The sequence below is a fragment of the Vollenhovia emeryi genome, unplaced genomic scaffold (assembly GCF_000949405.1).
Source record: "Vollenhovia emeryi isolate VEMERY1.0 unplaced genomic scaffold, V.emery_V1.0 DF939126.1, whole genome shotgun sequence".
NCBI classification, from domain to species: Eukaryota; Metazoa; Arthropoda; class Insecta; order Hymenoptera; family Formicidae; genus Vollenhovia; species Vollenhovia emeryi.
Genome location: NW_011967240.1, coordinates 310,013 through 382,101, shown reverse-complemented (window position 1 = coordinate 382,101; position 72,089 = coordinate 310,013).

The following is a 72,089-nucleotide window of genomic DNA, read 5'->3' as shown; positions in this document are numbered from 1 at the left end:
TACCCATATAGCACAGCAAGGTTTCAGCAACATTGTAACAACAATTCATCGCAAGATTGCAACATTGTCTAAACGCTACGAAATGTTGCTGCAACGCTGCTGCAATCTTGCACGTTCGGTAAAATGTTCGCCTTCAGAAATATTACAATGTAATATTACAGCAACATAGCAACATATAATATATGTACTGCAACATAGCAACACAGCAACATATAATATATGTACAATATATGCAATAATACTTTGTGTATATTTATATTAATATATGTATAAAGAAAAAAATTATGAACAAATTCCGGATTTTAAAAAGATTATAGGAGCTAACAACTATTGAGATAAAATCTCTAATCTTAGTAATTAGAATTTATGTAACAACGATTCTTGTTTCGAAACATTTTCTCGACTGAACAGAATTAATCGTTTATTTAATCAATACCAATAAGTCCGCAGAATGATACACAAAACGTAGTAACAGTCACGGAACAAAAAAAGACAACGAATTCTCAACGTTCGTTGTTGTTTTTCTATTGGCGCGGCGACGTACGATGTTTGCGTGCCATCGTGTGCCCGAAGGTCGCCGCACATCACTCGCTCGCCGAACGTCGAGTCGGCAAGCAGTGGCGAGAGTCGCTCCGTGTGTGGTATTAGTTTTGCGTTATCAGTCTCCAAGACTCGATCGCGATAAATGCAGGGATAAATCGCTATTGATTTGCACATCTTTATTAGTAACAAGTAACGTTCCTCGATTAATTATTAAGTTTCTACAACTTGTAATGAGAAACGGATTGTATGTTGAGGCGACGGCTTTTTATCAACGTATACATAGATATTTCACGAGACTAACACATCTAAATTATAAATGTAAACCGTGATATTTTGTCGCGGTTACATCTCGTTTATGCACCGCGCTTTTAATTATCTATCGATTTCGTTTCAAGGATTAGATTAAATGACAAAGATTGTAAAATATCGTTTCGTTACGGACTAATAACTACTTCTTCACCGCAGATTATGCTTCCGATGCTCGCGTTGCGTTTTATATCGCCAATTCAATAGTGATTTATCCATTCTTCTGAATCAAAAATGCAAGTTGTTAGTTTGAGTAATTTGTATAATAGAGAGTCACGCGATATTTGTTAATAATATTTCGTGCGTTTCGCGGTATTTCACATCGCGTACGGGAGTGCCCGAAATTTCGCGCGATCGATGATTTTCGCGAGTGAGTCAGTGAGTGTTGTGTCAGTGCAACAAGGAAATCTGAGAGGAGGAGGAGGTCAAGGGGGCATCGGGCAACAGCGGAGAATTCGGTGAGGTGAGTGTCTTGCAGTTTTATATTATTTGCAACTTGTACAAAATAAAGCATCTGTTCTGTGTTTTTATTTTATTTATTCAAACGATTCGAACGAGGATTCGAATAAGTGTTACATACAAAACCATACGTATACAATTTTGTAAGTTTATATTTAAGAGAAAGACTTTTTCAGTATTCTATATAATTATTTAAATAAATACCTATTTTACAAAATACAAAATATAAAGTATATTTGATACAATAATTTCGATGTTACGTAATTAGTCTATAATAATCATATGTATATTTGTATTTTTACAGTTTAACATACATAGTTAACGGTGAACAACTTTGCTGTTGCGAATCGTCTCAGTGAGTGATAAGTTACTATTTATTTTAAATTGACGTTGCGCATACAATTACTTCTTTGGAAGTATACAAATTATTAAGAATATACAATGCTCAACTACAAACTGCGCGCGCGAAGCGCGCGTTTTGTCATTTCTAGTAAACTATAAAAGTGAGATGAGAAAACAATATACATTCAAAAAGTTTAGCCAAAAAATGATCCATACAGATGCTTATACAGATTGTTTTACTGGCTAAGAAATATTTCAAAAGATATTCAAGACGATCCTCTAATATAAATAATATATATTATGTAAAATTAAAATTGCATGAAAGTTCTCTGTATCATTTATAAAGGCGGAAGTTGGGGAGTCAGAGGTAGATCTGTAGTTATAAAAACCAATTTGCCGGTTGCGAGATCAAGAAATGGTGTACGGTACTTCGTTACAACTCGTCATCTCTTTCTCATTAGCGAACGAGTAGGCGTAGAGCTAGAGTGGGTGGAATTTACGAGCATTTGGTTGCTCCGTTATTAGCGAGAAGCGTCACTCAGGGATGACATATAAATCGCGCATTGCTGATCGTTTGCTTCGTCCGCGAAAGTTGACGAAGCGCCGTTTTATGGCCACTGAAAAATTAATTCCTGTCCTCGACTTCGATCCGCTATCACGTCCATCGCCTTTACGTAACTCGGTCTATTTCGGACCCTTTCCCTTCCAACGCCTGCCTTCCCGTCGGTTATTTTCTTAAGCGCTTTGACGACACTCCCGTTTTCCGTCCTTGCGAGAATAAAAAAAGGGAGCGCGCGTGGAGAAGAGATGCGCTTCCGTATGCCACGATCGTTCTCTCTCATCTTCTCAGCCAATAAAAGCTTTTAACGCCCTAGCCATAATTCGAGGCTCTACGAGACGGAATAAGAAGGATGCCTCAGAAAACTTTGCGGTCGCGTCAATATTGTTGCAGATAACGTTGTTATAAGTGCAATGTTGAATATCAAACTGCAGTTACTCATGTAGAAAAATATCTAATTTTAAGAAAAAATAACTGTGAAAAGCGCCGCCTCTTGTGAGCGAACCTTAATTCAGACTTTTAAACGTTGAAAAATTCATCTTTAATATTTTGACAATATATTTAAACAAACGACGAAGTGGCGTGTGTCGAAAGATCATTTCTTCCGTAGTTAAAGTAAAATATTTTTAAAGTTTCGATTTTTCTAACAATAAGTTGTCTTCCTACATATTTTACACATTTTTTAAAAATTCCCCATATTTTGAAATCTTTAAAAGTTCAAAAGTTCAAATGCATACATGTAATAAAGAAGTACTATTCGAAACTGTCAACGATTTTAAAACTTGTCATATAACAAAATAGACGCAGAGTGTTTAAATATTTTCGTTTTATCGAAACGCCAAGATGACGTTAACTGCAGACAATTCTTCTGTGAATATAATAGCCCAAAGCGTCACACAGCAATAAATTATGCTCCGCACGTCATACAAATATATTTGATCTTTGTGATATATACCGGTGAATCGCTGTAGCATTTGTACGACTCCTATATCTCAGAAGTATATAAATTCCGATACCGTCACGCGAACGAACAGCTTCATTATTAAAGCTCGGGATCATAACTACATCTTACGTCACAACGCGGAAAACGTTCTTTCTTTCCTGCTATCTCTCGCGTTATTCAAAATCTACCGAATAGCCCGGGGCCACAGACCCAATCTTCTTCAATTTGTCTGGGCCCGTGGAGAGCGCGGACCGGCTAATTTCTCGGGGCGAGTGAAACACGCGTGGCGATGCTTCTCCGCCCCCAAAATCGGTTTTAATTAAAAGATTTCGCTCCACGTCGTTATAGGATTTTCCCATGGGCATGTGTCGGCCTGACCTTCGTGGAACAGACCGCAACTGTCCGTCCCTTGCTGAAAAGAGGACTTTTAATGTCTTCGGTTGCGCCCTAGCTCCGCGATACGATATTTATTTCTGGGCGGGTGTGAGAATTTCACGTTATATGATAATTTGCGATACTGTGATTACATAAGATATAACTATTTGTACAAGAGAGTCCGATTTAATGTAAAATTATGTAATTGCTCGTGGCATTTTCTTTTCTTGACGGCGCAATAGAGTCTTGATGTTGAAAATAGTCTCACATGTCTGATTATGCAGTTTGTATTTCTAAGTTTTTTTTCTTGGAAAGAGTTAAATGATACCGACTCGCGGCATTCGATTGCTCGTGTATCGCTCGAAATGAAAGGGCGACTCGGTCGGCCGTGTTTTGATTCGATCTCGATGTGGCGTGCCATCGAGAGGATACCAGTTTGCTCGCTTTCCCCGGCGTGTAAGACCGGGCCATTAATTTGAGCGCGTGTCACGATATTTACGGGGGTGTGCGTCGGCTCGTCAGCCCTCCTCCCCCCCTCGTCCTTCCTTTCTAGCGACCTCCTCCTCGTCAATTAGTCTTTCAACGTGGCTCAAGCGAGGTCTCTTGCTTCCTTTTCTTCTCCTCCGCTTTTTTCGTTCGTCAATTCCCGCGTGTCTCGGCGTCGATGCCTTCGTATGTCTTATCGAATAATCAAAGCACATTAGAAAATAAAAAAATTCTATATCGGACACACCTTTCAAAGTTAATAATTTATTTTGAAGAATTAGTATAAACATGATACCGCAATCATATACTTCCTTTTTTAAATAAAGAATAGGTCATATCAATTGTCAAATTATTTAAGCAACTTACTTTCTTTTTCAGCATTTTGATACCGTTAATATTTTTATGAAGTATAGGTTGTGACTTTTCTGTGCTTCACGCTCGGACACGATTTCGAGATTAGTCTTTGATTGGCTTTATTTGTAAGACATTTATGGGCAAATAATGCGGCACCCGTGTTACAGACACTTCGGTAAAGATCTTGTTCGATAAGTAGAGGTGTAAGTATAAGTGTTATACGCTTTGACAGCCGTCAAGTTCCCACCTTGCCCACCATTCGCTTTCTTCTCGAGCGGCGCGCGTTTTATTTCGAGCGAGTACCTTTATCTGGCATGCTGGCTCACCATGACACGAGAGACCTGCCCTTCCCTCTCTTTCTTTTCCTTGCCTCCTCTTTCTCTCCGATTTTTCCAGTCCAAGTAGGCGAGAGTTATCGAGCTACCGATTCCAGACGCCGCGGTTAGGGCCGGATCCGCACGTCCCTTCGACCCTTTGCTCGCCCTCGCGCACTCCTCAGGTCAAGGAGTTGCAATCTCGCCCACTCTCTCGGGATGCTCATAAAGACGTTATTGCTATTATTACTATTATTACCGTCGTTATCGCTGTTATTGTCTCGCCCCGAACGCGTGCCGCACGAAAAGTCGTGCCAGATGGCAATCTGCGGCATCTTCGAACTGCACGTCCGAACATATTGGCTGTATCAGAAATTGTGTACACTTTCCTGCCTACGCTATAAATTTCTAATTGAAATTGGAGACAAATCTTTGCTTCAAAAATTTCTTACCGCTGTTGCCATCTCTTAGTTGTCAGTATTAATTAAGCATGCTGATAATTGGATCTCAAAATTTTCCTTTATTTTAAGGGCGATGTAAAAGTTAAGTTCTTGAAGTTAGAAAATATTTTACTTTCCCTTTCTCGAGAGATATTGCGATGTTTAATTAATTATATCGCGCTTTTTAACTTCTGCTTTAAAAACATTTGGTAGTAAGTACATAACTTTTGAGCGACCTTGTACAGTTGTGTGCTTATCTAGTATCACCGGAGTCTTTTTAAGTACATCTAGCCATGAGATCCAATTTACTTCTCGGTAGGCTGAATATCACGATCGAGAGCGCGATATTCGTAGGGATAATGCGCCTCGAGATTAGTACGTCCACCGTAAATTGGAGCGTCCGTTATTTACAGATAATACTGACGTATTCTTCCATTGGTAGTAGCTACTGACAATCTCGTAGAACGATATCAATTGTATTTATTCAAGGGTTGCCTAAAGCAAGGAAAAAAAAGTGTTGTATTACGATCCGCGCAAAGATAAAAGTCCGAAAGGTAATTCGGAGATCCATTCTCGTTTTCTCCTGCGGCGTAGATACTTTTCGTTTATCTGCGAAATAATCGGCATCTCCGAAGAGCGGAGAGACCGAGGAGTCACAGTATAGGCAGGCACGATCTTGTGGGCTCGAGGGCCTTTGATCCTCGCTGAGCGGACCGATTAAACCATCTACATATTGAATGAGTAGACTGACCTTCCTATCTGCCGATCGGAATTTCCGGCTTGCGGCTTGCGGACACCGGGGCGCGGCAATTAGACAGATCGGAATCTCGTTCTCGCGGCGCGCATCGTTAGGACCGCCGCGCCGCGCGCCGCCGGAGGGTGGGCGGCCGGGGTGGCTTTAACGACGATTTTGATGAATTTAGTCGGATTTAATTAGGAGCCGCGCGTTTTCGTGGCCCGTTACTCGAGGCGGCCGGGGCCCCCAACGTCCGCGCACGAAGACGTTAAGAATCGAGTTTTGCATGGCCGCGGGACAAAGCCATAAAATACCAAGCGTAACAGCTTTCAATTACGGGTCCCCGTATGCGCGCGTACGAACGTAGGTAGGCTCGACTGCCACCGTTAAGGAGGGAAAAACAAAAAAAAAACGCTAATCGTGGAATTCCCTCAGTCGTCCTTGAAATTGCTTCTCGTGTGTTATTCGAGCCTCGATACGCAGGGCCAGTCGCGTCGATTGCGGTCCAGCTGACACGAGGGCTCGAAGAAGCAACGTATCTGTCAACCGCATCCGAGATAATGTTCTTGGGAGACGCAAAATGTAGCGGTAAAATTGAAAGAAGGTCAGAGCAGATTTTCCTCGCGGATAATTTGTCCTCATTACGCGCGATTAGAAAACTCTGTACCCTCAATGGAGCGTGATTTTCGTAACTTTGCTTTGTGCCTCTGACAGGTAACGGCCGTAATGGCGCCGTTCCGTCTGTCTTGCGACTAAGAAAGTCCATTGTTGCGCCACGGCGGCAATTTCACACGGCTCCGGGACTCAATCAGAAATTTTTGCACGAATGCCCGGAGTGCGCACCGCGTCGTTTAGCGGATTCGCTCACGATCGGCGGACGTTGCTGCAAACGCATCGGGAGGGGGTGGCGAAGGAACGTGAGTGACGGGTCGCATGGATAAACCGGCGATTCATCAAACCACGAAGCAATACAGGGTGTTTCGTAAAGCTTGCGTGACTTTAGTCCATGTACTTTAATGAATTAGATTCCCAGAGGATTCCGTTTCAATTTAACGAGTATTCGAGACGCGCGTATCTATTATAGATTCGATGGAATTTGATTAAGTCCCCGAATTGCTGGAAATCGATGTTGAAATCAAACGTAAATTTTTAGGAATCATCAAGATAAAAGAGTAGTTTAAGCTACAAGTCTTGGCTGAGTTGCCGATACGCACATTTCGTTGCAGTAAAAGTATGATTTTTTAAAGGAAGGCATATAAATAGAAGAAGCAAGAATTAAGGCGAAAGGGGTGTGACGATTATATATAATTTACATTCGTGCGACTGGCGTACGCGTGTGAGTGAAATTTATTATTTATAGGTGTTTAATTTTATGAGTTACGTTTATTCTGAGGACTGGGGACAAGAAATATATAATGGACATATTTTATATTCTCATTTCGTCTGCGATGCTGTATCGAGTTTCGATGCAAATTTTATGAAACACCCCGTGTGATTGTGTCATTCTATAATGGCATGGTAATTGGCGATTCGTCAAGCCGCGGACAAGCTTCGGAGTTGCTCGCCGTGTTAACCGCCTGGCCGAGACACGAGGCAAATTTGCCGGGAATCTTTGGAGCACTTCACCGGACGACGAAACGTCCGATGAGGAACGAAACGAGAGGACGTGGCAAAAGGAAGAGAGCACGGCGGAGGGAGAGAGGGACGGAAGGGGGGGACCCGCGTGTGTTTTTACGCGACGTGCAGCGCGAAACCTGATTCGTCTTTTCTTTCGGAACGTCATAATTACGCCGTAATTGCGCGTTCGTTCTTTATTTGAGGAGAGAATACGTGGTTACGCGAGATTATACCTTTCCGAGGAAATTATCTGGCAATTTCTCAATTATCTTCCTCGGTGACAGTGGGCGTGTCTCGAATTTCGCGATAGAAATAGAAAGAGTATTGAAAAAAAACGGTGTAAAAGAATGCGTCAACTCAGCGCGCTCTATTTTCCCCCGTTCCTTCCCTCATTCCCCGGCAAACAGCGGCGACAAGAAGATTCGGTTGTCTATCTGTTCTAGCGAAATGATTTCGCTCTCGAATTCGCGAGGAAAACTTTTGAAATCGTGCTCCGCGCGTGTCTGCGCGGACGATTTTTCATCTCCGCGATCGCCGGAGCGACTGTTTCACCGTCGAGCGGTAAAGAAAATCTTGCGTATAAACGCACGCGGATTTGTTCTCTTCTCACGTTTGTCCTCGACACGTGTCGTTCTTCCCCTCCACGCGGAGGACGGGATAGTGGGTGGAATGTCGTTACACGCGTGCCGGTTCTTCCCGGCGAGAGAGAAAGGAGAAAGGGCGAGATGGCGGAGAGGAGAGGAGACGTCGAGTGGGTGGAATGTGTCGGATGCACCCAACTCTCTCTCCTTTTCGACGTCCTAACACCGCGACGTGGAACCAGTTTCTGTTTTCCGGAGAAAATTAAAATTCCTACCAGCCGGATAATAAAACAGCGGCGGTTTTCATCTCGTACAATCAAGATATGACGTATCCTCTTTCCACCGCCTCTCCGCCGGTCAAAGGCACTGGCGGCGAATTTGTTCTGCCCTCCGCAGCTCCGTTTTGCTGCGTGGAAGTTCACCGTGCAGAAATATCAATAGCGTAGCCGCGTTGCGATCTCTTTCACAACAATAAACAAGTTAACAAGACGTGGCAAGCAAAAATGAATTAATCTTACAGATGTGCTAAATCGTTTACTATCTTTCCCGCACGGAGAGACCGATATGGTTACTACATATCTAATTAGGGTTGGCACAACTCGAATAAATAGTAATATTTGGGACAGCTATATCTGTGGTTGTCATACCCACATTGGTATGATAAGTAGTGGAGACAACTATATGCGTTTAGTGCAGCAAACTTAGTGAATGTTGCAACGTAAAACAACGTAGATGCCCCTACTATTTATACGGCAACATTTTAGCTTTAGTTATTTTTGCCTTGGCCGGTCTTCCCGTGCGGTGGAATCGTTAATAATTTCGAAATTACCGACGACTTGTTCTTCCGCAAACAAGACGGTTCGGTTTCCGGCGAGAAACTTTATTCGTGAGAATTGAATCATCCAGTGTATACACGCCGCACGCGTCTATGGTTTAGCACGTCCGCTTCCAGTTTCGAACGGTTCGCCGCGGGCGAGAATCCGCTACTGTTAGACCACTCGCCGGTTTCACATAAGGCCGTAAAACCGCGTTGAAAGCGTTACATCGAAGGTCGAATTAAAAGTGCGTTTCCCGAAGGTGCTCCCTTTGCATACGAAATGAGACGTAAAATGTACACCCAATCGCGACTTAGCGCTATCGTCGGAGCGCAGGCCGATTGAACGACTGGTTGATAAGAGGCTCTATCACGGATCGACGATAACCGAGCTTGCCAGATAAGCTAATCGACGATTTCTCTAAGGAAGCGCCTTCGACTATCGGGAAACCTACGAGCAATTTCATGCAAAATGCATAAGAACCCCTTAACTTGTGCAGGGATAGATTTAAACAAGTAGCAGATAAAACAAGTGGATTTATTTTGTTTTCCTTGGTAATTCTATTCTGAGATTAATGTGATTAGTTCTATCATGGATTATTATTCTAGTAATTAATACTAATATGAAATATAATATATTAGTATTGATTCTTATTATAAGGTGGATTAATCTTGTTTTTCGTATTACCCCTAGAAAATTTTTGGACTTTACGTACGTTATATTCGTACAATTGTTTCTTTATAATTTCGTCCTCGTTTTCTCGGAATGAATTTTGTTCGTTCGGTCACATGGCCTTCGAGTCTTATTCTGTTGGACATTCAAAAATGTATGCCGAACATACAGGCCAGTGAGACAACGTTCTCGCATGTAACATTTGCGGCAGACCCGTTAGTCCTCGAGCGTCCTCATCTTCTCACTTTTTTCTCGTGTAAGAGTTTCTTTCACGATGAGTATGTGCATTTCATCTAATGCTGCGTACGCGGCTCGTGGACACACACGCGAGTATCGGGAGATGAAAGTTTTCAGTTGGAAATAATGTTAGACAGCTGATCGCTTGATCAATCAATAAGAATCAATGAAAAAGACATTTATAGCATATCATTGCACAAATATCATCGTTGGATTATTAGTATCTAATCGAGCGCTGTTTGAAGTTTTTAATGTTATTTCTATCCGAAGGTAACAAATCGAAAATTATAACGCAATTATTGCACGTGAATATATAAATATTTTTATAGGCATTGGAAGTTTTATAATTAATGGAAATGACATTTTATTTCTTCGTACTATTTTCGTTTTTTTCCTGCATTATACAATTTTAAACTTACGTTATATTCGATCATACAGTTCAATTATAAGCTAACAGAAATGTTAATGTCTTTTATACTAAACATTGATGTAGAAATCATTATTCCAATATAATTCCTACATTATACCATTATCGAATGATTAATTCAAAATTATTCAATTATTTGATTAAACATGATTTGAATCTATTAAATTTGTAGTCTAAAGTCAGGGTTTAATTGAAGGATTATCATAACTGCAATTTGAATTAGCTATCAATTCATTTCATTTGAATCGAAACATATCTTACTTAGACTTAAGCCTGCAATTAAATCGTCATTAATTGTTAAAAATCGTTTGGTTCTTATTACTGTGCTGTCAAAGAGGAAGATTTTAGTGCCGAACGAAACAGCATTATTCGATTATCGCACGTTAGCGCAATCGAGTTCCTCATTCGTGCGGGGTGTTCTGTATATCATTAATATCTGATAGCGACAGATCCATTGTGTACTGACGATGAGACGCGCAATTATAACTTACGATCGCGGCGCGGCGGTGGATCATTAAAAAATGCTCGCTCCTCGTCGGGAGAGACGCAAGAGCGACTCTCGTTCGAATTCTCGTCCTGGGTGTGCGCGACTCCGGTACATAATTTATGAAATATAAATTTAGGAGAAACCAACCCTCAACAAATTTGACCACACCTCACCACGCCCCCTCGCGTGGTGCCCTCCGTCCTTTCCACCCTCGACATATCCTTTCTGCCCCTCATCCTCCCTCCTTTTCGTCCCGTAACTTGCCGGCGTTCGTTCGCGTCGGTAGAATAATGCACCTTCGTTTTTCTGCCGCGGTGCCTTTCGCTCCGGGTCCTTTGTCTCTACGTCTCCGTTTGTCCGTCTCTCGAGTCCTACGGCGTTCCTTCGCGGGCCTGTGTGCCAAAAGAGCCATTAAAACGGTAGAGCGGTCCAAAGCGACCAAGGAGAAGACCAAGAGACGAATGACGTCGGAAAGAGGAGGCTGCAGGGGAGGATAGAGCATAACTGACTCATTTGTTTGGTGGATCGACTTCCCAGTCTCGCAGGCCTCAGTCTCATCCGTGTGTCCATGGCTACGTTTTTCTCCTTAATGGCATTCTCATCTGTTACCTCCCCTAAGTTCTGGCCGCGAGAAAGTTGACCAATTAGAGAATTTTAACGTTTGATTTTCAGCTTTACACTTTTTCCATTCTTCAAGTACCAAATCATTGGTTTATTTTATCTCTTTTAAATTAGATACGTTTGGAAAAAAGAATACTGAAAAGGGGCAATCGCCGAAAGTAAATTCTTTCATATTCTTCTTTTATTATCGACCCTTTTTCACGTTGTTACATCCTTCAAGAAGCAGATTTTAATAATAAAGTACACTGATGAAAGTTACGGGTTTAATTATCTGTGAGAGGGATTCTCTCGATAGTGAAGATTTAAAGGGAAACGTCTAGTATTGGTTCTTCGTGTCGGTCGCTACCTAAGTTTAGGTATTAATATAACTGACGATTTCGAATTCATAATCATTTTTTGCGGTTGGCAACGACCGACCATGGGTGGCGGTGCCTTCTTCGTAGGAATGGTCATTAATTATTATGCCCGACAGAGTGGGGAGGGGGGAGGCGCGAGAGTCGAAGTGGGCGAGGACCGTGCAGGAAGGTCGAGGGAAGGCAAATAGAAGAGAGGAGAAAAATGCGCGAACTAACAGTCCTATCCGGAATTCGGCTAGAACAAACATTGGCCTCATTTCGTGCCGTGACTTTGCAATTCCGGAAAATATTTGGGGTACGCCGAGGAATCGAACCTGGACGATCGATGGATTAAATCGCGCGGAACGAACTTTACGCGGTGAATCTGTATTTTTCCATCTTATTTTATCTCACCCCAAATTATTAGTGCAATTGTTGAAGGATAACATTTATTCCTTGCCATTACGCTCGATGACGAGATCATCGCGAATGGTATATCTTCCTCTTCCTTCCCGTTTGGCATGATTTCATCGCTGATATCATTTCTGCGACCGCGAACGATGAGATCACGTATGCAAATGCGTCTCCTCCATTTGTTCTTCTCACAAACTCACGGAGGGAAACGAGTATACACACTCCCTTTCTCAGAACTTACAAAATGCATTTCGTTCTTTTTCTCAAGCGCGCTATTAGGGAAGATCGGAATCGGCATAATCCCTTTGTAATGCTCGCACCACACCGTGTTTGCCTTATACGTTCGCTCGATGTAGCCTTATTATTGCCCTCACCCGACCCGTATCACTTTAGACCGCCCCTTTCACGGCGGCGCGAATCCTCCGAGCAAACATGTCCAGGATCCTGTCTTAAATGACGCGAGCCGGGGGTCGCTATTTTGACAGACGAAATTACACTATAATCAAATTCAATCGCGTCTTTATCGTTGCGTTTAATGGCGGTCTGCCTGCGCACCCTCATCGACATCGGCGATGAGATCTTTCCGATTCTCTGGGTGCGCGCGCGTGGGAGGAACATCGTCCCTCTCTTTCTCTCACGGGCTCCGGAATGTCACGGGCCATTACGTGAATTTACCGTAAATTTCGTATTAGGGGCCTCTCGCCCCCTCGGTATCACGCGGGGCGCGATATAATCGACCGTTGGGACCTCGGCGCCGCACGGTGGTCTCCCTATCTCGTGCCGCGACATAAATCGGCCGATTTTATCGATGGCCACCACGAGAAAAAAAGACCCCGTATGCGTTCCGCTTTGAACGCTTCGTGGATATTCCTCTTTCACGCATGCAGCGTACAGCATGGGGTCCTTAATTTTGGGTTCGAGGTTGATTTATTTTCAGATCACGTCTCAAACTTCTCCGAGTGGAATCACTATCGTGGTATACTATAATAGACTAGCCTCGCTATACGTAGATAATAAAGAGTCCTTTGCGATAAAACTCATAAACTAAAATTCACGTTTGTGTCCGACTTAAATGTAGAAACGTACAAAGCTGTAATATTTATGTACGGTATATCGTTACACATGACATATTACTGAAAAAGTGCATTTGTCAATCGGACATTGATTCAAATGAATTTTCTACCGAATATTTTGTGTGTTTAAAGTCTCAACATTTATCTTCCGTTTCATCTCGGCGGCTCTCGGAGATCACTTTGCCACGCGCGTGAGCTGGCCGCGAGATGCGACAGCTCGAGCGAAATTGTTACACACGACATATTACTGAAAAAGTTTCGATTCATCTCTTTCGCAAGGTCGTATATCAATTTTACACAATTTCCGGTTTTTCTGCTTAAACGCTCATTCCAGTAAAATCGAGGTACGATCTTGCGAAAGAGATCAGTCGATTTGTCGATTGGATATTGATTCGAATGAATTTTCTATCGAATATTTCGTGTGTTCAAAGTCTCAACATTTATCTTCCGTTTCATCTCGGCGGCTCTCGGCGATCACTTTGCCACGCGCGTGAGCTGGCCGCGAGATGCGATAGCTCGAGCGAAATTGTATTATAATTGGATTCATTCGCAAGAGAGGCGGACCGATAATTTCGCGCGTCGTCCAGATTTCCGACACGAAGTATGCGCGTTTTCGGGCGCCTGACGTGACGATCCCGCAGCGTCAGTCGAAGCTGTCGGCCGTATCCGGAGCGCGTATACACACACCGCGTATCGTTCCTCCCCGTGAGTTTAGATAGAGTGTTGGCAGCGGTGGCGAGAAGTGGAACGCCCGGTATCTCGATTGGCCGACGGGCTGACGGATCGACAGGTGAATATACAGAGAGGTTTACAAATAGTCCCGTACAAAATTATCGATGGATCTGACGTTCACGGTGGCCGGTATCGTGGAGGACCATCGCGATGGGGCGGGAGGGAGGATCTCCGTCCTCCCTCCGTCCTTTCATGAAGAGATCAGGCGCAACCAGTTGATCGAAGCGAATTACGAGCAGTTCGTTTTTCCCACTGACGCTTTTTGGTCCCTTTTAGCCGGTCCGTTTGACAGCGAGCGATTTATTAATTTTTTTATTTATTGTGGCAACTCAGTAGCGGCCGTCGCTGTGTCCAATCGAGATTAATTTGCGAATGACATAAGAACTGTCGATACAAGCTCTCGACGTTCGTCACGACGTTCGATCGCGATTTACCTCGGCATTAATTCCGGTCGCCTAAGTATCAGCTTGTTGATTTACTTGTTTTGTACGAAAATTTAATAAATGCTCCGCGTTTTGTGTCTTCGGAGATTTTATTCGAGTCAGTTAAAAGTATTATAATGCAAACAGACGCATGCGATCTTAGAAGAAATATTATGTGAGATTGCACTGCACTGGGAAGGTTGATACATGTCGCGATAAAAAAAAATTGTAAGCGTCTAGAAAGTTTAGTCTGTAAACTTCAGTATGCAAATTTTGATTGCATCCTGATTGACGATTAGCTATTTTCTCAGATAGCAAGGATTGTTTTGGAACCTGTTTTCAGGCCAGCGCGAAGTTATCCTCGCGACTCTAATCTCGCCTCACCCCACCGTGCGCCAACGACTTGCAGCGTGGGCATATTTGCGTTTTGTTGGCTTCATTATGTCGAGTGAGGGGAGACGGTTCGCGTCATAGGGGAAGGAAAGTTATCGATAAACACGGTTGGCGTAAAAACCGCGAAGATACGTTCCGAGATTGGAAAGGGGAGATCACCGAGGGGAAAACAGGATCGCTTTTAGCCTTATCGTTCCGACAGCTCTAATAGGACGCGAGAGATGCGCGTTTACCGCTCCGACGCCGAAACTTAAAAGATAAGGGCAGATAAGCGGACGGGAACGAGGGTCCGTGCTGAACATGAAAGTTTGAATAATTATCATACGACGGAGCGCGATCGCGTAGCTGGAAACGTGTAATACGTGCTTCAAGCGATGCTTGATGAATGAATCTAGATATCCGCGTGCCGTATACATATATATGTATATATATATATAGCACGAACATTAACATAAACATTACTCAACATTATCAAGCCCATAAAATTGAAGAGATTTACGCTTCGCTATTATAAACGCATTTAGAATACGTTGCTGTATCGTATCGGATCGCGATCTACGAGAGGCTGCGAGGTTCCGCCTCGGGCTCGGTTACCAACATTGGTTAATGCCAATTCTGATTAGCGCAATCTCCCGTTCTAATTGGCTCGAGCTTAAATCTAAATTGCTGGCGAGTCGATAATCCCTAAATTAATTTCGCCGCGCGGTCGGCAGCCCAGCTGTAAAGTCTATATCACTGGTAGAAACGTAATCGCGAAACGCGGACAGAGAATTCAATTAACTCCTGCCTGTCGGTACACGACGACGCGGTCTTATCCCAACCGTTGCGCTCGCGATACAGCGCAGAATTCCTTGCTACCCCGCGTGATAACGAGCCGCCACTCGAGGACCCTTCGGGCGCGGCGGCAAAGGCCGCAGGCCGGCGCGGCGCGGCGTCCCGCCAAGGACGAGCGAGATACTTTGCACGCGGAACGGGACAATCCGCCCCGTATGCAAATGCAATTTCGCTCGCACTCGCGCGTCCGTTACGATTGGCAATATTTCGGGTGTGAGAAATGGGAGGCAATCTATATGTAAGTAAGGCCCCGGACGAACGCGTAGGCCTGCGTTTCTCCCGAGGCCGGCTTTTTCGCCCGAGGGAAAGAGGCTGAGGGATAGAGAGAGAGAGAGGACTGGTGGACTCTTCCGTGGACAAGATAGCATCTCGAGTGGATCGGTAGCCACGGAAGCAAGGGCGTAGATCATGCTAATGGCATTCCGCCGATACGACGCACGCTCTCTATGCCGTCTCGATCGCTATTGATAGATATCGCGATGCATCTGGCGGATATACGCGAGTATTTGAGCGCTATCGCGCGATTTCTCTCGTCCTTTCTCGCGTCATAAATCCCTGCGTACGATGATAATTGAGACATGGAAAAGCCGGGCAGATTAAACGTCGGAATAGATATAGCTGGCGGTGAATCGGCGCGATCCTAACGAGCAGACACGGCCATCAATCCGCTGTCGTATCGGAATCGACAGTTGAATTAGCTGGACTAGCCAGGACACAATCGTCCTCGTATGATTATTACGGCGTTCCATACGATTTTCTTAGTGATCGGCGCGCCTGTCTTTTTATTCATCTTTTATCAGTCCTACATAGTCCTATTAAATAGGCATCGTCAGTTGATTCCATGAATTTATTGCCCTTGGCGGGTGTCGAAGGGTCCAGATCAATCAATTTTGACGCGCACTTGGGCGAGTGTGAGAGGACTTGAAATAATTCAGTAAACTAAAATAACCAAATAAATTATTCTTATACTTTCGTATCGCGCATTTTTAAAGACGGAAAATCTCTATTATTTAATTAAAATAAAAAATCTTACATTGTACACCTTCCATCTTACTCTTTATTCATCTTCAAGAAAACATCTTCTTACAAAAGCACAATTTCTCTCGCGTTAAAAGCTTCTCGCGGACGTCGATTGTCGATCATTTGTTAAACTTGTCATTAAGTCCGGACCTTCGACCTCCGGCAGGCGTCGAAAGGATCGGAACACGATCGACATCGGTGCGGTTAGCAGGATAAGAAATCTCTCGGAGAGTCTTTGGAGTCAGGAGACGACGTTCGACGTGAGGGATGAAGTATTTCGAGGTAGGCCGTAACAAATCTCGAAACAAACAGATGCCACGGCAGATATTCGCTATTTAAAATCACAGCGTGAACGACCCGGTGACCCGGGGTTCGGGCCTTTAATTTGGAAATATGTCAGCCGATTATGGCGCCCAGAGGGGGGCGGCTGCGCGCCATTCAACGCCTCTCTCTTTCACCCCCGGCTCCCGCTGCGGTCCTCGGTGAAGTAATTTATGCACCCGTGGATTTCGGTCTTTAAACGCCAGCTTAATAATAGACTAAATGGCTTGTTAACCTTAATTAGCCGTAAATCAGCGGCGACTCCCTCCGCGCAAACCCTCCCTCCCGCCCGCTGCTCTCTCTCTCTCTCATCTTGCTCTCTTGTGCAGATTAACAGCCGCGCGTAGAATCGCCATCAATAATACTTCGTAAGCCGCGAAACAATGCTCTATGGGAGTATGCCGCCTTGATTTATGTGCGGAGGCAAGAAACCGGGATTCCTCGACGTCGCGTTTGTCCGTCGCGCGGCAGAAGTAGCCGCGGCCCGTTATGTAGAAGCCGCTGCTGCCTTTCGCTGCCTGTCGGCGCGGACGCGTTATCGCGGGATTTATAAGGTTCCCGATTATAGTTTTAGAGAACACCGTGATTATCATTTGACGTTAATGGAAAAGCCGAGAGTGCCATTCGCTTTTCATCTAAATAATTCCAAGTAAAAACGGCCGTAAAAAAAAACTATATCTGACTTGACGACGTTACTTTCACTGAAAACTACGACGATTTCGTTCTAGACAAAAAGTAAAAGAAACCAGATTAATAATGTTCAAAGTACCATTATTAATGCATTGAGCAATGCTGTGCGTTTTTGTCGCGCGATTATTTCTAACAGGTCCGCTTGATCTCCAGGGAGCGATTGTAGCAAAAGAAGTGGATAAAGCGGCTTACGAAATAAATTGTGATTAATTGTGCAGCGAAATCGCGATTTGATCGAAAAGATATTATAGCGGACACAGCGCGTTTTATTCGCATGCGAAATAGCGAAGGTGATAGTCGCTCCCCCCTTTTTTATTCCTTATTTCGGCGCGATTACGACGGAATCTGGCACCAGGACTCGAACGATCCTGTCCGACCAGAAAGCGCAACACAATTATGGGTCGATGGCCGTATTATTCATGTCGCGTCTCACCACCGCGGACCTGTAGTTAACTTATCTCATCTACATAACCGCGTCCCCACCGCGCCTCCGTTCTCGAGGGTTCGAGCTGACCGAAAAATACGCGTCTCCGCGGCTGCCAGTCCCCTCGCGTCCCATGTGGATGCAAATTCACATTTGAAAATGAAGAATCCCGCGTTGGAACGAGTATCGGTGCGCATCATTATCGAAGTCCGATAAGTCGCAAGTAAAAAAAAAAAATTGCGCGTGTATGCACAGAGAGCGCTTTGTATCCTCGGAATTTTTAAGTGCACTTTTCCTTCCTCGCGATGCGAGGATTTTTCATCGTGGATAATTAAAGGAGGGAAAGAGGATCGCATCTCTTTGTTGATTTATTTGCTTGCTGTGTTGGTTCATATATTACAGACGTGCGTTCCACGATTGTGCGTGGAAATGATGTCTCTAAGTGGGTAATCGTGGGACAGTGTCTCCGAAATCACTATGAAATCCTTACGATAATCCCCGTATAATCGTTTTGTCTTAATTTTCAAGTTTCTTCTTGTTAGACAATAAGCATTAAATTTGTACATTTTCTCAGTTTGCTTTTATTTTCCAAAAAAATTTACTTTGTTTTAGTGAATATCCAAATATGTATCACACCTATAAGCGCGTATTCTTTTCAATATAAGACTGAAGTACTTACTATTAGAACAAGAGCGAGTTGAAACGTTGATACACCTTTGCGCGCAAATTTGGAACAATAAACAGTAAATACAAATACAAAATTAGTTTTCGTTAAGACCACGGTTTAGACTAGTGGGAAAAGTGGGAAGCAAGGAAACACGTGACCGAATACTAGAATCTTAACTGAAATTACCTCTCCAAGCAAATACTTCTTAGTAAAATAAGAAAAATATATTTTGAGGAAATCTAACAGCTCTTTGAGGTTTAACAACGTTACACATTTTTCAACGTGCATATAAGAAAATTATTTGCAATTGGATGAGATTATTTGTAATCAGATAAAATCGTTATATGAAATGAAATGAAATCGTGTAATCGGTGGGACAACATTTTAGCTAGTGGTTACCCCCTTGTGTCCACGATGCTAGAACCTGGTCCAAGTTTCGAGAAATGTGTAGCCAATCAACTTGCAGCTATTTCATAAACGCTGTGAGTTGATTGGCTACACATCTCTCGAAACTAGAAGTTGGACCGAGTTCTAGTTTCGTGGGCACAGGCCGTATGCGAAATCCCGGGTTCCAAATAGGGCCGACCAACTCCTTATTAGCTTATGGAAGGAAACGAATCTTCGCTCATCAAAACAACTCACTGACGTTCGCGATGTTGGTTAAACGATTTGATCTCGTCGCCGTCGACTGGTCCCTCGCGGAAACCGCGTCGTTACGCAATATCGACGCTGAATTCGGCGCAGGTGCGTCACGCATTATTGCCGATTCCCACTTTGAGATCGCATTTGCTCCTCGCCTAATTAGATCGCAAGTTTAACTTATTATATCTCAGGATCGGTCAGAGACGTTCAAAGCAGAATTTCGAAAGGCTGCCAAGGGAGACAAGATTGTTTCAACGAAAAAAAAATCATCTCCCTGAGAAATCGATTAACGAATCCGTGAGTAAAAGCTGTCGCACACTTCATATCCATGTAGGGATCCGTGTCCCGCTTGCGTAACCCCGCGGTCGGATCGTGGGCTCGCGACGTCGAGATAAATTCGTCCCGCTCGAATCCTATCGCTGCGCGATATCGCGCCGAGCCATAAATGCCCGTTGGATGAAAAACCGATGGCGCCAGGCGGCCGTTGCAGGTTATACAACCGTTTTGCGTGCGTGCCGCGTGTCGCAACGCGCGCGGAGACTTTTACGCGGGGCCCCTTGATTATGTATCGCCCGCGGTGCGTTATTATACGCTCTCGGTTTTGCATAAAAGCGCGCGATTGCGCGCGTAACTGCGCCTTTAAATATGCGTTGCGTTTGCGTAAATAGCCGGAAAACAGGGAAGGAAAATCGCGCGATTAGAGCGAACCGTAATCAAGATAATCTCCATTTCTTTTTTTTTTCACAGTCTATTAAACGTTTCCCGCCGGAATCACGGACTGAACTCGCATTGAAAAATCCACTTCATAAATAAAATACACCGTCTTGTTAATTCTTCAATTTAACGCAATATTTGGGACATTGTGAAAAGCGATTATAAATGAAATCACTAGAGTTATAATTTATCTCTCGTTTTAACAGTGTTTCTTTCGGTAATATCGCGGCTACATTTTATCCGAACAGAGTCGTCAGAGAAGAAATTATGTAAAATGAACGTACATCTTTCTGCTACGCAAGATAGCATTTAATAAGATGAAGTTAAGCCGGCACGGTGAGACGAGAAGCTCGCACCCGAGGCAAAGCGCGGTGCATTTGCCATAACCGCGTCGGCTGTGTATTCGCCGAGCACCCGCAAGAAAGTGCAATTATATCGCTCGCGTTAAGCCACTGTGCGAGTCATTTCGTTGCTTTCAATTTCCGTAAAATTTACGAGCGGCGCTTGACTGATTGTGAGACGCGTGCGGCCGGTCGCGCCAAGAATATATTTATCCACGCCTGAAATAATATCGGAGAAAATTCGGTTCTATTTTTCTTGCCACGGCTCGCAAGGTATACAATACGTTCGAGCTTCTAAACCAGACCGAACTCTTTCAAACGTCCTCGTCGTTTCCGTTTATCTTATAGATCTAGATGACAATATCGCGACGCTATCGTCGGCGATTCGATTTGAAATAAGATGCTGCCGCGATAAAAATGGAGGCTCTGATTAAAGGCTCGCGTACCGACAATTAATCCAATCCGCTTCGCCGATGCTAAACGGAGACGAACGTTAATTGACGGGAGATATCCAGTACCGGCGGCCGCGCGTATCTCGTAAACGCTTCTTGCGAAGATGAAAACCCGCGTATCGACTCGAGATCCCGTCCCCGCGATGCCGAGTCAGCCGTAACACCGACGATTGTCAGCGCGTAATGCTGGCAATTAGGCGAGGCGGAGGTAGATACCGTCGAAAAAGTGCGCTAACACGACCGTTTGCTAATTACCAACTAGTCTTTATCCCCCGGGGGCTGCTCTCCGTACCGGCATACGGCTTCCGGCGAAGTGCAATAATCGCGATTGCCGAGGATTCCTGCGCCGTGTTTCCCAGCTTGTTTTCAGACCTTTATCGTTTAGAGAATTAGATAGTCGGCATACTGACATACACTCTCTAAAAATCAATCAGTGAATTATCACTGAAAACGGTTAGCTTTCTGAGAGCACAGTTAATAGTGTGTATCCATTAGGTTTGATCAGTATTTAATGTCACAAAACGCAACCTCGGTCGATGATGAAATGTGCTATCGGGTGTTATACGAGTATTATACAAGGCAAGTCCGAGCAATTAGACAAAATTTCTCGTCAATTTACAATATTTAAAAAATTCTGTCTTTTTAATGCCTCTTCTCTAAATCGCGGGTTACATTACAGATACCGAACAAAATATCGCTGGATTTTATTGTCCGATTTGTTAAGCAGATTGCAATTAGCAAAAGGGATAAGATACTCGAAAGTACGGCGAGAGCGAGAGCTCAATGTCATTATCGCATTCGCCGCGTGGCGTGCAACCAGTCGGCACGCAGCATCGACGAGTCGTTAGTTGTCGGCGCGGATGCGTCAGCTCCTGAGAGTGAATTGCGCGAAACGGCTCTGGGGATTAGTCCATTTCGATATTGGACAGCTCGTTACTTCTCCATTGCCTCGCACCGGCCCACAATTAGCGTCGCGAATGCGCTTAGCTCTAAGCGCCGCGTCGCCGCTACCGCTGCCGTCGCCGCGGGAAAAGTCCGGCGATACGACCGACCGGCTAATTAATTACCGGCTTATCTTTATCCCGCAGGCTTGTCGTCCGCTCGGCTTCTACCACCTTATACTCGAGCGAGGTACAATGGCGCGGCCGCCTCTGGGAGACCGCGCGATTGATGCGCGCTTCGTAGAAGCCAAACTGATCTAATTTTCTTTTTCAAATTTTCATATTCCGGAATACTAATCAATTTATAATTTCATTTCGTCTACTTTCTATTTCGTTCGGCTCGATCGATTTCGCTTCTGAATTCGCAAATTAGTGAACAAACTTTTCTACCAACGTCCGAGGTAGATACTTTTGTTATTTGTGTCTTCCGCGATTTGTCAATCGCATCAATTTTTTCTCTCTTTTTCAATCTAAATTATCTAGATTTTTGAAATTTTATATCTCGTTGGTTTTCCAATTTTATGATGTCAATTTTTTTTATAATAAAGCTTACCATGAATGCTCTTCTCCATGAATGAAATTTGAAAGATAGGGATGTAAGACAAACGTTTTTGAAATTATTATGTTAATATTTAATTACGTAATTGCAAACCAATTGTAGCAGTAAATCTAACAATTTTTTAGTGCTGCTTTATTTTACATTCAAGTTTTCGTCATTACATATATTGAAACAAAAGATAGCAGCTGAAATAAATGAAAAGAGTGGCCGTTTCTCACAAGTCCGCATTTTAAACGATAACGGAATATATGACAAATGTCGTAAAGTATTCTCAGGTTCTGTTATCCGAATGATTGAGGCAATTAAAAAAGTGGGCTTGTTACACTCCTATAAAGCCTGCGAAGGTACCGTGCTGGTCAAAGGGTTAATAAAGTCCTCGCGGGATGCCGCGACGACTTAATCGCTGATCTACAGGAAAATCCGGCGTAACGTGGTGCGATATAGCAGGCGATAAAACGTGTAAAAAGAGAGAGGAGCACGTCACGCGGGGTAACCCGACGCCCTGGTATTTCTTAATTCGACGAAAGAGTCGTCAAGGCGCAGCGGAGCCGGGAATCGCTCTTAAAAACTCCCATCGACAATTACGACGCTCTTATCGCGCGCGATCGGTCCGCATTCCGCAGGTCGGTACGGCGACGTTGTAATCGCGGGAGATAAGCAGCAAATTCGCGGAACGCGATCGTTCGGCAATTATCAAACCTTCCGCCGTCCCAGAATTTCAAGTTCGATCCACACCGAGGTATAAACGGTATCTTCTATTAACGATCTTACATTTTCTCTCCAAGAAAAAAGAATGCTCGCTGCCAGTATGTTAAATAATAATATAAATATATATTTAATCAATCTAAAAATTGTTTTTAGAGCGTACAAATTTAAAAGCGTTATAAAAAATTCATTTTATACGTACGCATATAATAATTTTTTCTTATGGTATGTTGAACCTGCATTCTCTAACAATGTACACAAAAAATATTCTTCTTTTGAAAATATGTTTAGTTTCAACGTGAAAATCTGAAATGAAATTATATTGCGTTAAAGGAAGAAAAAATTACTGGAATGAAGCAACTTTATATAATTCAATCAAGAAAAATGTATACTTATTATTATATTTAAGAATAATTTTCTTCAATGGAAAGGAAATAATATTGGATGGAAAATAACATATTTTTAAACCGAAGATTATTATGATTAAAATGATTTTATTGTCAAAATAATTATAATATACGTATTTTTCAAGTGACAATTACAGTAGTTAAATAAGGCTTTAATATTGTTGGAATGTAAAATTATTAAATGTTTCTAAGAAGATCGTTGCATATATACAAAACAATAAACGCGTCAATTAGAGTATATAAAAGTTGATCTTACACGGGTTTTCTCTGCGTATTTTCACAATTATTGAAAAGGATACAATAATTCATCTCTTCGCGATTAAAGTTCCAAACGAGGCTCTAAAACCAAACGGATACGGGGACTACTTCGCTAATTCAAGTCTGTATCAATGAATTCCACGAGGCGTATCCGTGGTAATCTCGAACGGCGGACGCGATAGGATGGTAATACTGGATGGTAACACGACGACGGCCTCTATGTAAATGAGAAGTTGCAATTAACTGAGGTGACGGGCGAGAGGAAGGTGCCAGGGAAGAGAGGGCTGCTCTCGCTCGAAGAACGTTCCTCGTCAGGCGGCGAAGACTGCTCCGGATTTTTCGACCCTACGTTGAAGCGCGCGGTTAATGCGCTCCAAGGCCTACACGATGGCGTTTCATTTACGCATTAGTCCCATTCCGCTCCACGTTGCCGCAACCGTTCGCGGTAAGAAACCGCGCGGCACGAGCGAGAAAAAGGCGCGACAAACGGGGACTTTCTGAATTAGTTAAAAAGTATCAAGTATAAACTCCGGCGAAATTAACATATGCAAATAAACGCAAATATTTTATGCTCCGTCGCGGAGTGTTGCTGCGTAGAAATAAAGCGCGCTGACAAAGAAGCTGCAAGCTCTGCCGCGAGACGCGTTTGGCATAATATCCCGAAATTTTGGTACTACCTTGACACTTTTAAGGATAATTTACACCTACTTAGCTAATCTATACACCTACATAGACCAACAATAACCTACTTATGACATTATATTTTTTACTCCTCCCTTGAATCTTTAATTCTACAAATTTACTTTAGCTCCCACTTAAAAGGACCTACCTACTTTAATGCTTAATTGGCAAAAATAGAAATTTCCGAAACTATTAGTTTCAAAGTAAGAGTAAATTTTGTAGTTCGACTTCTTTTACTGTCTTAGGTCCTACTATATAATAGAATTAAAGGTGATACTATCGCGTTATCAACTACGATAGATTATTATTAGTACATAACGCACTTAAAAGGAAGCCTATTTTTCACGGTAAAGTCCCCTCGTCGTGGATCATTTGGAATTACTCTGAAATTTTCGCACCACTTCGTCGTCCTTGTACGCAACTCCCAATCCTCCAGAGCGCGCGGTGGTTTCGCGCCTCGTGAACAAGGATTTACGCGGTCCGCCGTGTAAATCCGGGTGTAAACGACGCTGTTCTCACGCGTGTACCCGCGTGGCGCGCGGCCGAGTTACACGGACGAGAATGCGCGGACGGTCGCATGTAATTAAGATCTGACTTGTCAGGGACCCGCGGCTCTTTCTTGCCCGTCCGTCCACGCATGGGCTGGCACGCAGCTACGCGCCGTCCTTTCACGTTCCACGCGTGCCTCTCCCGGTGCCGCGTCCGCGCTCGATGCATCCGCGGCCCTTTAACCGCCATTACCGTCGTACGACGTTGCTCAATCGCTTTTATTGTTAGAGATGGGCGCCGCGAGAGGGATGTGAGTCGCGTTTGCACCCTCTGAAACCGCAGGGACGTGGTACCTTAAGTCAACGGCGCACGATACTACTTTTCCTACTGGTTTGCTTGCGAGAGCTAGTAAGGATTTAGCCTTGAGTCATCTGTTCTAAAATTCTCCATCCTTATTAGCTCTTGCAAGAAATCCAGTAGGAAAAATAGTATCGTGTGTCGTTGGCTTTAAACTTTTTCCCTTTCCAAGTATTTAAGATGTATTTTAGCGAAATTTATTAAAAGGCTTTCCGAATGATCAGATTGATCGTTGACCAGCTATGGTTTCCTCATAGCATTGTCGACGTTTATAGGAATAAGTTGCTCTGATAATTCTTAATCGACGATCGACAATCGACAAATTCTGAGAGAAGAGAAAAATTAGAGTTTTTAATATTTTTATAACTTTTTTTAAACGATTCACGTCAAAGAGAATGACATACGATTCATCTTCTTCTCTATTGTAAGGCATAAATGCCACCTCGGCAAATTAAATTTACCGAGCTAATGATTACTAAAGGAGAAGGTCCATTTGTTGAATCGTCTATTTAGGAAATTACATAATGTATAATGTTGTATAACTTTGTAATTCGCGTAAGGCGCGTCTTTCTCTTCTCTTATTCGTCGTTCTTAATGAATACGAGCTGCTTGTCTTCTCGTTTCGCAACGCAGATTGCTCCGCGTCAAGTCGCGTCGCGTCATTGCATGTTGTCTCGCCTGCGATGTGGACAAACGCGGCCTGACGTCGTACAGGACATTTGCGGAGTCCTTATCTCTTTCGCTCAAGTCGTTACAAATTCGGATGAATGACACGATGACACGAGCATGTCATTTATCTGATGCAGTATCTGCAACTTTGTAAACAGGCTCGTCGCTCCAATCTCGAAAATGATAATTTCAATGAAGCAAACAGGCTCGTGTTATTTTATTGCATTATTTACTTACAATATATTATTATATCTTTGATCACGCGCGTGTCATTGTTAACAGTATGTTATTTCGCAAATATATTCTCTTTAAAAGTCAATCAGTGGATTATCACCGGAAACAGTGAGTAGTCACTGATTTACAGTTATAAGTATACCACTGCAATTTTCAAATAACTGCAAATAACTGCAAGTCACAATGACTGTTCACTGTTTTCATTGATAATTCACTGATTGACTTTGAGTGCGTTCGATATTACTTGGAGTATATTCGGAAAACTTTCCAAATGAGTTTCTCAGATAAATATTCCGATCATATCGAATTGTATCTGGCAACTAAATCGCGCGGTTCCCGAATCGTACGAAGATCATATTCATCGTACTGGCGAGACGAGTCGCAGACTCTGACGCCCAGATCTGAATAAGCGTTGCACAACGGCTTGCATCAATCAAGTCTCTTCCCTTCAATGCTAATCAAATCTCTATTATTAGGTGTCACATTGTCGGCTTGATATGGGCTCATCTCACTCACCGAGGGCTCACCTCGGACTCGCCGCGGATACACGTGTACCCTGTCACCTGCGACCGGGCATTGATTTCGTCGGAACCTTCCGCGTGTGTACCTCCCACCACGTGGTCATTTTCCCCACCGCACCGTCGGACGGCCACGCCGGCTTACCTACCACGCGTCGATGACTACCGCGGTTCGCTTAAACGCCGCGGTGCCCCCCGACTTGCATTTGTATCAAGATCTGTTGCAGATAGCGAACGCGCGGGTTACACGCGAGTAGCATTCCCGCTTTGCCACGAGCCGTTCCGATCGGCCCACGGTTCCGAGAGCGACGTATCCGGAATTCCAACGAGTTCTCCGTACCTAATCGCTTGAACACGGTTCTGCGAGCGGTTCTGGTGAACGGCGAACGACGCGCGTACAGTTGTCCCCTGTTCCGTATTGGGATCACGTTTAACCCAGTTCATATTCGCGATGGCGCAGCGTGAACGGTCTCGTTACCGCCGGGAACTGTCTTGCAACTAACGTTTTATGAACTGCCGGACATTATAATGCGCAATGTACTTCTCGCGAAGCATGTCGACGCTGTTAACGGACGATAATAACTGGCGCAGGCTATCGTGCAGTAGTATTCAAAATTTTCTACGATTTAATGAGATTTTTGCGTCCTTCTCTTCAACAACCCGTGTAAAGTCTCCAACATGAAAAGCATTTTTTTTTATAGCTCATTCGATTGCACATCGTTTGCACATTTCGAACTTTTGTTAATGACTTTGGTCGCAGTTGGGAGGCTAGCGCGACTTGGTCCCTAAACATTTTTTTGTTAATGACTTTTGTACCAGAAGTGTGCAAACAAAAAGTCCAAATGTGCATACATGTGCAAATCGAATGAGCTATAGAAAGTTATTTTTTTAACGTAAGGGGGGGGGGGGACTAACTTCACACGAGTTCTTCGGGAAAGGAATCTGGGAGCTCCCTATTTCTACCGTCTCGGACCTGAAGTAGACTATCATTTCGTGACCGAGTGCTTGTTTACTCAGTTCCTCGAGAGGCGCGTCCGCGTGGTTAAACACTCGAGCAATGGCCGGGCATTAATGCAGGCTGTATCGCCAGATGTCCGAGGAGCGACACGGCGCGCCGTGTCCGTTCGACGCCTCGCGATGTTGGGACCAGAGTGGAATTCCACTTCCATAAATTTCTTCTTACGCACACGCCACGTGGCACTTGTCCAACAATACCCGTCACGATCATCCTTATTCCTGAGATCGGCTTGAATTGATGGCTCATCGCGACCCCGAGCGCCGAATGCAATTGATGTCTCAATGACAAGAGCTAACGAATGGCCGCGGGTGCACTTTATCGCGTCAGCCGATACGGTCATTACCGTTGCGACTGATCGGTCGAATGAAAGATCGACGGTACTCTGGGGAAAAAAAGACAGGAACCCATTTTGGGGCCCACAATTAGCAATCGAATTATTTGGATTGTTCGTAACTCTAATCTTTTACGAATTTAATTTTACCCCGCGTAACTAAAAATCGCAATTAGCTATATCCAAGATTTTAAAGTAATACGAATCAATTCTCTCAATTAGTTCTGCCGATATTCAGTAACGCAAAGATAAGTTTCAGAGGCACTAACCGAAATGTTAAGTTGCTTAACAACAAAAAAAAGCTCAAAATTTTTCCCAGAGTAGAGTTACGAACAATCCAAATAATTCGATTACTAACTGTGGGTCCCAAAATGGGTTACCAACTCTCCTTTTTTTCTCAGAGTAGAAAGAAGTACTGTGACTTGCTTTGCGTTGTATCTTCTTGATTAGATTCGCGTTAACCCTTCCATTATCGCGGCTTCTGATTCCGATATCTATTTTAATTTGCCATCGTATCATGACAAAGACCTAGCTGGTGTTACATGTCAAAATGAGATAATCCTCGCCGTTAAAATCCGCCAACGCAATCACTCGCATGCGTAATCGCGCGTAACACGGCAGGCACGGTAGTTCCGCATAAGCACCGGGACGGCTGGAGATTATTTAGAATGATAACTGTGGTTCGTGTAATTGAACGAGGCGCGTCGCAATTATCGCGCGGCGGGATTAGGCGAAGGGCTTGGTGTTTTCAATCTTCAACCTGCGACAGTGACTTCGCAACTTGCGGCTTCCCGGTCGCGCCGCCGCGCCGCCGCTCGAGGAGGCCTCCCGCCACGAGCGGGATTCACGGTGGCTCGGAGTCGAGGGTTTGAGAGCAAAAGGAACTCGAGGATCGACAATAAGAAGGAGAAAGAGAGCGGAGACGCTCCGGAGTCGCACGCACGTCGTGCTTCAACCGGTCACATCCATTCCTCGGACTCGCTCGCTCCGGTCACCGCTACGTCCGACGATTACACCTTGGCGAATCCCGTGATTTTCGTAATTACAACTGCGTTCGCATGCCTTTCTTGTGATATTCGAACCGCGCGCTTCTGCTACGAATTAGACGGGAATTTTATTTTCATTCGTCTAATAAGATTAATGATGATTATATCTTCGCTGTTACATGTGAGCGACGGGTAGAGTCGCCTACGTGGCTGCAATCATAATTATTCAGCTGCAATTCGCGGCAGAATCGAAGCTGATTCCATCATCAGATAAACGCAAACGAAAGTATAGTTACGCGCGTTTTGCGCTAATTATACGACAAAGATACCTCAGGATTCGCGTGGCAATCAAAAGAGGCTCGATTCCGTGCGGCGAAAGATACGCGTAGTCAGGACAACGCGACATCGTCACGCACGATCAATGGAACAGGTTTCCACACGCGTATCATAAAAATATAGCCGGGGTGCGGAACGGGCCGTAGCACTGGGCCAGGTTGTGACTAATGGCGGTCCGCGGGTCACTTTCATCCTTTTACGGCGAAAAGCCGGAGTAAAAAATCATGTATCCCGACGGGGATTAAAGGTCCTTACGTGCCCTAATAGCCCTTAATTGAAAGGCCACACCGACGACGAGCGCGGGGACGATTTTTACCCTCGACATCTTTATGCGGCGTAACGTAACACGGCAACTCGTGCGAAATCGTGTCCCGTTCGCGGTGGATGTTCGCCGCGGTGCGTATTAAAATTAGGCGTCTCGAGCGGCAAAAAGGAAAAGAACCGCGATCGCATTATTACGCATAATGACCCGCCGTAATGGCCGCGATTAAAGGCTTTTGGGCGTGCCGAGGAATGCGCGGCTAATCCAATATTCACTTGTCGTCTTCGCTAACTTCATTTCTTAATCGTTCACCCTGACGCTGTTCTGCCAAACGGCATTAACTATGTTGCTCCGGCAGCCTGGATAGCGGCCAAGTGCAGTAGGAAGTGTATTCGAAACCGTTATGAAGGTAGATCGTGCTCGGTCAACCTCTCGATGTGCTTTGGATCAAAGTAATATTAACTTGGAATAATAAGAGCAATTAAACTTGACCTGGACTTTTAGTCTTTGCCAACTGTTGCAAAAATTGTATATTTTTTAAATGTAGAAATTATCTTTTGTAATTCCGTAAAATTTTCTATATTTGTATAAGGAATCTAAAACTGTAACAACTCGACTGCACGCATTTCATACGATTTTCTTGCTATTTTAAACGAATCGTCCAGCGGGAGATTGAGTGCTTTCTAGCATTGCGGTCGAAAGTGCCGTGGATGTTTGAGGATTTGAAGCATTAACGCCTAGAGCCGAAAACCTTGTCGGGTTTCTGCCGACAATCTCATCCGCATGCGACGGAGATGATATTATGAAACAAAACATTGAAACAAGACAGCACTTGCCGGAAATAAGTTTACGAGGAAGGTGAGAGAAATCGGAGGGACGGTTGAGATTTCATCTAAGTGGCGATAATATCTTTCAACGAAAGTTTCTGCGTAATGGCCGACGAACACGAAATCTAACTATTCGTTAACAGTCCTCGGTCAGTGACGGATTTATATACGCATTTTTAACAGACAAGACTCTTTAGCGAACGATTCCTTTTTAGTTAGTTATCAGGCATACTTGTCCTTTCCTCATTATGTCCTTTATGCTAATATCTATTGCGTTTTTTTGTTTCCAAATTATTCATACAGTCAGTTAGAATTAATTGAAATAATTTTATCTTTGTCGTTGCAATCCAAAACAGGAATAATTGTACGTACCCGGATAATGCTGATCATTTGTTTTGTCCGTGAGTAGTTGGCACGTGAATCCACTAAGGAATTCTAAAAAAATAGGTTTTTGCTCTTTGAAATTAATTATACAATAATGCAAATCAGCGAATTATTTTAATTACAATTATTTTTATGGAACGATTATCTATCATTTACAAAGTGGAATCAAACTCCGTTCCGAAATCTAATCTGTCACTATTTTCCAATATCTTCATTGGGTGAGAAATCCCGAAAACGTTCGGTCGCACATGTGCCAGGCCAGGTTGACTCATACAGCCACGCGCAGTGCCAAGTCTCGCCTACCTTCGAAAGTACCTCTCAATAATCTCGAGAGCTCGGCGCAAAGTGGCCTACGCTCTCACGGTGGCACCGTATGATTTTTCGGATTGTATTAGCGGTCGATAGGACCAATCGCGCGTTAAGTGCGTGGAATTTAAGAGAGCTCGGCGATAAACCTGGCCGTTTTCTTCGCCGCGACTTGGACATTTTGCCGGTTGATTCTTTACGACCTGTGTTAATCGTCGAAACGTTTCAAGCCATCTTTGCCACTCCTCCCGCGTACAGAGTGTCCCAGAAACAACACGCCTTCGACAGCGATTGAAAGGTGCGGTGATCCGTCCGCACGAAACGCTGGCGTTTTAAAGCCCGAAGGAATAGAAAGTAAAAGTGAAAGTCTTTGGTGAAAAGGGATGGAAAAAATTATGAAAACTCGTTCGCCGGTTAATTCTAGCCGGTCCTTATTTGGATAACATTCGTCTCAAAGATCCAACGTTAAAAGTGAACTCTGCGTGAAACAGTAAGAATTATTTCAATGTGAAAAAGTAGGCCTAACGGTAAAATTCGGCATTAATGTTTGGAATTTGAGTGAATAAATACACAGAGTGTACGATATCTTGTCCGTTGAATATTCATATCGACCACGTGTATTTGAGATGCCGTGTCAGTTCCGTTTATAACTCGTCTTGTCCTCGTACGTCTAAAAAGTCTCGCATAACTTTGCTACAACCGATATTACCTCGCAGTTTGCGCGAACGTATCCCGTCACGCTTGTCAGGTACGCTAAAGGATCGCTTCCTAGATCTCCTTAGATTTCCCCCGCCGATGAAATTCGCAGACTGGCATTTGCGCAGGTGCGTCGCTTTGTCGGCGAGAAACGACGACGCGTTTTCCCCGATGATATTATTCCGCCGACAAAAGCGGGAATATCGCGCCGCTGATATGCTATTATTGCCCCCATTAGTCGTTAATGTATGCAAAATATCCTTATTATGATCGGCAGGGCTTGGTGTGCGCGTGAGTCGTGTTAAAACGTTAAACGTTACAGATTCACGTTCTTGGTTCCAGGATACCTATCGTGGAAGTTTACGGAATGGATTTCGATCGGACATATTCCGTTTCTCCTAGAAAACACAATAGAACTCTAGGAAATACTTGGACAATTCTAATCGGAATCAATTTCGGAATAATTGGACAATTCCAATCGGAATCAATTCTGGAATTGTCCAATTATTTTCTAGAGTTCTATTGTGTTTTCTAGGGGAAACGGAATAATTCCAATCGGAATCCTTTCCGAACATTTCCATGATAGGTACCTTAGTCCGAGTCTACCTGCAAACCGATTCTTGTCAACTGTCAACTAATATTTTTGTTCTGAATTTTGCAGACTGTGTAAAAAAAGAGAAAGCAAGACGAATTCCCAATCAAAAGATACAGTAACACAATTTTCAAGCTTATTTTATCTTTTGTAAGTTTACACTTTGACTTCTAATTTTAATTACAATTTTTTTAATTTTTTATTCTGGCAGGACTTGTTTAGATGAGGTTTACAGAAGATTTAAAACGACAAAAATAGAAAATAGAGAGATGATTATCACGCGGCCTCGAAACTAACGTGAGATACAAAGTGAGAGGCGCATTCGAGGATGAGTTTCTGTCGTACCTTTAGATTAGAGACCGCGATGTAAAAAGCATGGCAATTTGGTGGTCGAGCCGGTCGTGAACACAGCAATCGTACACGGGCTCACGATACGAATCGGCAGTCGAAGCGCCGCGGCGTTGATATCGCCGGGCGTGTCAGCCCCGATCGAGTTAAGGCTCGTCTCCCCTTAATTATTTCGTGCTGTGGTCGCTTATCTCGTTGCGGGGGCAATTTAACGGGTTCCGCGCTCGTATTATCCGTATCTCTTGCATGCTTTTCGAGTGTGCGCCACCGCCGCCGCCTCCGATTTAAATCCCTTTCGACGACTCGATCGCGCGCGAGCACGAACGGGCCCGTAATCTGCGGATATATTTCACGGGCGGCGCGTACGCGAGCGGGTTGCTCAAGCGGGATTATCCCCTTTCACGGCCCGGCGAGACGAGATTTTAATTAAGCCGTGACACTTGGCGCTAACGCGCTGTCGTAATAATTTGTCCTTATCCGCGCGTTGCGGGTGGTGCCTTCGCGAGAATCGGTAATTTGTTCTTGCAAAGTGATCTTTCAAGAAAGTCCATATTTTTCCGAGGCCGATTCGGCGGATTTGACGGCCGGACTTGCTCCATCTGGTCGCCTAACCAGATTGCTCCCCTATGAAAAGCCGAGCGAAACCGTGAGTGTGCTCGAAGATTCTCTTCTCCTGCGCCTGAAATATATTTGTGGCTACGTCGCTGTCCTCCCACGTGGATGTGTAGAAACAAACGTCTTCCTTCCTCCGTTCGCGCCATTAGCGGCACATTGTCGCGACGCCACACAATGCAGCCGCATCCTTGCGCAATCGAATCCCATCACTTTAACATCCTCGCTACTCTTGCGTCGCCGGTGAATCACGAGTCGTGACGATTGTACTAACGCATGTGCGAGGAATAAACCGACATATTGCGCTTTTAAGCAAACAGCTTATTGTTTAGTAAAACACGCAGTGTGCTCAAGGCTACGTTCGCGGAGCGCGCTATTAACGTTGAAAATGTTATCTATCTTTCTTTGACACATAACGAACAAGGAGAGAATGACCCTTTCAGCGCTAAATTGAACAACTTGCTATCGAAGACCCGAGTCAAAATTTTGGCCCTATGTTGAACCTTTAATTCCATTATTTAGAAGGACCTGAGACAGTAAAAGAGGTCGAACTGCAAGTACAAAATTTACTCCTACTTTAAAACTAATAGTGTCGGAAAGTTCTACTTTTGCCAATTAAGCATTAAAGTAGGTCCTTTTAAGTAGGAGCTAAAGTAAATTTGTAAAATTAAAGATTCAAGGGAGGAGTAAAAAATATAATGTCATAAGTAGGTTATTGCTGGTTTATGTAGGTGTATAGATCAGCTAAGTAGGTGTAAATTATCCTTAGACGTTTCAAAATAGTATCAACATTTCGACTCGGGGAGTTCAAACTAATATGAATAATGATGGGACATTTCTCCTTTTTATAGGAAAAAATCAAAATTTAATAGCTCCTCAAGTCAGTTTCTTATCATGCGAGAAATTCTCGTTACTTCCGTTATTAGGTATGTATCTATGAAATAAAATTTTATCTACTTCAATGAATCACGATTTACATTTTACTTAAAATGGATTAAAATATATTAGCTAAAAATAATACTATAACCTAAATAATTAATAAACTGCAATAGTATTGTATCAAATTTTTATTAAAATTCTACATTCACACACACACACACACACACACACACACACACATATATATGTATATTCAATAGATTACCTTAGAGAAAAATATTTTTATTTACAATAAGAAATAAAGTTGTGCATACAAAACAAATTTACTTTATCAAGGTAGATCGCATATTTTTTTCTGGGATAATCTATAAATGATCATGCTAATGATGATAACAATTATCTTAAACTTTGGAAACCGATACGTGGTAGCATACATCATTAACTGCTAGTGACACTCGGATATATCCTCGCAATTTTATCGCGAACATTGTGCGCTGATTGTACCGTGTGCGCGTACACGCGTGTCGTACACGCGTGTAAATTTCGCCCACACGCCGTTCAACGCGTTTCTCTTCATGAACTTCCATCCTCGCCTCGCTTTGGGATCTTGCGATCGTTGCGGTAGGTAATTAGAAGCGCGCGTCGCGGTGATTTAACATAATGAGAAACGTAATAATTACACTCCCCGGGACAAGTTCCGCGCGGTATTACGGGTGATTAACGTAAATCTGCGAAACGTATAAGAATCAATTACAGAAGGCGCTCGAGAAGCCACACAGGGTGCGATCAGATACACCGAAGCGTTTGAGATCGTCTCGTTCCACGATCGACGAAGATACGTAAATGTCGCTGGTAATACCTCAGGTTGTTATAAAATCAGTTATAAATCGAAATATTATCTACATTTTGCACATCCTCAAGGAGAAATGAAAAGTCAAGATGACGTCAATTTCATGTCATATTACCCACAATATGACAAATATTTTATCAATATGACATCAAATTGACGTCATATTGACTTTTCATTTCTTCTCGGGCAATACACAAGGAAACTTAAACTTTTGTAAAGTCTTGTGTCCACGATTCAAGAACTGTGTCCCAGTTCTAGATTTTTCGTAATCGAGAAATGTGTCGCCAATCAACTTGCATCTTTTACGAAAAAGCTGATTGGCTACACATTTCTCGGAACACAAGGCTGTAAATAGAGCGGCTCTAATTTTTCCCGAATTCAAATTATTTTACAATAGATTACATAATAGTTTGAAGATATATTAAATCAGAGCTTATTTTTAATGCAATCTTAACACATCGCCATCGACGTTTTAATCACGGATGCATAAACTTGATTTGAGTCTATCCGATCGTAATGAGGCCGTTGCGATTGGTACTTATTAAAACATTATGAAGTGAGTTTGTCGATTACGTTAGAACTTTCACGAAGAATCTCAGCCTGATGGCTGTATGACACTTCTTCGGGACACGCTGTTTAAGTATTCGCAAAACTTGGACGATAGATCAATTTGACGGATGACGTCGATGAAAGGGCCGCGTTATAAGAAACCCTGAAGTCACGGGGAGTGTCTTAACTTCTCGGGGCTCGTCATTTCGCGACAAACTCGAGTCACATCATTTCTCTTTTTTCGGTCGCTTCTTCTGCTTCTCTTCGACTTGCTCGACCGTCCCCCTCGTTGCACACAGGGAAAAATTTAAACGAAAACCAACACAACTTAAGTTTCCTATCAAGAAGTTTCGCCTCGTTCTGGTACCAATTTTATATAAGTAACTTTGATTACTGCGACGTCTCGAATTTTGCTGCTTTTCGGGAATATCTTTACTTTAATTTTGATGCACGATAGAATTTGGTTATTGCCCACAAATTACTTAAATGAGTTTGCTCGATACGTTTGGGGTTCAAAATAACAGGGCTGACTCTCTAAAGTCCTTGGAGAGAAAATACTGCCATGGAGTGAAATATTCGCCCTATTGGAGTGAATATTTACTCCAACAGAGTGAATATTTACTCCAATAGAATGAATATTTCACTCCATGGCAGTAGTTTCGCTCCAAAAATTGTAGAGAGAATAATATTTGATTATATTATCTCAATAAAGATATAAAGTAAACGATGTAAAATAGTAAATTGCTACTTTTTCGCAATCAATGGACGATATATCTGAGGTACCAAGCACTTTTATCGCTGATATTTATTTTACGCGATAAACGCGCGAGAGACTCGCAACGTGTTCTTGTCGACACCCTTTCGCCGCCGAAGAACCCCGAAAAGTACCAACTTGGTAGGTTCAAGGGATCGCCATCATTTCGTTGCTCGCTGCAGGCGCCAGGGAGCGATGGGGCACTTAATCACAGGAGTGGATTTGCACATCGCGGGGCACAGTCGCGCGGGGCGCGCGTGCATGGCACGTACGTGCCGTGGTTCCAGGCGCGCTGGCCGTAACTGGCTATATACGGCGGCCCATAAAACGCGGCAAGTAATAATCGGTGGAATCTTTAGAACCGCGGTGCCTTATTGGCCACGCGTGCGCCGCGTTCCCTTGCCCGTAGATGGTTCACCGGCCGCGTTTATTGCATTCGGCAAGGGGTATCTCTCCTTCCTTTTGGCGCGGCCCCCGATAACGATCGACATCGGTTTTTCCACCCTGAAAACCCATAGGTTCTCAACGTCGTTAGAAACGCCAGGCACGACGAGCGGTCTATGTTGGGCACAGCGAGGCATTATCTAATCTCAAATTGACTCGCGCGCCCGTAGGATTTAATGACGGACGTCTAAGTGTCCCGACTAGATATACGACTTTAACTGTAATTAATACGCTGTAAGTTTTACAACCTCCGCGCGCAAGTACAAAGTAGGTTGAACCTAAATTCGAACGAAGCAATTACCGGGCGCGCTTCCTCCGCGAATTTTATCGCGTAGATGCACGGACGTGTGATTGAGATTAGCATAATTAAATTGCGGAAGTAACTTGTGTGTGATTCCGCTGATTCGATGAGAAGATTCTCAGCGGTCGCGACTCGGGGACCGTCTTGCTGCCGAAGACGGTACGAACGCGGGACCCGTGCGTGACGATAAAGGGTGGAGAGCGAGACGCTGCAGGGCGAGACGGAAAGTCTACCGATTACACGGCACGCTCTCGCAAATCATGGCGTTGTATGCATTAAAATGAGGAGCAACAGCCCCGGCCCGGCCCGGCCCGGCTACCATAACTCCGATTAGTTAAGACGCGGCTTCTCGTAATGCAATGTAATAAATGCATGCATGCATGCATGCGCCGCGCGCGACGTACGTTGCGTCCTGCATATTTTACGAGACCGCTCCGCGCGTGTAACTCGATAGGCGGAGATCCCGGCGCGGATACGCGCGAACGCTAATTATTTGTAACTCGAAAGGGCGAGCGTTTAATTGTTTATTAAACGCTCGCTCGATCGCCCGACGGTCGCACGTCTCGATTTACCGGCGAGTTATATTTAAGGCTACTGCGCGAAATATTAATTACTGATCGGTCATTAGAACAAATACGGTTCCTTTGATAGGCGGGAGATGCGCAGCGGCCATTCTCGGCCCGAACATTGCGATCTTCATTTTATGCTATAGAAGTGACGTACAAGCGTTCTGTGTTATATAAACGAGCGGGTAAGCAGAAATAATGAAATACAAACTGGAAAAAGGAACAGTAAATTTCATTTTTCAATCGAACAAAATTAACGTGTAAATGAAATTTAAATGCGTGAGAGCGCAACGTAGATAATTGCAGGAACAGAGAGAGGATGCGTCACGCCGGGGCAAAAATTGTAATTTTGGGGGAAAAGAGGACGGAAGGCGGTGAAAATGATCAGCCGTTTATTCATGCAAATTGCATTGCTACGCACAGGATGGTAGTTATTTGTATTTTGACAAGACGATGACCGGCCGCGCGCGGCGACGATAGGTGGCTAATTTCCGCGAGACGCGGTCAGCGGCCTCTCATCTTCCGTTGCGGTGCGTACGCGCGCGCCTCGCCACGCTTTTAATGTCCCGTAATCGCTGTCCGTTTGCGGCCTGCGGCGAAATATTTCATACACTAAAGAAAGAAGTCGCGGCAATTCGCTCGTCCACCGCAACGATCGTCGAGTGGGACGATCAAAGATTCTATATAATTCAAAATAATTTTATACTCTACACCCGGAAAGAGTTCCTTTGAAATTAAACAAATTGTCTTTGAATTTTGACCTCACTAGGCTTTTTATTTAATGTAGAAAATTGCTAGGCGACGCTTGGCTGGCAAATCCTAATTAAAGAAATTCATTGCGAAAAATATTACTTCAGCCAGGATATGAGCCTGGACCTCCCTAGAATCTAGGCGGGTGTGTCTCACCAATTCGACCACTGAGGCGTATGGCAATATTTATCGCAATAAACAGTACTACTGATGACATCTTCGCGTTTTTATTTTTCTGCTAGAACTTTTTCGCAATGGATTTCTTTAATTAGAATTTGCCAGCCAAGCGTCGTCTAGCAATTTTCTACATTGGTTAGTCATGTACTGGCGTTAAATAATTCTTTACTTTTTAGTTAATTTCAAAGAAATGATTTCTTTTATTTCGGAGAAAAATCCGTATCTATTTCTTGAAATCTAGCAAATGTTTTAGTAGAAGTGAATAAAAACTTAGTAGATTCAAAGAAACGTGATTTCAACGTGTCTCATTAGTGTAATCTAAACGAATCTTTTTCTGGGGGTGTACGCGTCGATCTTACGCCGCTGCCGCGATTATTCCTCCGCTCGTCTCCGTGCGAGGTTTTATTTTATTTACAGATCGCGGCTTATATGCAGAAAGAATTATATATTTCACGTTTCTACGGTTCCTTTTCAATGTATATTTTAATTAATTCATTCGGTTCGCGCGCTCGGCAGACAACGTGAATAATTAAATCGATTACAACCGATACGTCTGTTAATTAATAATCCGACGTAATTCCGATTTTATTGCAAGTTTACATCTATGCAGCCTCGCTGAAAATCACGGGTATCGTTATGAAAGCACGTTCCCCATCAGTATACTCGCGGGATTATTCCTAGTCGTGAGTATCTTAGTACGTACCCTTTCGCAATCAGACACAAGTTGCACGTATTAATAATAAACTATCTCGTCCGTTGTAATAAATTACACTCGCGGCACCTACGATATCGACACTTTGGAATAACCAATATCGTTCTGTGTCGCTTGGAGGAGAGAGGATAAATCTTCGGTATCGCATACGTATATCGCATCTCCCTCCTTCCACTGCCACGGGAGGAGACACGACTTGGGCTGTTCTCGCTCCAACGTATTGAATTATTCCCGACGTAGCGTGACTGGGTATCAGCCATTATTGCATTCGCGTTTCGCAATCTGGATCAAATATAGGTCACACGTATTAACGACAAATTGTCCCTGTCGCGACATAAATCGCGCTACGTCAGAAGCTACGGTTCGCCGTCGGCCGTTTTATCAAAATATCTCGGAATGATTTTTACACACGTGTGCGTATTATCGCGGGTTTTCGAACGGCACGAAGGAAGATGAAGGGTCCCGTGCGGGATAAGGGTCCTGGAACGCGTTCCTCTCGGATCCGAATACGCGAGTCGCTCTCTCGCGCGGGAGAGACCTGCCCTCCTCTTCCTCCCGTCTTATGAGAACGGCGCGGTCGTTGTCGAATTGTCTCTGCCGAGATAAAAAGCCGATATGTCGCCGGGAAGTTACAGATAAAAGGAGCCGGAACATTGTATATGGCGACGAGGCGCGGCTCATGTACGGCGAGCCTTAAATTGGTTTTACAAATTTATCGTCCCGTCCCCGCAGCCCTCCGCGAAACCACGGAAGAGATTCACCTGGTTTCCTAGAAAAGGGTAATTCCTGTACCGTTGCGCCATCGAGATAGGAACGGAAAAATTTACGGTGCGATCGCCCGCCGATACGCCTGGAAAGAGATTCGATTGCGGTTGCGCGGTATTTTACATAGGATCTGTCTGTTATTGATGATTACAACGCTGACGCGTTCTACATCACATAATTCGGATATTGAAGTAATTTTGGAAGTAACATTGTTTATCACGCGAGTCGCGTATTTTCTGCAGTTAAGGAAAGCGAAAATTAATCATTTTAACAATATGGCACAATTCGATATCTTTGGTATAAGTAAGGATTTTCATTTATAATTTTTTTAACGAGTTCACGACACAACTCTGAATTTTTTTTCTGATCATTTGGAGGAACAATTATTTAGTGACCGTATAAAATCAGTATTCCGCTTTGCATAATATAGTTATAGGTCGTTCACATCTATAATATTCGAAGTTTCTGCAATATTAATTACGATAATTATCGAAGTTAATTATTCACAACGCGCGAAATCAACTAAGTACTGAAAATGGGACGGATATTGATGGATTATAAAATAAATATCGGTGTTAACACAGTTTAATGCAATTTCTGTATAATGCAATATTCGTATAATACCGTAAATTATTACTCTCGGAATTGTTTATGTTCCGTAAAGTATGTAAAAGATTAAATTATAAGGGTAGATAACATTCGCGATGCTATTAATCAATAATCGGGAAGATAACTCGTTAAACAGGCAAGTCTGCGACCTCTTGTATTGTATAAAATATCCAGAAGGCTTTAATTAGGTGTTGAGACGAAACACCTAATTAAGAAGTCGCCGCAAGAATTGGATTGTTGGCAGCTCAGGTTTTAGGTGATTCTTTCCGATTCTGCCGAGTCTCAAAAAAGGATACCGGCAGAAGCCTCTCGGCGGGATCTCCCGAAAAAGAAAGCGTGGGGGACACTTCAAAGAATTCGCGACATAAATATTGTCCACGCCCAGACACCGAGTTCGCAGCCTTGCCCGCGGATACGACTCCCTCTCTTCCCATGGCAAGACCCAGCCACCGCCATCGTCGTGTTGATCTCGTCGTGCCACCTTTCCGCTGAATAATTCCGTGGTCGCAAACATCTAACTGAGTCATTCCGTGAGCCAGGTGAAAGTCTTGCGCAGATGCAGTGCCCGTTATATTACATGTGACAATATTATACATTTTTAATAAGGTATTCATGAAATATAAATGTTATAGGAAATTATCATTCCATTTATATTAATGAAATTATACTGTTTAAAAATCAATCAGTAAATTGTCACTGAAAACAGTGAATAGTCACTAATTTACAGTTATAAGCGTAACACCGCTATTTTAGTGGTGTATTTATAACTGCACATCGGTGACTATTTACTGTTTCCAGTGATAATACACTGATTGACTTGTAGAAAGTACACCCACAGAAAAAATTTCCGGATCCAATACTATTACACTTGAATGTATCATAAAATAGGATCGATATAGCGCCAATCATATTTATTATAGAGGAAAGAATATTTTAATCTTAAATGAAAAATCCTAAAATCTAGAATAAAATGATAGTATGTATCGTCTTTTGTTGAATATCCCTACTTCGTGCGTTGTAAGATGGTGAGGAAATTTATTCTAAACGCAAGAATATATAAAGTTACTCTTGTCTCAATACAGCAAGTCAATCTTTTTTAATTCGATGGAGGAGAATAAGAATTATTGATTTTATTTTGATATTGTCTTATTTTTATACTAAATGAGGTTGTGAGAAATATAAATGCGTCAAGAACATTTTTTGTCTCGGTAGCAGAAATCCTGTCTGAGGGTGTATACATGTATAAGAGAAACAAGATACTGAGAGACTGATACACAATAATATAACAACTGCAAAAAGCAATCACAATTCATCTTAATCTGTCGTTAATGATCGCCCTGAGGCCGCGGCAAGAGGATTCATTTTCTACGGTAGCATAGACCAAGCTGCACCGGATCAAAAAGTGACAATGTTCGCTTACCTAGATACAAACGCGTCCCACGTGGAAAAAGGGGCAAGAGGAGCGAACGGGATAGGGAGGGACGCGAGAATGAAATCAGACTGCGGACAGCTCCGTGGTGCAAAAAGGAATTCGAGTGGAGGAGGAGAGGGGAGGAGGAGAGAGAAAGGGGGGAGACAGCCCCGAAAGAATTCAACATAAATATTGTCCACGCCCAAACAGCGCGGACCCCGCAGCCTTGCCTCGGGGACGCGTCTCCTACCACCACGTGGTCTCCTTTTCCCCGTGAGAAGACCCGTCCACCACCACGACCGTCACCGCCACCACTACCAGCAACCATGTCATCGGGATCCTCGTTCTCGTATCACCTTCACCGGGCCGACCACCACCACCACCATCGTCGCCGCCGCCACCACTACTAACCGGGAGCCAGCGATCGTCATCGCCACCATCGCGGCGCGATCGCCATCGCGGCGAAAACTAATAAAACGAGGCGCAAAGCGGTCGCGGATGTAGCGGGAGGAGGACGCAGCGGGAGAAAAAGGATCTCTGGATGCGGGAGGAGGTGGCCGGACGAAGAACGCCTATGACTCCCCGAGTTGCGAGTGCTCCTTCCGTTGGCGTTGGCCCTATTGAAAGGCGAAGGTAAATTTACAGCCCGGGTGGGAAGGGTGAAAATTTACTGCCGCGCCTCCGTGGACGGTCGTCGTCCCGACGGTTCTCGTGGTGTGCCGGGCGCGGCGGTAAAACTCCGCCGAAAATCGAATAATGACTGCCAGGGGCCGACATAGACGTGCAGAAGGAGGAGGAGGAGTAGTAGAAGGAGGCGAGGGGAGACGAAACGCAGCCTGTAAGTGAATAAATAACCAACCCTTTGGATAGGGCGAGCCTCTCGTCGCTCGCGCTGGGAAATTTATTTAAATTTTTACTACCCTATAAATAAGCCGACCGGTATTGTCTGGCGGGGCGACCGGTCGACGCGCCGCGATCGACGCCGATCCGGCGTTGTGATCACGCATCAATCTCGGGATTATAACGAACTTGGATGGCGATATGAATATACGTCGCTAGGATTGTGCGCTGGGTCGCGAAGAAAGACGTCCGACGGATTATTCAGTATACCGTAAGACGCGCATTTAGAAAGCTACTTTAACGAGGAAATTGTGATAAAATGATAAGACGACTCACCGCTGTCTCGTCTTTTCCAACGCAACGGCTCAATAAAATGGAAAAGTAGTTCCTGCATAAACTTGGAGTGCATCAGCCTCCTGTTTTAGAATCGCTTTAAATTTTTTCTTTCGTTTTATCTTGTACCGTGAACATTCTGGACCAACAATAGGAATCTTCGTACTTTCCTCTAACGCGCAGACTCTTATTGAATTCAGCCTTCGGAGCCTTCGTGGCGCGTTTTCAAAAGAATATATAGTAATTAATAAATAATACAAGTTAAATGTTTTTCTTGGAAGATGAGAATAATAGCACAATTTCCACTTAGGCGATTGATTCTTTTACAAGTCTTCAACAAAGCTGAAATTCTTTTGTTAACGTACTTGTATGAAAAAAGGAATTGCGACATAGTTTTGCTCTGTAGAATGAAATTTGAGAAAATTTGTTGCTAAGAGCCCGCCATCTGATTTTACCAACGCAATTCGCATAATTTAAAACCGAAAATTGGATTGGCGACTGCTTTTGCGGCCAATGTGCTATCGGTCCCTCGACCGAGCCGGGAGAGATTGGTATCGAGAGCTCACGCGGGATACAAGAGATATCGATTATCTAATTGGGTAAAAACCGAGTGGGATCGCGCGACGACGTCCCGGAGATCTTAACGATCGACTCGCTAACGAGATAGGCCAGTTCTAGGTAGCGGCACGTTAACGACGCGGTCCCCTGGTCCGAAATATTTTATATCCAAGGGGCCCGCGGCCGGATACGCCATTAATTTCCGAGGAGCACCGTCGTTTCGCGCCTAATAAATGCTCGCTGCGGAAAGGAGTCGGCGAGGATCGTCAATCTGGTTAGTTGCTCTTCTCGATTTGTTAATTTATTATTCTACGCGCCGGGCTTTTTTATGGCGCGGCTACACTTTATACCGAACTTATCTGTCGTTTCTCGCGATCGGATCATCGCAAGATATTGCAGAAATAGGAAATAGGGCGACCAGTAACGATACGGTTAAGGTATAATAATTTGCGAATTTTATTAATTTTTGCTGTTACACTTTTACGCCTGTAAGAAATGAAATCCCTCGATATAAAATAATATAAAACACATAAAATAATATGAAAATTATAATCCACTATAACTCGTTTATTGTATCCATCGCCACGTAAAAGTAATAATAGTTGCAACAATAATAAATTTTGAAATAGTATCGATTTACCGTACCAAAATAATATTCTAATTAATTATAATATAATCATAAGATCGTCGAGATAAATACAAAGAATCTGACTAACGATATAATTAGACGCGAAATTATGTCACTAGAATACAGATAATAGCATACACTACACGAGTTGTCTGAATTCACAAAACGGAAACATCAATAATATGCTGTGTTCAAATATTCTACGAACGGAGCATTAAATTCTCGGTTTAATCGATCGTAAAGAGCTGGTTTCGCCGAAAATTTTCCATCCCGATCGAACGAGTCCTCAGTCTCGCCACCGAAAATAATACAACACGTGAGGCGCGGGAATATCTGACTTTATCGTCGATAAAGGTTCGCGAATTTCAAACGCGTGAGACACGATCGTTCAATTCGATCGCTCGAATATTCGGTCGAAGAAATAAGGTACGGCTCGTCGACTTAGTTGTAAAATTCCTCTTCCCTCCCATTCGTTCCTGCGCCAAGTATTTTTGCGGACATTTCACCTCGCGCGAGTCGTTAAAGACTTTAGTCCAAGAATCACGCGATGCGAATTGATGAATAGTGCAAGAAATATAGAAAAAGTCTCCCATTTCACGAGAGAAAATTAATAGCGAATTTGGTTGCTTGCACTAGTGCGCACCGAGTACGCATTAAGGCTTGTTTATAGTCAATATTTATGTTTAACTTGGTCTTAAATACACGGGTTCAAAGAGCACTTAGCCAAAAACTGACCCGCATGGATGCTACACAGATTATTTTACTGACTAAGACCCGGTTTCACCAAACGTTGCTTAACTTTAATCTTATTGTTAGTTTAATTCGTGTCTGTCTTTTTCTAAAGTAACAGTTGGAAAGAGACCAAGAACGAATTAAACTAAGTTTAAAGTTAAGCGACATTTTGTGAAACCAGGCCTAAGGGCCGGTTTCACCGAACGTCGCTTAACTTCAATCTTACAATTAGTTTAATTCACGTTTGTCTCTTTCTAGAGTAACAGTCAGAAAGAGACAAAGAATGAATTAAGCTCAGCTTGAAGTTAAGCGACGTTGGTGAAACCAGGCCTAAGAAATATTTCAAAGAGATATTTAAGGCAATCCTTAAATATAAGAATTGCCCGTAAACAAGCGTTAATGTGCACTCAGTGCGCACTAGTGCGAGCAACCGAATTCGCTATAAATTATTTCTCAATATGACTGACGTACAAAGATAAATTATTTCTCGGTAATGAGAGCGTACGGAAATAGTAGATCTATCGCGATTAAATATCGTGACAAGATGAAATGAATTTTAATGTTTCACGTAGCTCGTTGAGGACGACTGTAACGACATAATTGCTGTAATTGAATTTAGAATTGTAGAACGATACTAATCTCATTTGTTTTACTTCTGCCTACTTTTTTTCTTAATGCTCTTTCTACTCGCATTTATTGCCGCGTTTATCGATCGAGGTTTATTCCTCGCGACACGCGGCTACGAATGCACGCGGGCGAGATGCAGAAAAACAGGTTATCGCTGTACGAGGGCGCATTGAACCCGATTAACGTCGGACTGCCAGTAAATGTCAGTTTCTACCCACCGCTCGCAATGCAGTCTTCTGCAGGAGGTAATGCAGTTGGCGCCTTTGCCGCCGGTTGAGCAAGATATCTTTGAGGGGGACACATTCATAATAGTTATATTTTATTGTATTTATTTATTCATGCGCATACGTACGTAAGTACGTCCTCTGAGAATTACAATTTTATCGATGAAATGTGCAAATTGCGCTTTGAAGCTACTCAAGCCGTATTTTATGCTTCCCTTCTGGGACAAAATGTGAAAGACATAAACCATATTGATATATTTTTAATAATAGCGCGCGTCGGATATGCTTTTGCATCTGCTAAATTATGGAATTACATATATTCCGCATCATTGTATACTGGAAGGAGATGAGACTGTTAAGGGGCTAAGGGAGCGAGTTAATAAAATATTGCCAATAGTATATGAACGCGAGAGCAAAGCACGTTTTCTCGATCATGTTACACTAGATTGTAGATTGTAATCGGCAATTTACGGCGCAACGGGACACCGTTTAACGTCTTACTACGTCGCGCGCGTTTTCCGATTTTAATAAAACGTTTTAACAGCGTGTCGACTTATTCCGCTCACGAACATTCGCGGGACTGTGAAATCACACTCGCGCGAAATAAACGTCCGTTATCCGGAAACTCGATTCAGCGTATCCGTCCGTATGGATGACGAGAGAGCGTCAGGCAGCGCGATTTTATGGCACGTGACGATAGCGACGGCGGCGGCAATCGTAATATCGCGTAATGAAATCCTAACTGCGTTAGAAGATGAAAACGATTCCGGCAGCCCGGAGGTACATTCGCTTACGCTCAAGCAGCGATTACGCCACGTACAATTTTTCTTCCTCGCTGTAACACCTTCCGCCCACTCTCCCTCCCGCCGCCTTAGCTCCTTCTGCATATCTCTGCAATCCTTTCGCTAGCTTTGTACTTACATCCCGAGGAGTAATATTCTCCGTCCCCTCGCAGACCTGAGAAGAGCTCTTTTAAATTTTAATTACTATCTTCCAGAGAACTTTTACGTTACGCCGCATACCCACAATTGTTTCAGCACTTTTTTTTACGCGGTGCGCGTTTATGTCCGAGAAATTAAAATCACAGATTCCTTTCAAGAGAAATTGCGGTCTCTCGTAGGAATATTTTTATTACGTTTCGCGATGATTACACTTAACGAAAGTATTAAGTGGGATTGGCGAATCCGTCGCGCCATTAGCTCGGCCATTCTACGTCCTTTGTGTCTCATTTTTTTTAGCACACCTGTCTCGCGAATTTGTAATTAGTTAATGTGACGAAATTAAAATTGTCGCGAGAAATAATTAAAATTCTCCCGTTACGTTGTGGGTAAGCGAGGCGCGAGGTAGCGAGACGGAAAGGTATACGGTGTCCTGTGCAAGATCATCGATCACGTCACAAAGAGAACTACAGAACCCCTTCTGGTTTCATCTACCACTCTCTCGCTCATTGTCAGACAATTTCTCGGGTCTCGCGGCGACCGCAGAAAGGCACGGTGAAATGGATGGCTCGACAGTGACGAGTCATTTGGATTCCCTTAACAGCTGAACCAAGCTTTCTTCCAATCCGTTTCGCCTGATTTGATCAAAGCGAAAGGTCTTTTTTCGAAACTGTCGCGGCCGTGACATATCAATGTGAATAGGAAGTTCGAAACACAGAGAGGAAAAGTCACGACAAATTTAGAAAGAGATCATTTATTTATGCAATTAAGACCATCGCAAAAAAACTAGATTCAATATGGAGAAATGGACGAGAAAAGTTTCCCTCTTTTTTTGCCTTTCATCCTCTATATTTATATTTAATATGTTCGCGGTATTTCGATTTGTGTGACACAGTTTCTCCGTCCCCTTTTAAGTTCATAAGGATCCAAATTGAGAAAAATATTGAAACTCCAGTAGCTTTAGAATAGAATGGTTTTTTACATTTGTAAAAAGATCTGCACTGATTTCTCCGGAAGATGATAAACTTACGGATACTAATTCAAGCGACATTAAATTTGACTCCGGGATTTATTGTTGAAGCAACAGATCGGATCGGGTTAGTCGTCTGAATAAATTTTTTATCAAACGAAGGCTGCTCTAATTTTATCGGGCTACAGTCGCGAAGATATCCATTAGCGAGGGACCATTCTTTTTTTTGTCACGCGCGTCCTCTCTTCTCGCTCCTTCTCGGCGGCGCCGAAGGCGGGACGTAAGAAGGGGTCGCGTGATGGCATCCCTCGTGCTCGGTAAATAAATTACCTTGGCCTTATCAGGAGTAATAGGGGTGCGCACGACACAGATTGGTCGACGTCGGGCACGCGAATTAAAAGTTACTGCGGCTCTGCCCGCGTTACTGGCGACGGGACGCCGAAAAGATGGTGGCGGCGGTGATGGTTTTCGGTAAATACGCACGTCCCGCGTAGCCCGCTGCGATGTAAGGACGGGAAGTCTAACGAATGTTTCCACGCGAGTTCATAACTTCCTCGCTACGTTCGAGACTCTGCGGTCTGCCTGTCAGATTCGCCGCATCGATTACGTCTATCGCGCTACTTCGTGGAACTACGTCGCTCTCTCGTGTTCTACTGTAGAGAGTGTTCCGCATTTACTATGTGCAGTCATATAAGAGAATAATTTTTGAAATCAACTTGAATAAGTTTAATCTCTCAAGCTGGAATCCGTTGGTTTGAAGCTTCTGGAGCTGAGACGGGGCAGAAAGTTTTATAGACGTTCGGTGAATGTTCTTTGCAGCGTACGCTAAGATAATACATCGACAAGTAAAAATAATGAAGAGATAATCCGTGTCAAAAATTCGAATATATAATAGGATAGAATGTATTCTAGAAGAAATATTAGATAGGCTAATAGCAATTTTTAAAAGCTCGCTTGAAAATCGTGTAATAAGTGATCTTCGAAGCCAGAGTCTATTTGAAGCTCCTGAAGAACATTGAGATTAGATCATAGCTCATTTTCAAAAGATTTTATAAACATATGTGATTATTTATCCGTTGCAGCGAGCATAAAAAGACACCAAAAAGTCGAATTGAATTTGCGAAGGAATATTCCATGTCAAAAGTTGAAATGCGACAAAATATATCACGTATTTTAGAATAAATAGCAGGGCAATCGCAATTAAAAAAAAATCGTTTGAAAACCGTTATATAAGTAACCGAAGCTTCGAATAGAATAGAAGTGAACTTCTATTCGAAGCTCCTGAAAAACGCTGAGATAGAAATGGAGTACCTCAAAAGGTTTTATAAACATTCGATGGATGTCCGTTGCGGTGAACGTAAAAATAATACGTCAATAAGCAGAAATGATTGCTTCATTAAATGGCGAAAGGAAAATCCGCGTCGCATATTCGAACAGGATAGAATAGACGATGTATCGTTGGGGTAGATATTAGTCAGGTCGCAATCGCAATTTTTAGAAAACCGTTGGAACTCGACGAACGTGATAAGGAATATCTCGCGCTGAGAGAAATCGACGAGCGATCACCTCTCAGATTCGCGGAGTCTCGTCGGTTCTCTCTTTCTTGCCGGATGTACTTTAGCGTTCGAAACGATACAGCAACTTTCTCGGCACGTATATCAGATCGCAGGATGGCGAGACGACGGGGATACTGCGAGGCCGAGCGACGAAACTTTTCGCGTCTTCCGTCCTCCCGTACTCCTTCGTCATTTTCCACGCCCGCCTCCGAAGATCCGGCATGAAGTTTCGTCGACCCTACTCCGACCCGCGCCGATTTCGCGAGATCTCTCGACGTCTCGCCTGCTTCATCTTACCCGTCATCGTCGAGCGGGGACGAGCGCATCTGCGGAAGAACTTGGGAGAAACGTCAGTCGAAAAAGTACCAGCCGCCCACCCGCTCCGACTGATTGATACGATTTTATTGGCCCGCCGAGATTTATCGGCGCCGCCGCTTTATACATGATTGATTCGCGCCGACTTTGCGAATTTACTGCCGTTACGCACCCGCGTTCGTTCGCCGTCGTCCTGGTTCTTTCCAGGGATCAAGACATCGGACATCTCTCGGGAAATTGTGTATTGCAAAGAGCGAAAAACGGACATTACAAGATAAAGGAACGTGAAAGGCGGATAGGACGTTCAGCTTACGAAACAAGTGTCTTGCGACTGGCGCGATTGTAGGCCCGAATTTTCTTGGCGTTGTGTCTCTTAATTTTAACTGGTTCTCAACTTTCGAGTATCTTTCGCAGTCGGAGATTACGTTTTAATCACGACGCAAACGAGGTAATATTACTTTTATTTGCTTCTCGTTAAAAATGTTTCAGACATTGAAGAAACTCTGAGTCGAGTACTTGTTTACTTAGCGAGACAGCGGAACGCGAGAAGTTTTATGTGTTTAAATTGTTATCCGAGGTCTTGCAGCCAAGGCGGCGGATTATGTAAAGCAAAATCGGGAAATGCATAAATACGGGTTAATGTTAACGTAGAACGATGCAAACGATATTGATTACTGCGTATAAATACATAGGCAACTACGTAAAGTAAACAGGAAAATAATTAACGGGATATCACAGATAATATTGATAATTATATAGTATAAAGGATAATAATGCGATGAGAGATATTATATTACATCTATCCTTCCAAAATAAGCGTGTAATTAATATGAAATGATTCAAGAGATATTTTCGTGAAAGCGCTACGTTTGCATAAGCGATGAAAATAAATGGCGCAAGAAAATATCATGTTAAATTTGAAAATAAGCGCCGGGACACGCGATTAAATCATGTTAAAATAAATGACATAATAAAAGACTAACACGCGGTAATTATACGAGCAGATCGCGCGAATAGCGCATCGAGGGAATATCGCACTAAATCTGTTTCTCTCTTTTTTTGTGTTGCAGGTGAGTCGCTGAAACAATCGTATTTGTCATCCGCGAATTTTTTCCGGGACTAATGGAAACCCTTGCGGTAAGACCGCTCCTTAATTTACGAGCTCGGAATATGAATGTGCAGGTGGAGGTTCGGTAAAGGTGTCGGGACTGAGTTATTATCTGAAAAATATGTTTTCGCGGAAACTTCGGATTAAATTGACAAAGAGCCCAAGTTTTCAACGTTACGAATTGCGCCCCCAAAGGCGTGATTTATATCGGCATTACGGGCTTTTTAAGAGCGGCTTCGACGTCCGCGAGCCGAATTTCTTTGATCGATATTTGGACGGGAACGAGAATTACAAGTTTCACCTCCACCTGTGTTTCGCGTACAATAGTAAATATTGGATATGTTTTTAACGGTTAGTATACTTTTTAAGTACTATCTCTTTTAATTGTAGACACCAGTAGGCAAGCTAATGAGATTAGCGGCTACAATTAAGCGTTAAATCTTACCTCTATTTTAATATATGTAACATGTTAAATCTCTATTTTTACATACGTGTAGAGCTGTAACAGTTGGGCCACCCGATATGCGACGATTACATTATTATTAATGGATTTTCGCATATATATCATTACTTGCAGGCAAGAAGCCGTAGCGAGCGAGAGAACAATCGACCGCTCGCGTGAGAGTCGATCATGAACCAGGACGTAAGAAAGACGAAAAAGAAACGAGAATCGACGCGTTTGAATTAAATTACGATGGGTAGCGAATAGATTAACGTTTACCTCCGCGATCCATTTTCACATATTATATCGTAAGAAACATATATATATATTTTTTTATTGTTACGCCAAACATCGGGTGTCTGAACTTTTAAAACCACCTCCGGATTTCTCTACATGCATGTAACACTTTGATTATGGTACTTCTTTTTAACAATAGGAAAATATCTCTTTTCGAAACTGGCCAAATGTACGTTCCACTCTAATTCGGGAATTCTCTCGTGGAGTAAGCCAGATATTTATGTCTACATTCCACTTAGGCTACCCGAAAGCATGTATCCCCGTTGCGGAAGCGAGCGAGAGGGGCGGGATTACTCGTCGTCTACCTTCTTACCGCCTAATTGATCTTCGCCTCTTAATTGCAATTAACCTCGAACCTCGAACGTAATTATAACGGAATTAAATTAGAATGCTATGAGAGATGAGTGCGCGGACGCCGGTAATGAGGGCGGATAAAGAAAAGTTATCTTTCCATCTCGAAATTAAATCGCAAAAATTTCCTGCTTCTTGCCTTCGACTTTTCGCGACTGCGGAAGGAAGCGCACGTCGCTCAGGCAAGTTTGTTTCATTGGGGAGAAAGTTTCGCGAACGGATTAATGAGCAGTTATACCCAAGATTGTTAAAGATAATCTCGTTTCAATGAGCGGGCGTAATTTCCAAGAAAGAATATCTCACGAGGGATAATATTGATTCTTTCGCGGGGCAAGTTCCGATAGCCGTCGTTGTGAAACGCCGTATTTCGCGACGGTGTTCCGGTGTCATTCGCGAAGCCAATCCGTTTATTAGCGCCGCACTTCGCTGGCGATAATAGCAACGGATCGTCGGTAGCTATTAGCCGGCGGGTCGGCAAGAACAAGAAGGGCGCAAGGAATATCTACCTGGGACTCGCCGGGAAACTTTTGGCGGAACTGTAGGATTCTAACCCGGTTCAGTTAATAGCAGCAGCGCGGTCTCGTGTAGTTTAACCTAGCCTAACTTATCCTCAGATTAGTTCAACGGACCGTGTACTTGTTCACTGGCCCCACCTCGCCACCAGCTCGCTACTAAATGCTATCTATAATCATGCAGCTCTGGTAGTTGCGCGCTATACAAGACGTGCCTACAAATAGCTACTCTTGTCGACCACCCTCGGAACAATGTGCACTTTAAAACGCGTGTTCTTTTAGCAGAACTATTGCTGAAACGAAAATTGAAGTTTGCGATCAACTTTTATCTCTACATCTACACTCATTTCTTAGATTGCAGCATTTCTTCTGCATATAAAGACGCGTCTGTTACACCGATAGTTTGAAACGGGAAGGAAAATCGATGTTGCCTTTAATCGCACACGGGAAGACAAAAATACGCAGATACGAGATAATCATTCCTTTCGTCTCGAATCGATTTAAATATACTAATAAGAATATTCTTCAACGCTGCCAGCAGTAATTAACAATGTTTTCTTGACCATATCTGGCATTTTTAATAACACAGAAAATTGATTGCGAAAAATATTACCTCGACCAGGGTTTGAACCTGGACTTCCCTACACTCTAGGCGGGCGTTTCACCAATTCGACCGCTGAAGCCCATGGCTTTATTAAAAATGCCAGATATAGTCAAGAAGACACTGACGATTTAAATATACATCTTTTATATATTATCGCTATCGTTACGGTTCCGTCCCTCTGTCGAGTTGTGTTATTCAGTTCTCTTTATGTCTGGGACCATATGGAGACTCACTGATAGTAGCACAGATCGAGGGATGACTCTGATGTCATGTGGTGCGTTGATTTTCTAAGGTTTTGCCTCATGCTTTATTCGGTGTAAACGAGTTTCACTGAAGAAGACCTGAAGAAGGGTCGAAACGTTTGTTTCTTATTAAAGGGAACTTTTGACTTTTATATCGTGAGAACCGACTTCCGTTCATTTTGTGGCTCACATCACTTTCCCCTTACTACGTACTTTCTTTCTGGGAGCCTTCACTACCCTTTGGAACGTATCTTTTAAATCGTACATATGTCCATTTCAAAGACGACTAGGTCATCGATCAATGGGACTCCGCTAATCGCACGCCCGAGTATCCGGGACGCGAAACGCGCGACGCGCGAGCGTACGGGATCTTAATTCTCGGTGCACGGTCGACATTAACTTCCAATCATGTTCGCGTCAGTATTTACCGATTCCCGAGGTCCGTCTCACCCTTGAAGAGGTACATACATAACGCCCCTTTGATGGACGTAGATATCTATAGCGCACCCCGTAGTGAGCCAGTGATGTGTACTTAAGGAATCGACGCCAAATATAATTACCGGTTTCGTCCGTTTGCTTCTGGCAAACACACCCCCCAAGCTAATACAGTCAAACACATCGCTGCCGTCACCTCCTCTCCTCCGCTCGATCGTCCTCAAACCTTCGCCTGCAGCATCGTGCAATATGTCCGTCCTAAATTGGGCCGTTGTTCATTCCTCATATTTGCAGTTCAAAACGATAGTGGCACGGCGATTTTTGCGATACCAATGGACGATCGCGCTGTAAATATAATGCGAGAGCATCTTAGGGGGAAAAAAAATCGAAACGAAGCAGAACGAGATCACAAACTTTCTTGCATCACCGTACAATTGTCTGTGAGAAAATGTTTTTAAGCAGTAATAATCCGAGGAGTACACGCGGCGAAGTCACAAAGTTGGTGGCCCAGTTTTTCGATGATTAATAATTAACAGCACAGTTACGTTTCGTTTAAGGACGAGGGAGATCTTCCGCTTCGTGAAAAATAACTTTCTGCGGGAATATAGTTACAGGTAACCGCATTTCCATCCCCGCGCCCTCGCTTGATTCCGGGAAAATCACGCGAGTCCTGTGCACTGCGTGCGACACGCTCACCCACGCTCAAATTTCTCGAAGCTTCTTCTCATTCGGTGTCACGGTGACTTTGTGTAAAACAGCCGTGGAAGTGACGCTCTTTTTCCTTTCGTGATTCCGTCTATACGCTGTGCTTTATCTTCTATCGCGGCTCAGACAAACCGCGAATGGTGGACGAATTATTATTCTAATGAAAAAGAAACTCGTAATCCTGAGAATAGAGTCTCGCGCTAGTGATACGCAAAGTTATCTTTACTGGCTTTGCGAGAAATTACGCGGGGAATGTAAATTTCATGATTAGATTGTGCTCCAGATCTTACGAAGTTTTATTGCATCGCATCTACTTTAATCAGCGTTGACTTTCCCCTCCCCCGTCTCTTACCCCATAAAATTCCGAAATACCAAAGTGTTTAGACCGTTGGCTGAAAGTGGCGAATGAATTCGGAGCGTCTGCATTTTGGATGTAAAATACAGACCTTCCGTCTGAACGTAGGCGCAACCACTCGCCATAATCTTAAGTCCTCGAAATTAGAATAATCCGCCAGAGGCCCTAATTATAATCAAGTTTCGATTGTCGCGGGACCTGTTGTGTGTTAAAGCGAGGCGTCTGGAGATAGAAATTCGTAGAAGATATTCCCATCAGATGCCATTATTCCAGTCGCATATACTTGCCGGCGCGTTTCCGCCGCCAACAACATTTTCCATTCCACCTCCCTTTCAGCTCCGGCTTTCCCTCGCGCTCGCGACGACGGCATTTTCAGCACGTGCTTGACTTAAGCGCAATTTAATGTGGTTTAAGTTCGCGCAAAAGGAGAGGGGGGGGGGAGGGACCCGGCAACGGAAACAAGTTGCCGCGCCTAATCAAGCCTCGCTTTAACCCCGCCAGGGCCACCGTCGTTCCCCGGGAGACGTTGCGAACTACTTGTCCAACTAATAATCGCAGAGGATTCCCCAAACTGAAACTTCCGCCGCGTGGAGCGATGTGTCTACCGACTTCTCGGGGGTGTTTAGCGCTAACGGGTGGCCCGGAATCCCAACCGAACGTGCGCGAGGGGGGCTTCGGGTAAGATGCTGGATGCTTCACGTCGCGAAGCTAACTGAGCGAAAGCGTGTCTGCAATTGAAATTACGAGACTGTCATCCATCTTTTTCCTTCGTCAAGAATTTGCAATCTCGTACCCGATGTCGGCTCAACGAACGGCGAACTTTTTGACGTTTAATAATTATCGTAATGACGCGCCCAGAAAAGAAAAATATGTTTAATTTGTATATTAGATGTAACATAATATGTTACACCATATAATTACATAAATTACGTTCTAATACATCGAATTGTGTTGTAGCGTATTTGTTATATTACATTGTATCATGCATTTATTGTGTTACATATTCATGACGCTGATTTCACCATATTAATTGAGCCCCCTGACTGTTTGTTTAACGTATTTTGACTGCATTTTATAGTACCGTAGAATTCATCGCTTGTATGATTTTTTCCGTTACTTGTTCCACGATAATAATACATGTTTCGCCTGGTATCAGTTAACTGAACCAGAATTGAGAACAATACGCATATACATAACAATATATTTTAGTATAAAATTCATTTATAAATTATTTGCAAAGCCCATTTGTTTAGAGGATTTATCATTTGCGTCAGAATTCAACGTAGAATTCAATTTATAATTTTATGTGCCGTATATATTTTGATACGTACGTGGATTTTATATGAATGTATATTTTATACATGTATTCCCGATTTTTCAAATATTTTTTGTTCGATACGGTACATAAAAATGTAAATAGATTTCTATCCTGAATGCCGACGCGAAGCTCCGAATCTAAAGTTACAAGTCTAAAGAAGGCTTTATTTAATGATATTGCAGTAGCTTATAATGAGTAGAGGCAAGTCCTCTATTATGAGATAGGATTCTAATGTGAGACATTAGGTTTTCAACGTCAAAAATCAATCACAAATCTTTTTTCGCAACGATCACACAATCTGACAATGAACTTCCCACGAAACAGACTTCGCTCCAAAGGCAATAAATTCATGGCGAAACCAACAGATGATGCCTATTAATTCAGCAGAAACTCCGCTATCTCATATTAGGGGACTTTCCTCTACATAAACATGTAATATTGTACAAATAGCTGGAGGTTCCAGCCGATAAAACAAAAGCTGGTTCGTATAGTTTATTTTCAATTAAAGGAATTAGCTTCTCTCCGTGAGAAGAACGATAGTTTCTTTCGAGAAATTAATAATATGAAATCATTAATTACTATATCTGCCTGTAGCAACTATTGCAGCTGATTTCGTTTCGAAGGGAGAAAAATGGAGTTTCCAATTGCGATATCCGCGCCCGATACTTTGCTTTATATTTTCGCTGCAACATCGATATATTCCCGCGCGTATGTGTCGCGAAGCCCTATAATAACTTTATTAAAGCGGTGATCCGATATCACGCTCAGGGAATAACGACGTTATCTCCGTGCATTCGATGTAATCATGCAGGTCGGGGAGCCTGATAAAGCGATCACTGATTAGGAAGTGAAGACGGTATCGTTCCCCTCTGTGTACTCGACTGCGTATCGAATGGAAGGAAATCCTGACAAATTTATTCCTATTTCACGTCGGACCTCCCGGATGGGGTATTATCGACGTTCTAGTCTTCTCTATCAAAACTCGGCTTGATGCGATACTCTATTTTTCGCCTGCCTTGTTCCCGTTTTCGTTACGCGAATCAACGTGTAATAAAACGTAATTTTTTTGTTGCGAAACGTGATCGAGTATTCTCTCGTTAATAAGCGACAATAGTAGCGGGTGACAATAATTTGTAATATACGCAGATAATTCGCGTGTGTAAATATTTAACTGCGATTTACTCGAAATTGAAAGATCGGGGCAAAAAGTATAATCGACAATAACAATTGATTCTTCGGAATAATCTCGTCAATTAAACCGTAATAATCGGATCATCCGACGCGATTTCACCGTAGGCGTCCTACACCATATGCGCGTATCGATCGCGACCACGTGCCGGCGATACGTCACGTCCGTCCGCCCAATCTCATCGTTATTCCGCTATTTTTTAATCGACGCACGTATCCGCTGTCTCCGTCTTGAACCGAAACCGTCGGCCGAGCCCAGCACTCGCCGGTCCCCTCAACTTCCGACAAATTTATTCTCACTTCATGCCTGTTTCCCGATAAATATCGATTCCCAGGGCGGCGGCACAGGCAGACCCCGGCCTCGATATAATCGCGTTACTCCGGAAGAGCCGCCACGTCGCGTGCCTGCCGTTCTTCTTATTTGTCTTGTCTACCCGCTCGCAAAAGGAAGCGTTTTCAGGCCGCCGAGAAAGGGGGAGCTGAATATTCTCGCTAAAGCCGAATTTATACGGTTCTCTCTGAACGACCGTATCGAGACGAATCGCTTCGAACAAACGTGTCGAACGCACGAGTTTTTATTTGAACGCGCCATCAACGAGGCGCACTGGTCTCGAATGTAGTTCGACGCAGTTTCGCCGCCGTCTGCGGTTTTTCGAAAAACCCACACGGTTGTAAAGTTTCTACTTTAATTCTCAGCCACATTTATTCGCGCATTTCACGTTGAACGACTCGTCGTGAATCGCCATCCGACGCGAAATTTGCGAGAGCGAGAAACAACTCCGTTTCTCCTGTCGCGAATGATTATTTTTATGAAAATATTTTTCTCTCGTTTTGGCTGGCTCATCCGGAATGATCGTCGAGAGTAAACCGTGTAAATTCGGCTTAACGGACAGCCAGGAGGAAGACGAAGGTACGAGTGTGCACATGAAATACAGCGCGAAAGCGCGCGGGGATCAGGGCGGGAACGATGGAATTTGATATCGTGCACAGGGCTGGGAAAATAAAGTGGAAAAATTCCATCTGGTCAGACGCACCGGGTTCGCTTGCTGGAAAAGTGGAAGAGGGATGAAGAAGAAGAAGAAGAAGTAGAAGAAGAAGAAGAAGAAGAAGAAGACGACGACGAAGAAGAAGAAGAGGAAGAGGGTACAACGGGGAGGGTGACTCAGAGTCGGGATATCCAATACACCGTCTTGATTCGCACGCGAATATGAAAGGGCGCGATTTACGGGGCGAAAGCGAGATGTACGACAGCCTTTCCTAAATCGAGTGTTTCAAATAGCAGAACAAATAATTGCGGGGAAAAAATGAGCTTTACTCTTCTAATTAAAGTGCACGGCGCTACTCTGCAGTTTATGATTTTATATATAGAGAAATATAATATACTAACATATGATAATTATTTAATATAATATTATATAATTTATTATCCAAATTACATAGTGGATGCAATAACAATGAAGTAGTTTAGATGTAATAAATATTTCGTTTCGGGATTCGATTGTAACGAAACTTGACAGCTTTCCGGTCTTTTCCCCGCTAGAACGGAGCTGGCGACAATTTTGCCACGAAATTCATCAGCGAGACTGACTTCTCATATCTCACTGTTTGTCGCGAAAGGCGCGTCGCGATTAACTGGCATTGACTCACACTCGTCGTCACGGCGAATTACGCAGCGTTTCCGCACTAGAGTCGCACGCTGCTGCACGCCGTTTCCGACGGCGACGATTCTTCAAGTGCTCGGCCGATTCGTACCACCCTTTTCCACCGCTCTTCATCCTCTGCACGCCGTCGTGCTCTCGTGTCTCAGGAGTCGGCGGGTTTTGCGACAGTAAAAAGCGCTAAACGACGAGGCAGGCTAGCCCGGTTCAGACAGCAGACGAGCCAGGTCGTCGCCGTCGTTGTCGTCGTGGTCGTCGTCGTCCTCGTCTCGTCGCGTTGTCATCGTTTCCCTTCCGTTCTCTCTTTCTCTCTCTGTCTCTCTGTCCTCTCGTCGCTCGTCGTAGCGTTCTCGGTGAAATTAAAAACATTTACTTCCGCGAAAGAAACACGAAGCCGTGGACGACCCTCTCATAAGCCGGGACATATTTCGCGGGGTGTAGAGACGGGAACGAGTAAAAAGCTCGCCAAAGCGGAAAGAGGCTGGGGTCTGGAGCGAGTGGGAACCCCTCGTGTCCGCGTCTGGGATGTATGGCTCGTGCCGCCCGCGGGAACAAAAAGGAGTTCCGTCAAGATGAGAGGGAGAGCGTGGAAGCGGGACGACTTGCGGAAATTAATTCGCGATGTTTCTCTCGTTCCTCGACGAGAATATCGGCGAGGTATTACGCGGACCGTTGCCGTGGATTCTCGACTTATCGGCACAAAACGTGCTCGTATCGCTCAGCATTTAGCCGAACAGAGAGTTAAATTATGAGGTAAATTTCACGATAAATTATCCTTTGTGTTTAAATTACTTCGACATTATGCACACTACATAACGTTGATTATGAAAGTAAGTATTACATTAATAAGTTGAATCACATTTTTGGAAAACATAACGGAGGTTTTGGTTTATATTTATATTTGGTTTCTATTCGTATACTGCCGAGTATTGGGGCTACACGGATTTTTCATAAACTGGTACGATTACCTTATCTTATTTTTCGAATCACGTATTGATCCATGATTGACTCGCAGCGCAATTGTAGCGGTTGCACCGCGTTTCCAAGGGGGCATTACAGGCTCTCCGAGACATTAACCTAGGGGCTACGCTAAGGGGTGACTGTACGCGCCGCTTGGGAGGAGGAGGAGATCGGCGGGAGGGAGGCGTAAGTAGATTACGCGACTGTGTAATTGAATGGCCACTCTAAAGCTCGACCGCTAATTAAGAAAGCGATACCGATCGATTATCCCGACATCGATACGCGCTATCCACTCTTCCGCCGACGCAACGGTACACGATCGCAGGAGATCGAAGGGGATGTTCCCACTCCTCTTCGCTCTCCTTCCCTCCCCCCTTAAGTCTGTTATCAGCAAACCCCAGCCGCGTCGTAGGCTGGCGCACGGCTAACTGCCGATTATTGCCGGTGGTGTAACCTTCGATTAAAATCAACCCCCTCGGCTCGTTTAACGCTCCTGTTAGGTTGTCCAATCAGCGAGAAGAGCGAGACGCTCTTTTCCAAGAGAAACGACTGGAATCGAGCTCCGGCGTCTGGATGTTGATTAAGCTCCGATAACGAGGAAGATGGCATAGACTTGGTGGTTCTTCATATTTTTCTATGTCTCTACATTAACGGTTGCCTATTACGCGTATCTTTGTTCTCGTCTCTGTAACATCACTCCAAAGAGATATGGATTTTCCAGAAGTGTAAGATTCCACTTATTCCTTTCCTGCACGGAGAAGCCGATATGATTATCACATGTCTAATTAGGGTTGGCACAACCCCAATAGATAGTAATATTTGGGACAGCTATATCTATGGTTGTCATACCTACATTGGTGTGATAAATAGTGGAGGCAACTATATGCGTTTAGTGCAGCAAACTTAGTGAATGTTGCAACGCAAAACAATGTAGATGCCCCTACTATTTATACGGCAGCATTGTAATTTTAGTTATATTTGCCTTGGTCGGTCTTCCCGTGTGTGAAATACTTTCTCGACGAATGTGCAAATCTTCTGAAATACAGTCTCTTGTTCAATCTGCTAATTATTATCGGTCCAAAAACAGGACTTACATCCGCTATTTAAATTTTCATATCCGTCTGGTCGGTTTTGACGACCGCGTCGATCCGATTGCGGAACATGTTTATTCGCGGATGCGTGCCGGAGATAAATTCGGCCGGATACGATTGACGGAGGCTTCCTTCCGCAATGCGCCGATCGCGTTGAAAATATTTGTTCGCGCGCGTCAGAATGCGCGACGTGCGATTTACGACGTGATGAAATGCCATCAATCCGCGTTGGTTATCGAGGCTCGCGATTGCGCGAAACGGCGAGATGAAAAGGCGTGCGCGTAAAACCACCGGCGATGTTTGTTCAGCGATGTTTATCGTCAGCGCGGCAATTAACGGGGATTGGGATTTAATTGTCCTTGACCAATTATTCAGTTGTGTTCTTTCTAGTATGCGTGCTCAGTGAAAATCACACGTTCTCGGTAACACGCAGCATTTCTGCCGCACCGATCGAGTCCGCGTTCAATTATTTGGCTAATTATCATTGCGGCATTATCAACGCTATCGAGATTCATTCGACGCTTTCGCGGTGAGCTTTGCTTAAGTTAGTTATGCCTATAATCCCGGTCTAATATTCGACCAGTTCAGAATTCAAAATTTACAACGCAAAATTCAATGCCATGTTATTGATGTTACGAGCTCCAATATTGATTAAAATGCATGCTTTAAACAGGAGATTCGCGAGATCCGTTTTATCAGTGATACATTTTTCCGCGCCTTTTTGCTCGCCTACACCCAGCAAAAAAATTTATTTAAGTTAAACAGACGAGACATGTTGAAATGTTCCCTTGAATCTACTAAATTTTTATTTACTTCTGCTAAAACATTTACTAGGTGTGAAGAAATAGATACGAATTTTCTTAGCAATTTTAGTCTTAATCATGTAAAGTTTTAGGATAAAAAAATCATTTCTTTGAAATTAAACAAAAAGCTTAGTAAGGTAAAAATTCAAAGAAAATTTGTTTGATTTGAAAGAACCTTTTTTTCTACGTGGAGAGACCGATATGGTTGTCACGTGTCTTATTAGAGTTGGCACATCCTCAATAAATAGTAATATTTAGAACAACTATATCTGTAGTTGTGATACCCATTGGTATGATAAGTAGTGAAGACAACTACATGCGTTTTGTGCAGCAAACTCAGTGGATGTTGCAACGCAAAACAATGTAGATGCCCCTACTATTTATACGGCAACATTGTTATTTTAGTTATTTTTGCCTTAGCCGGACTTTCCGTGCAGGTGTAAGTTAATACCTAATATTTCGCATTAGAGTGAAATATCACTTGACAAGTTTGCAAAACATTATGTCGCGGAGCATGAAAGGGTTAATTCCTAATCGGCGGACTGTTCGTTGACCCTCTTGTCTGCCCGTCTCCTTTTACCTCCTCTCGCTGCGTCTGATGAACGGCCTTCGCGGTTTATGCAGCGGTTGAAACCCCGCTGAAATATTGAGGCGCTAAGCCGGGCGTTTAGCATTTTTCCGGGAGGACTATGCCGCCCGGGTGGATTCCAGACCTCGGACGGGCTGCCGGGGGATTCGCGAGAAAGGTGATAAATATTAAAATAACAATTTGAATTCAACTTTCGTTCAACTCGCGCGGTCGAGTATCGCGCTGAGGGTGGGAAGGTTGGGCGTCGTACCGAGGGTAGGAAACGCGATTTCCGAAAGGCCCGTTGTGAATTCATACAATAATCATCTTACGTACTTAGTCCGCTTTTTAGCATACCCGTCGGCCTCTACCGTTTTGGCACGATAAGGGTAGCGGACTCGAGGGAAGCGGCGACGGTAGCACGAATCGAGGGCGAAACGAGGGGTTGGTTGGTCGGAGGCATCGAATATTTAAGAAAGTCAGACTTGTTCGTCCGATCGGCTAAATGATTTTCCGGGAAGCACAGAGAAGCCGGTCGCGGGCATTAACGAAGCGCGCAACAAACAACCCGTGGATCTGAAAAGACAAGTAGGACGATTTACAGAGGGTAGTAAAAAAGAATCTGTTCGGGAAGTAGCGGAGCAAAGTTTCTGATCTGAATCGGGGAAATCTCTTCGTTTTGACCGGAACTTTCGATACCGCCGGAGGAGTTTCGCGGCTCGAGTTAATTGCAGCTGCGCGCGTGGAAAGTTTGATGTTGTTGTACGGCGCAGGTTCATCGTTTATTAAAAACAGACGCAAAATTGAAGCCGGATCGTCGTGGCCGTCGCGCGCCTCACTCGAGCAAGGGCCGCGATCAATAGTAATAGCCGCGTCGACAGTATGCAGTGCCGCTATCAAGCGCCGACCAATAACGCTATCAGGCTAGCCGTAATAATTGATAATGCACTTTGTGTGCCCGGGGAAACTTTCCACAAAGACACTGACACCGGCTCGTACATAAGGAATGGCAGACGAGCGTGCGCGCGCCCGCGTGGGTCAGTGCACCTGCTCGAAACTGCAGTTCCGTTGCGCGAAATCGATCAGGAAGCGAGCGCGCCACATGCAAAGACCGGCCGTTACATAGTTCTAGATTCGATAGCCGCATTCCTACCGCTCTTTTTCCCACGGCCAACGGGTATCTCTCCGGGGCGCGCGTTCTTGCATTTCGCACCGGACGCGGGGGAGAGGCGGGCAGTCGATCGCGCTTTGACTTTGCGGCTTTCGCGCTGCAACGGGGGCTACGAAAACGGCCGTTATGAGCTAACTTCCGGAACAATGCGATACGCACGGCCAGCAAATGCTTCCGGTAACAACGCTCGAAGTCGAAGTAATATCAACGGCTGCGGCCGCGAATATGAACAACTTGGGCTCCGTTCGGATGCTCTCACGTTGCACCGCGCTGGAGCCTCGCGCATGCCATCCGGCATAGAGATGCCACGAGGGTCCAGGGATGGCTCGTGTGAACCACGATCTCTTTCACTTCGACTCCCGACACTTACATTCTTCATAATTTGCATCGACTTCGCGAGCGTGAATCTTAAAGTTGAGCTTATGATAAAGTTTTTTTTTGCTCTTCTAAACTTAGCGGCTTACTTATTTCTCAAGTGAGAAAGATATCGGCATTCAACTCTCTAAAATATACCGTGTATAATTTGGAAGAGGGGAGAAATTCAAATGCCGCCTCGTAAAGTTTAAGGTAACGGGATATAACGGGAGATAACGGTACGTTAAAAGGGAGGAACGTTCGAATCTCATAAATTTATAACACAGCGAATTGTATACTTTTTCGAACCAGGAGACGCCTGCGAGCGGAATGTTTTTGGAAATATGCCTCTTTGATGGAGAAACGAGAATACTAAACCTCATCGGTGATCTCTTCCTTCTGTAAAGTCTATTTTGCGGCCACTGTGAGGTTGGCATTTTCACAAATTGACACAGCTTTATTAGCAGTTCTGTCCGTGCTCTCGATAGTTTTACAGTCCCTGGCGAGTTTTTTTAGAAATAGCTCCGCTGATTTGAATAGAAAGAAATGACATTTGAAAGTATGAGGTGTTAACTTTCAGCAGCTATTTTGTATATCTCAGTGAATTGCCATTTACAATTAATCCTTCGCGCTCATTACCCAACAGATACTTGTTTGCCTTAACCACTGTGTTTGGAAATTAATGCGAATATATCTGTGCTGTGTACACTCCTACGGGGCTATTTCCACGAGCATACTCATTGATCGTAAATGCCTGTTTGTTATTACATCACTGATCTCTGTAATTATAATGCATCCTAAGAGGATGTCTCTACGATTATCAATTATTGTAACATTAATCCCCGTAGTCGTTTAACAAGTCACCAATAATCGTACGACCCGTGGGATCGTCCTTCCGTTAACCATCGGCACCTTTGACCGCCGTTTCAACCAGGAATGCCAAAGGGGAAACCGTAAATTTCGGAAAGCGTTATCGAGGTGGCGAGAAAAGTTGTCCAACTCGGTAGGGGTTTCGCCGGCGAGTTTCACGCGAATTTGCTAATTATTTCGTATTGCGCGCGGCATCCGCGCGAGGACGGTCGTTCGGGATGGCGATAGCACGGGAAGAAAAGGTGCACGTCCACGCGCGGTCGAGGGTGGCGAGGCGAGGGGTCAGATCGTTGGCCGGCGGACTCGCGACAAAGGCTAATTGCGACGCGCGGACGAACCGCGTCGCAAACGGGAACAAGCCCATATTACGTCGGAACACACAGCCGCCCGCCGCCGCGTGTCCCTTCCCCGTCCTCGCCCTTTCCGGTTCTTGTCCAACCGGCCACCCTCGGTCTCTCGCCGACCAACTGAGATGAGCGTAGGGTCGCACGTTGAAAACGCGTCGTTGGGGGCCGGTGGCGATTCGACGATGCTCCGCAACACCGTGGTCCACTCGGTTCATCGGACGCCGTCGTGATCTCGTGCGCCCATCCACGGCGCATCCCCTGGACCAGGTAAACCTCCGAGGCGCGCAGACCGCAGCGCATACAATACCTTCGCGTTCGGGTACTCGTGCAACTCGCTTTAGCGCGAGTCCAACCGTGCTAAACCGGACCTTCGATCGTCCTGGTTGCCTTCTGATGCATACCACGGTGGTGACCGGAGTCTCTCCCTCTCTCTCTCCCTCTTCTCTGTCTCTCTCGATTAGCGATCGTTGATGAGCCGAGGCTTTCGTCCCCCATGTGGCTTTTAACTGATGGCAGGAGGATGAGATGAGGCGCGTTTCGCAACAAAGTTCGGTCCAATAATCATCGTAGTGAGGGGGAGATAACCTCGTAAATGAGAAGCTTCGTAGATGTCGATAGTGACTGCTCAACTTTGTTGCATTGAATCCAAATAAGCCTTTGATTAGTTTCGGTAAGTTTAATTAAAAATAGCACGTGATATCCGAAATTGCGCTATTTATTGAAATAATTCAACCGATTAACAAGTAATTTAATTCTCTCGGTTTTTCATTAATGGTCCAGATTCGTCAGTATGCGATGTAGAAGTGTATATTGTGAAACACGCACACTTACATCTAAAATTTAATCAAATTTCATATAACGAAAATTTGTATTGCAACTACAACTTTTAGCTGGCTGCCAGTCTTAACTTGGCATGTAAACTATATATCATCGTAATGACTGCATAAATTTTAATTGAGCATTTTAAAAATTGCATCATTAGAAACCGTGATTTGAAAATATCAGAAATAATATTTTCGAATTGTAAGCGAGAAAATTGGTGCGCGATATCACGTAGAATGCACTTACTCAGGTAACTGCATTTACGTGTTGACTGTTATCTGTTGTTGATTTTCACAGTTCATGTAATATTGATTTTGATTACATAGCTAATTTTATCCTTTGATCCGTTACATGTATTATATGTTACTATATGAATCAGCTGATTTATAGTCTTTATACTGACAAGATTGTTACAGTTTATTTACTGGTTCTGTTAAAATAAGAATCCTTCAAATAAATGTAGGTTTTATATGGCGCGCACAATGGCCCAGTGTGATCGAATGTGATTTGAGATGCAAATGAAAAGAAAATATATGCGCGGCATTTTTATTTTATAGCGCCATAAATATTTCGTGGCAGCGTCGCGCTTAATTTGACGCTTGTCGCTCGTTTTTTTTTTACAGTATGTCGTTGTTATTTGTCTTGTCGGTCTCATCTTATTGCGATTCACGAGGTCAGACTTGGGTAGGCAACGGCCATTCCGTGCCTCATTACTCTTCCGTACGCCATCGCGGCAAGTGCTGCGAGGCGCCAGACGCGATCGTTCTCTACGATTATTACAATTAGTGATTATTAGCGTTGATTAATTAACTCCCGCGATTAACGACTCGCAAGCGTGTCGAGGCGACTGCCATTTATCAATGACGGTATTTCGCGCGATTTATCCGTTTGATATAGGAATATCGGGGCGGTGGGCAGAAATGGAAATTATTGTTTCATTGTGATATTCGAGCGACGATTGTTTCTTTAATGGTGATTTGAATTTATCGCTCATTTAAACGTAATTTGCTTATCATTTTCGGGCGGAGAGTGCGGGAGGAGTGGCTCAAAAAACACAAAAGTTATGACATACCGATTGTTTATTAATAATATAAACGTTGCGCAAGAACTACGCCTTTGAAATCGTTGTGCTTGTAATTAACAATATGCAACAGATCAGTACGACGTAATTGTAGTTATATGAGCGCGTAGAAATTCTTTTAAATATCACTGGTCAATTTCGATCGCTTACAAATCGAAAACTATTGTGACATTTCTGTACTAGAAATTTGTAGCCACACGTACTCCTTTAGGGATATAGCCCTCCAGATGGGAGGTTTTCTTCGGCAAGGTTAGGGCCTGAGCAGAATGGCTGTTTTGTACTCTTAAGACTTAAGACAGTTATTGTGCGTTACCTCAAGACAAAGGCTTAAAACATAAAACATTGTCTTAAGGCTGTCTTAAAAGTATAAGACAGCCATTCTCCTCAGGCCCTTAGCAGCCTACCGAAGATGAAGTAAAACCAAATGCTCAAAGTACCAAAACGAGAACAGGATAAAACAGGCTTTAAGTATAATACACGAGGATGAAAACCTAAAACATGGCGTTTCTCACGCAATTGGGAAAGGGGGAGGGGGAGGGAAAACGTAAAAATCGAGCGTATTCGACAGTTCTGTGTACGGCCGACAACCCTTATCAGCGCGCGGTTCAAAAAAGTCGAAAAAATAGACGCGTAGACATCTTTATACTGTTATTGCGACAAATATTATCATATGCCTCGGTGGTCGAATTGGTGAGACGCCCGAGTCCAGGTTCAAACCCTGGCCGAGGTAATATTCTTGGCAATAAATTTTCTGTATTATTAAAAATGCCAGGTATGGTCAAGAAAATACCGGCGTCGTTAACTACCGCTGGCGACATTGAAGAATTCTTGTTCGTTGAAAATTTATTTATTTCAGCAACTCTTTACCGGGAGATGTTCTCGGCGGTTGAACGGCGTAATCGCAGACACGTTATTTCGCGGAATAATAAGCGGGGGCGCAGTTGCGTAAATGAGAATTCTTGTTCGCAACTGCCGTCCGGGGGAGGAGGGTTAGGGAATGACACGTGTAAATTTTTTCACTTCCCGATTACCGCAGCTATTTATCTCTCCGGACATTGAGGAAACGCTCTGAGGAAATCCCCGCCCGAGCTTCCCAGCTTCGCGACGAGTACGGATTGCCCTGCGGTAATTGAATGGATAATTGAAACGATTGTTATCAAGGCCACGGGCTCTTATGGGGCACGGTCACGGCAAACGCAAACTCGTTCAACCGCGGGCTGCTTCCTTCCTCCCCAGGCCTCATCCACCCCCCCTTGTTTGGATGTGCTAAGAGCGTTTTCTCCCGGCAAGCTAACTGGCAATTAATCGTTTAAATATTGATTAAAAGATTTTCCACTGCCGCAAAGTCGAGGCTGCTCTTCACCATCCTCGGGCAAAGCGTCGTCTCTCGCGGCTGTAAAATTCAATTCGCGCAACAAATAGCGCGCCGCCGTTTCTTTCACGCGGCTGCATTTTTATCTCTACGCGTTTCTTTTCCGCAAACAGAATTACGCTTCGACAAGAGATGATTACAACGCACGCTGCGATCTATAGGCTATAAATTTCGTTAAACGTTATAGTTTGCGCGGACGCAACGCGATACATTTCGATGCAGCCGAGTGGTGTAACTGTTCGAATAATCGAGCTGAAGCGTACTAACTACGGTTGGGATTTATTTCGTTTTTTTCGCCCGATCATGCCGCGGCAAACATTACGGCGTTTGATTTCAACATTGTTTGCGCTATTAAATCAATTAACGCAGCTATCGTGCGCGTCTCCCCCGACGCGGCGCTCAGATTTCGCATGACGTCGCAATCTCCTCGCTCGAAAGCCAAATAGAAATATCGACGTGCACGAGAGCATCGCTATATAAATACCTACATAAGCTATCGCGCACAAAAGGCGCCCCCCTATGAAATTGAATTCCTTTTACTCCGGGCTCGGCTCGCGTGTCCGCGCCGGCCATCTTTGAATTCCGTGATATTTCATATAGTATAGCAATATCCCGTTAACATCGCGAGCTGAAGCTATTGTGAGTCAACATGGCTCACTATGAATGAGCGTGGAACGTCGCGCGTGATCGTCTCTGCGCGCCTAAAGTGCACGCGAGACTGCACGAGCTCGGCAAGTTACTTAGCGCGTTTCCAAATTATTTCGGTAAAAACCAAATCAGACGCGATTAATAAATTCGGTCATTAAAGGCTCCTCGTGCCGTTTATTTCTCGGGGGATACATTTATCCTTTCCGCGACATCTCTAGCGTCATATTTTATTCGTAGGAATTAACTAATGCAGCAATAAACAGCGCTCGGCGCATTCGGGGGAAAAACCAGGATATACGAGAAGAAATATCGACGGCAAAATTATAAATATGTTAATTAATAACGGTGCAGCGTGCGCAAAACTGTAAGCCGCGGATTATTCGTCTGTACAACAGTGTTTTAGCCATTCGGTGCGCGCGAGGGCCATTTGTCAGTCCCGAGCATTCTATACCTTTCGAATATTGATTTTCGATTTCGCCTCCTCATTGCGGCGGCGGGGCGAGCTGTAAATTTCTCGGGGCACACGTCGACCAGCTCCCCTTCCCCCCCCCCCCCTCTCTCTCTCTCTCTCTCTTTTGCACGCGCGCGCACGGCCGAAACGACAGCGTCTCCGCGAATCTCCGGCCGTATAATTTCCTCCCCATTGTTAAACTTTCGTACCGGACGGCCATTTTGCCGAAACCGCCTGACTTTTCTTGCGGCCGACGGTGCATCGCCGCCTTTCAGTCCGCCCGCGACGGCGGAACTGCGAAAAGGCGTAATGTAAGCGGGTCACTTGGCATGCAAGGCGAGGGACAGTCGCGCCTCTGGAATTTCGTATGGATTAAGTGACCCCGCGTGCATAAGATCGCGCGGGATCGTGTACTGGGTGTACCCGAACGACAGCTCGGGGGATAGAGGGTATGCAAATCGCTGAGGAGAAGACCGTGCGAAATTAAGATTTGTATAATTTTTTAACAGGCAAATACGTGGAGATACGTTCACGCGACGCTATTCTTCTTGTCCATATAAATTTTTAAGAGCCGTATTACCCCATTTTACTTACATTTCATTTATTGCACCGGACTTCATTTTTATGTGGAGATTAATATCTTTTCAATTTTTTAATCGAACCGTCTAGAATATTTCTCTTGATAATAAAGTGTTTTATTAATAAAAAGCGATAACGCCGCTTCGGCTCACATTGGTTCTTTCCTCCAATTTGTTAATTGGGAGCCCACACATATCACTGGTAATAATTTTTCAGTTTCTTCAATAGCATTGCTTTACAAAAGGAGGAACAATTCGTTCACGCATACACGTGTGTTCTAGTTCGGAACGCTATAAACCACAGATCTTCTGAGGATTGGGCAGGGGTTGTCTGAGGAAAGAAAAATGTATTTCCAGTAAAAAAAACACCTTTGATACATCGAGTTTGAGAAATTCCGTTGCGCATGATTCCGTTTCTCGTTGCTGAAATTTAAACGGAGTCTAATGTAAATTCGCTTCCTTCGATTCAACTTTTATTCGCGTTGCACCTACGAAAAACGGATATTACGGAGCTTACGGAGATTACGCGGCCGATTCCTTTTGCCACTCTACGCTCTCGCAATAATTATTGCAAACACGTCGGTACGTGCCTCGGTTGTTATCTTTAATTTTCCTCCGCCAACCATTTCTTCCGGTCTATCTTAGCGCTGCGGTGCTCAGCGGTAATAATTCAGCTTCGTAATCCGTTCGCGAGAGAAATTGCCATAAAACAAACAAAATAATTCATCAACGTCGGTCGGGATAAATTCCTTTCCACCATACTTTACGGCAGGAGGCGCGACAGAGATTAAGACATTCGATATGTATCTAATGATTTATTATTAAGATATTTAACATTGAGGTGAGATGAGCGATGACTTTCGCTTAATTTCCGTAAACGAACCGACCAGACATTCATCGAAGAACGCATCAACCGTTGAACTGAAGATCTCTTTAGTGAAATGTTTAATTATATTTAAAGGTCAGATATAATATTTGACACATTTAAAGTCCGTTTCAATTGTATTCTCACAAGTGAATAAGTGAACTGGAATAATTTAAACAAATCGTCCCTTTTTTCCGGCGATGTAGTCGAGCGATCGCTTACTTGCGCAAACGACAGTCAACGATTACCTCGAGGAATAAGGGACTGTGTCTTTTGGAAATAAACGTGGTCTGCGCGGAGAAAAAAAGACATCGGGGAACCGCTCATTCGGAAATAAGATTATTATCCACATAAAATTCCGATCCCGTTGTCTCTCCGCCACGCCGCGTAAAAAGGATAAACGCCGTCTGGCTGAAGCCGGCATTTTCGGTCGTCGCGACGGGCGGTTAAGCTTCGTCAAGTTCTTACAGAGGTTTCCGTCCGCGCCCCCTTTTTATTTTCTGCCCCTCCTCTTTTTTTCGCTAGGGTACGTTCTAGCCTCAGGGGCTGGAGAGCAAGACCTGCGAAGGAAGAGACGACGGCAACGGCGAGGTGACAACGCAATTTCGCGGACGTAACGGGCGAGAAGGTATAAAGAGATTGTCTTTCGCGCTGGCGCTTAAAAATTTGCACTTTTATGCCTCACGGAATAAAACTACCCCTGCGCGCGCGCGCAGTTTTACGTCTCCCCAGATGCGAATAGGGTTGTGCGCGTCGCCGACGTATCGTTTGGTTTACGCGTAGCGCCGTCTTTACGGCCATGGAGGCCTGAAGAACGAAAATTATTTTGGGACTCCGCCACGCAAATCAACCTAAAAGGTTACGGTTAAGTCTCGCTCTCTCTCTCTCTCTACCAGGGAGAAAAAGTAATCTCTTATGTAAGAATGTTACATACAGGGTTTATTTCTTCAATTTTGTACAACGCTTGCTTCGAGGATATTTTTGATATTTAGTTTAAGGCCACAGTGTTGATTTTCCAACGATTACAATTTCGCGGCTTTGTATCTTTTAATCCAACGCTTCAACTGTCCTCTTGACCTGCTTGTTATAAATAGATTAATA